Raw genomic sequence first — 63,316 nt, forward strand, 5'->3', positions numbered from 1 at the left:
AAGGTTACACAATGTTTAGAAATTTAATATAGTATTTGTACAAAATTTTAAACTCAAAATAAACTAGCATAGTGCCAAAAAAAAATTTAAAACAATTTTTTATGCTTTATATAATTTTGAATTAAAGTCGTAAATGTCTCTAAGCTTTGATTAAAATAATAATAATAGAAAAATACTCTTAGCCTTTTATTCTATTAATACTGTATTCTATTAATACTGTTAGATTTATTTCTATTAATACTGTTAATAATAATAAGCTTTCAAAGTAAATTATTAATACCATCTATAATTATTATAGATTTTCATAAAACGAAAACTAAATCCAATATTTAGGTTTTCTGAATAAATGGAAAAATCTAGGTGAAAAGCAAAACTAGAAAATCCACAGTAGCCGAAAGAGAAATAGATGAAAAATAGAACAGAGACTTTATAAAATTCTTTAATTTATGTATTTGGAATTGAAACAAAACAAGAAAATCCACAGTAGCCGAGAGAGAAAAAAGATGAAAAACAGAACACGAAAAACCACAGTGGCCGAGGGGGGGGGGAATCAGGGTAAAATGCATTTTCACAATGTCAAATCAGAAACAAATGTCGTAAACAAGGGAATTATCAGTCATATGGATAAAACAAGATTCGAGGGCATCTAGTTTCCGTTGCCAATTTTACGATTTATTATTTTTTTTAAAATCCTTTGTTTTCTTCTAATTCACGCCTGACAAGTCTTGAAAATGGGAGCCTTTTTTTGAGCGCTCAAAACATGTCGACTGTTATTTTCAATTCGTTTATTTTTGAAGATACAGCTTTTAATCAAGTTTGTTGTCGCTTCTGTTTCTTGGAATTATTTATTTAGCAAAGATAGTGTGTCTGAGATTTTCGGTCATGGAGTTACAAAATAATTTTTTCATTATATCTGATAAAACTAAAAATTTGAATAAAATATATCTTTCTTTTTCTAAAAAATAATGTCTTTGCTTCTTATTTTCCCTAGCAGTTGTGGTTGAAAGTTTTCGTCCTTACATTTTCTTTATATAAAACGGCTTCAGCATTTCATTAATGCCAAAACTATTAGTCAAACTTGTTTAGTCCGGGATGCTTATAGGAAAAATCAGATCGGAAATGTATAAAGAAAAAAAAAGCATAAAACAGTCTACTTTAAACAGTTAAACATCCATAATGCAATGCGGATTTCTTTGCTGAGACTGTTTTAAGCCAAGTTTGGCGGAGAAAACCCATTGACTATTCAAGAGCTGGTTGTTACTTTGGCAAAGATGGTAATGTATTGGCAAATTTCGTAGGGTTGCTCGAAACTTTTGGAGAAGTGTTTTTCAGTTAATCGCCAAAATTTAGTTTTTGTTTTATAATTGTTCTATAATAAAAAAAATTTTTTTTATCGCCATAATGTTACAAACTATTAATTTTTTCTATTTAGAAAATAGCACCTGTTAATAGGTTTAGTATAATATTCCATATTGTTTTGCATTTGATGTATTTGCGTGATTGTATTTTGCTTTGGAATAGTGTTTTGAAAGTAAGATATTAGTTTACGAGTTCACACAAAAATTTAATTATGGTTACGATTCACCGATAATGAAAAAGGAAAAAAAAAGTATTTTAAAGACTGAGTAAGCTTCTTCATACGAAAAGAGAGAATAAAATGAAGTAAGCCTTTTCATACCATACTAAAAGAATAAGTTAGTTTTTTCTAACTCAAGGAAAATAAATCTCAATTAGCTTTCTCATGTGAAAAAGGAAGAAAAATTAAGTATTTTCATAGGAAAAGGAAGAAAAATACTGAATTAAGTATTTTCATGTGAAAAAAAAGTAAGCATTTTCATTAAAAAAAGAAAAAAAAAAGAAATGCTTTTAGCTTGCATTGTAACTTTTCAATGGGGGCATTATTATATGGCTGTGTTAAAAAGAATTCGTTAAAATTATATCGAGAATATACAATATATTTTTTCTAGGCAGGATTCATTGTTTTTGATTGCCATGTTATTTCCTTATTGTTGTATAGGATTTGTTAAATCCGTTATATCAATGATAGTTTTAAGTACCACACATACCACCCAATTACCTATCCCGTTTTAACGGCCTTATCTTTCAACAGCCATGACAGGAATGCGACGCAATGTGGACCCTGGTCAGACGAAGTGGACAGCACTTGAGCTGGTACCCTTCTCTCCTGACATTCACACCACAAGGAACAAAATGCTACGACAGATTTAGCGTGCACCTTTCAACGTATACACTCCTGTTGTTAAGTCGGATGCCAGAATCAAACTCGCTTCACCGACTGTGCTACCAAAGAGCGCAGTCGGTGAAGGAGTCAAAGGGTGCTGGTTTTAAGTACCATTGCGGTAGAACTAACCATGAGAGGTTTTCCTCTCATTTCATCGGAAACTAGAAATTTCTTTCAAAGACTTCTTAATGAAAATGGGTTTGTTTCGAAAGGCATGGAATGCTTAATTTTCCTTAAGAAGGCTTAGATTTGAACTAGGATTGACTATAGAATAAAAAGATTGACTGACCATGCGAAAGAAATTGACTATGACTCGTAGTCATAGTCTACACATTTCAACGATGGATAACTCCTTCTTTTAGATCTAAACAACAGCAAATATGTGCAAAATTTGAAAAATTATTGTTTGGAAGTGAGCCGTTTTTAGAAAATATTACCATTAACGCAGAAAGAGACACCTGTGTCTTAATATAGTAATATGTTTTAATATCAAGTTCATAACCATAAATTATTACAACGCTACATAGTATGATATTTTCCCTCATTTTGTCCTAAATTAATACAAAATAATGAAAAAAATGTTTAATAAAAATTCTACGTCAAAGATTTAGTCACTTTTGTCAATACTTTTGCATTTTGTTTATTAAAAAATAAAAACTAAGTCTGTTTAGATAGCTAAGAGTTTATTATTTCCAAAAATGTCATGAATAAGAAATTAATATTTAGCCAAAATATCGTATTTTTAACGCCAGTTAAAAATCAATATTTACATCGGGTTTCCTTGTCTTCAGAGTTGGGCTCAAAACTACAAAGGTACAATAGTAAGCGTTATGGTATTAAACCTACAACTTTGATAAGCTGTTCATCGAAAAAGATCAAATAAAAAATAAATTAATTAAATTTTTTAAAAAAATACTCCTTTTGACGATTGTTGCAAGTTTCAGCCTCAAATAGCAATTTTGCGCCAAATGTGGCTCTTGAGACCAATTGAAGACGATCTCGAATTTATCCAAAAGGAAAATATTTTCAATTTCGAACATCGTTTACGTCCGCACTATTTCTTCAACCACCCCTTTATTCCCCTCCCCTCACAATTCTTGATGTCCCCTTATCCCCCAGATTAAGCGAATTCCAAAAGAAAATCTAAAACACGTCCATCTGTGTAGCTATACTTTTCCTGTGTACCCTTTACCACCGAAATACCTCCCTATGCACACTTTACACAGATATTTTTTATTCTCGAGAATTCTATTATAAAATCTCTTTTTATACATAACAGCTGCCTGAATAGATAACACTTCTGTTCTTGAGAACTTAGAAATGTTATGCTCCGTTCTCTAGATTTTAGAATCTACGATTATATGTGAGAAGTTATATTTAGAATCAAAATTCTGGATATTTTATTAAAGTTATTCTAAAAGATTTGCCGGATCCTAAAAGAAAAAAAAAATTTTTTTCTTGTTTTTGCTGATGGGGTAGAAAGCGTAAACTTGGGATTATATTTCCTCTTAAACGGTTTCTGAAGTATTTTTGCGCAAGTGTTCCAAAATTCGAAACCGCAGCATGGATAAATTCGAATTATTCAGTCGGTTTGGGAAATTTTTTCTTTATCATAAGGCAAAGAATGCTTAATTTTTTACTCAATTTTTCCTTTTTATTTATAAGTTTCGGTAAAAATTCAGTCATATACAGATTTCTTTCTAGAACTTTTGAGAAAAGTATTTATGAATAAGATAAGAAGAGAAAAAAAAAGATTTGTCCAGTTTTTTATCGAGTACAGTATTCTTTTAAATTTTACGAATTATTGCATTCATGGGGCACCTTCCAGAAAAAAAAAAGTACATTATGTTTTTAAATATTCTTTTTTTTTTTTTTTNATTTTTTTTTTTTTTTTTTTTTTTTTTTTTTTTAAATTTTGAACAGAGAATCATATTATATCTATTACGACTCATAAACTTAGCTTATAAGTTGCATTTTTAGATTCAATGCTATAATTATCGTTTATTTTTTTCTTATTAAAAGATATTTAAAAAAGAAACAGGAGAAAATTAAAAAATCATAAAACATTTTTTTTCTTTCCTGAGTTATTTAATTAACATTTTAAATAAATATGATTTTCATAAATTTTTTAGGTATTAAAATTTAAGCATTGTTAAAAATGTAAGTTCAGCAAGTTAAATTTATTAATTAAATAAAACTTGTAAAAATATTTTAATATATACTAGAAAAAGAAATCTTTTTAGAGTACTAGCAAAAAAAACATAATTTATACGTGATTTTTTAAATATTTTAATGAGTACTTTTCCTTTACCTGAGAAAATTTCTATGGGTGCCCTTGCTTATATTGTATATTTTTGAAGATAATATTCTCAGAATTTCAATAACAAATGTATAGACAAAGGTGGTGCCCCATCTGGAAAGGGCCCTCTCGCTGCTGACACTGGACCCCCTTCCCATCGGGGATTGGCATTTTGCATAGAAAATCGCTTACCAATGATGCCAGCCAGGTTTGAATCCCCGCGAAGGCTACTTAATGGACAACTAGACAAATTTTCATTTTGTCGCGTAGTCAAGTTAGCTGTTAATCGAGCTTAAAATCAATACGTAAATACTTTAATAAGAGTACTTTTTCTTTCCCTAATAATTATTGTTCTGAATCTAAACAAAAACCGGTTCTGAAGCGAGCGACTCAAACATTTCGCTACTGACAAAGCAGAGTTTGTCACATAATAGAACCGGTTGAACCTCCTTACTTGCTTCGAAGATCTCCTTACTTATGATCCAAACATAAATATTCAAACCGAAACAATTAAGAGACTCTACTTCATTCGCGTTGTGCATTCGTAAACCCCTTAACGATTGGTTAATTTTCAGAAAAATGGTCATAAAAGTGCCTATTTTTTTTTGATTTTTGTATTTGTATTACGTATTTGATTACTGCTGACATCTAGTTTAAAATAAACTAACTATATATACAATTACTTTAAAAATATCCTGGTACTGCCATCTGGTGTGCAAAATGAGAAATAAAATGTTTTAGGGACAAAAGAAATTAAATAGTTTTATTCTTATTGGCGTGATACTACTGAACACTCCAGCCCGTCAATATCACGGGAACTAGAAATAGAGGGCGAAACCTCACCCCGTCATTTTCACGGGAGCAAGAAGGAAGGGGTTAATATAGTCTATCTATCTGAAGAACTTCTCCCGCCACAGACTCTGGCTATGAAAACAAAGAAGAGCACATTTAAGAGAAAGAAACTTTTGATTATTCTCTGACCTTATCCTGCTAAAACTTGTTCTAAATATGTACCCAACACCAGTCCTTTAAATAGTTCAACCTCGTAACCATAACCATTCACTGTGCTCTTGACGACAGGCGAGCGGTGCTCTTTCGATGGACAGACTATACCTCGTTTGCTCTAACTGGCTTATTGAACTTGGAACACACATATCACGCTGGCTAGGGACTTCCGTTGTGTCGTTGTTGACGTATGCCTGTTTAGGCAGAGGGGGTGCGATTGTTCTTGTTTTCCAGTGTCGTCCTCTATGGCCAAGAATTCGACTTCTGCCACACCATACATCAGTTTATAGGGCGGACCCATTCATTCATCCAAAGATCGTAATTTTGACCTGAATCAGAGAATGATCGATCTCCAATCCAGTACCTCCAGAGGTATGGATTTGTTACGGGAACATGGAGGACTTTTGCGACTCGACAGATTTAACGTCACTTTACTACACGGGGAGTCTTCGGCCGGCGGGGTTTGAACCCACGAACTCTCGAACATGGGCCCAGCTCCCTACCGACCAGACTATCCCGGCCTAGGGACTTCCGTGGCAGAAGCAATACTATTTAAATCTGAGGTCTAATTTAAGTGCAATAAGATGCTTAATGCAAATGAAATGTTACTACTACTGTCGTCCACTGATCATGGAACTTACACTAACATCCCTGATAACAGTCGGTTTTTTATGTAGAGTACTTCCGTCATCGGGCTGACCGTGGGAGATTTTAGTAAGTTTACGTTCCATGTAATATAAATGCAGGGTAGTTTCACTTACCATAAAATTTACTTCCCCCCAAAGCGCAGAGGCCTGAGCCGTGATGGCTCAGGGGATAGAGCGTTTGCCTTCCAATGAGGTGAATTAAGAAAATTAATTTATGTAATCCGGCTTGCACCGACCACAGTGCTGACGTGAAATATCTTCAATGGCAGACGGATTATGGGTTGGAGTCTCCTTGCCGTCAGGCTAAGCGTGGGAGGTTCCTGTGATCTTCTTCTCCATGTAACGCCAATGTGGGCTAGTTCCATCAAAAAATCTTCCACGAAGGCAAATTTCTTCCAATACTTGTGATCCAGGAGTTCCCTTGTCTTCTGGATTGGGTTCAAGATTACGGAGTTGAACATTAGTAGTCGTAAACCCAAATCCTTAGATAAAAGGGTTTCTTTATTCAGAGAAAGTAGATTTTTGTGTTTGATTTCGTAAATTAAAACACTGTCTGCTAGTACTAATTAGTAAGCATATTAATCTGATCGAATCATTTAGATTGAGTCCTGAAACGTTACGATCCGATCATTAGATCAAAAGTTATATGAGTTGATCTGTTTTTTTTTTTTTTTTTTTTTNGTTTTTGAAAAAGAATCGATTCTTTTTTTTTTTTTTTTTTTTTTTTTTTTAAAATTTTTTTTTTTAAGCACTGTTCACAGATAAATAAACATTGCAATTATGCATCTTCTTATTTTATTTATTATTATTCTATAAAAATATCTTATCTTCTATACGTGATGTTTATTTTCTAAGCAATATAACAGTGATTCTCAACCACTGTGCCGCGGCACTTTTGTGTACCGCCAAATTCTTAAAATGTGCCACCAAATATTAGAAATGAGACAATAAAAATTATATTACTTTTTTTATTACAAGTGAAGTTTAAACTAAAGAAAAGTGTATAGATATATAATATTATATATATACTTTTTATAATTTTTCCACGCTTTAACCGCGTGAACGAACGAGCTTTGTGGGCGATTGTCTTGTCTCTGACTATATTAAAATAAGTTAAAATAAGAAGGAAGTGCTTAAATTGTCTTTGACACACAATTTTAAAAAATGTTGAAATTATTAGGAAATTTAATGACTATTAAAATTATTAATTAACAAAGGCTAAAACAAGCTAAATACTAACTTCCAAGCGAAAATAAAATCTAATCATTAAAGTAAGCTATGCAATTAATAGTTATAAATACAAATTAACAAAGGATAACTAGCAAAAAAATAAGCTAACAATTAATAATTAGCAAAAAAAACTAGTTAACAAGAAATCACAAAGAAATAACAGTGCATGTAAAAAAAAAACTAACAGTTAATAACTATTGAATAAAAAATTCATCGAAAGAAATAATGAATCCTTTAATAATTGTGTTTTTGCAGTACATATTATTTTATTTCACATTCAAAATTATTATCACAAACAATTTAACACAGTGTAAAATAGGTAATTAAACAACTTTTAGACTAATTTTTTTTCATTGTGTGCCGTCAAATTTCGAAATCGTTAAAAGTGTGCCNGGATAATAATTCAATTGATAATTTTTAAAAAATACAATATTGATAGAGAAAGTTTATGAGATAAAATAACATAAAATTGCTTTTTTGAATGAAACTTTATTTTATTTCTAGCTCATTCACTTGTACAGTGCCAATTACGAAACTCCTTTTTGATGAAATTCTCCCGCCAAATCACATTGTTCAATTTTTTTCCTAACGAAAATTAAAATGCTATTTTTTTTTACGTAAGGTGTGAATTTCTACTTTTATCATTTTAATTATTATGAATGTTAGACATTTTGCGTTATCAAATGCCTCAAATTTTGTTTGTTTTTTCCTTGCAAATGAGAGAAATTGAATAATGAAGAGTTTTATACCAAACTGATACCACTGCTGCCATCTGCCTCACAAATGCAGCAACACAAGAAAGCATTATTTTTTTTTTTATCTACCTTCTTTTCTTATATTTTAATAATATTTTTTCAAGTTAATATACTACAATTTTTTTTAAAAATCTGAAGTTTATATTTACTTTAAATAAATAAATTAAAGTTAATATAAATCAGCAATGTTTTAAAAAATAATAATTAGCGACAGTAGAACAGAAACTTTATTCAGCTAAATTTAAAGTAAAATAAAACTCATTAAGAAAAAAGAATTTAACTATCATCCATAAAAAACTGTATAACGTACTATGATTAACATTTTTTTTTTGATAGAAAGATTATATTCAAAATGTTTATATATCTATATAGTTACTTATTTCTGAATTATTTTATTATTTATTTTTCACTGCTAAGTTAAGCTTAAGAGTTAGATGAAAATTTATACAGGTGACGTATTTAAAGTTATTATTCAGTGTTTCTTTTTATTCATGTATTTTTTTTTATGAAAACAACAACCCATATTTTAAGTCAAAGAATAATTTTATTAATTTTAAAAAACTTCACTTTATTTTTAAACTTTAGACATAAATAGATGCTTAATTTGAAATTAAACTATTTTTGTTTTCGCTCAAACTATTACTAGTTCATTTTTACCTAAGCTGGATCTCAATAACTTATTTCTTCCAAAAAAATTTTTGATTTTAATTATTTTTCTTATTTTTTAACAAAATCCAAAATTTATCTTAAAATCTAAAATAATGTAGCCTGGATCAAAATATTTAAAGATTTGCTATGAAAATGCTAAATAATATATTCAATATATTATCAATGAAAATGCAATCATATTTTTTTAGTAAAGTAAATATTTTAATAACTACGGTTAATTTTTAAATTTCAATTAATATTTCTTAACAGTAATCTTATTCCACATAAAATTATTTTATAACGTTATTATTATTATTTTTTTTTTGAAATCTAGAGTTCATTTTTTTTTTGGGGGGGGGGGAGGAATAAATCAAAATGTTATAATTCATTAAAAGTTTTAAGTTATTGGGCTCGAATTTAAAGAGTTAAACAATTACAAATTATATATTTAGTGAATACTCGATCATACCGTAGTATTATATCAATTTTTTTTTTCTTTTGATAAAGTAATTACATAAAAATAAAGCAGTTTTCTTAATAAATTAAATAGTTCAGAAATAAATTTTGAAATCTGGGGTTGATTTTTTCTAAAAAATTTCTTTTTGGTTTTATTTTTAAATGAACCACATAATGTATGTGTTCGTTAAAAAATATTTATTTTAGTTTTTGTTAAATAACTAAATAAAAGAAGTCACTATTTCTGAAATAAATAATATTTTAACCTTACCTAAGCAATTTCAAATTTTTCTGCACATTCAGCTGCACGTTTTTCTTCTTCCTAACTTTTCAAAAAAACTCCGTCTATTTGAAAAAGCAATAAAAAATTTTTTTAGTTAGGTGTTTTCGTGATTTAAAACGGCTGGAAAAGGCAAGGAAACTAGGTGGTGAAAAAAGTTTGCGAAAATTACGATAAAACGATTAGAAATAAAGAAAAAGAAATAGGGGGAAAAAAAGGAAAGAAAAAAGAAAAAAAGACAAGCAAAGAAAAGAATAAAGAATCAGTATCGTAATGCGAGCCAACAATTAGCGGCATTCGAATAACATGAAGGAGACTCTGAGAAATCACGGTTTTCAGAACTAAGCAAAACGTGTAATTAATGAATGGTCCTCAAATAACAGACGCTTTTTCCACTCACAACCATGATCACAGGACTCGCTTCTAATTGTTATATATTGCTGCCATTTTCGCGGTCAACTTATGAGGGATCATTTACTAATTACATTTCTTTATTCCCAGACTTTTATCTGCGTTTTAAAATAGCGCGAATATTCATATCTTGCTTGCGATAAATAATATAGTATTCACTATTATCATCAGAAAATGCAAAAAAGAGAATCATATTTTAAAATTTTTGCTTATGATTCTATGTTATGATTCTTGTTTATTATTCTATGTATGTGTTGTTGATGAATCCAGCTCTTTGTAAACAGCCTTCAGTACCAAACTGATTTAATAACTGTCCAATATCAGTCCCAGTTTTAAGGTTTACCACAGTGAGATCATTTAATTTAAGCCAAAGCTGATTAGAATATAAACCATTCATTGCCCGATTGACTTGATTTTGTCCAGGCAATACCCAGAATGCCTAGAGTAGTAAGGAATAAGCCTAAAAATATCAGGCAAATTAAAAAATCATAAAGACTTTTTCGATTCTATTGGAGCATTTCAGAATGCCGGTGACATTGGCAAAGAGCTGGATTTTTCAATTAGCAATACGACATTCATAATGTATGAAGTCTAAAGCAAAACGATTGCTATTAGTCTAATCTCGGCTTTGTTAGTTTAATATACGTCAGACTAAGCCTAGGAAACTAATTGCATTAAAAATTTTGTCTTCCACTCCTATGGTGTATTGATTTTCTCGGTGATAGACAGATCATTAGTTCGAATCCCCCTTGTCATCGGACTGAACGTGAGAAGTTTTCGTGATTTTCCTCTCTATGTAACACAAAATGCGGGTTGGGTCCCATTAAAACATCCTCCAAGAAGGTTAGTTTGCTCCTATGCATGATCCGGGAGATATCTTGGAGTCTGGGTTTAATTCAAGATTACAAAACTACAGAATCGTAAACCCAAAAATGGATAGGGGTTTCAACGCCGGTTATAAAATAGAATCAAAATCAACTTAACAACAAGGCAGTCAATAAACTTCTTTTTTAGTTTCGTGTTATTTTATTTCACTGAATACTTAGTTGAAAGATTTAGGCCTATATTGCAGAATGGTGACGTCATTTCGGCCATATGCGTATGCTCTATGAAGTACAGTGACTGTTCTGTAATTGCTCAATGCAGATCAAACGTTAACATGAATGAATCTAAAATGGACGGTATTGCTAAATTTTTCTAATAACCCGAGCATCTTACCCTGAACCGGGTTCAGCTGTGGGGTTATTCTTCACATTAAATTTCACGCAATATATTTTATATCGTGTTCTAAGACATTCACTTCGGTAAGGCGATCCGATTTTCAGCGCAAGAGCAAGGGCGTGATATAATTTATTCTGTAGTTGAAAATTGAAAGGTGCTGATTCGATTCTGGAACCGATTATACAGTCAGTCACAAAAATCTACATACACTGATCAAAATAAAGGTTTCTCAAAAAGCAATTAAATTTCAATTTGGAAAATCATATTACTCCTTCAGTTTTCTCTAAAAAATTTGTTTTCAATAATAAAAATATTCAGAAATAATAATTTCTAGGTAATTTTGTGATTTGTATAGTAATTATAAAATCGCAAAAGTCTGCATACACCTGATTGGCGGACGGAAAAAAATTTGCATACGAAGTTATTTTGAAAGATTGTCTTAGTTTGAAGTTACATGTTTCGTTATCTATTCTAATCTTCATTTCCCGAGATTTTTTGACATTGTAACTTCAACAGAATGAGTCAAGGAAAGGAAACATCTTTAGAACTTCGAAATATGATAGTAAGAATGAAATGTGAAAAGAAATCTTATGCAGAAATTTCAAAAATTTAAAAAAAAATTCGGTCAACTGTTCAAACAATCTACAGAAATTATGTTATGCGTGGAAATGTGCTTAACAAATATTGATGTGGTCGTCCAAGGAAGTTTAATGATCGTGATGCAAGAACTATAGTAAGAAAAGTGAAGAAAAATCCGAAAATTGGTGGTCCAAAATTAGCGAATCAAATTGCAACAGCTAGTGGAAGGAAAGTGCTTCCAGAAACTGTTCGTAGAATTCTTCGATCAGCCGGCTACAATGGTAGAGTTTCTAGGCGAAAGCCGTTCATTTCATCTACTAACAAGCAAAAGAGACTAGATTTTGCTTCTGCACATATTGACCAAGATTTTAATTTTTGGAAAACAGTTGTTTTTACAGACGAGAGTAAGTTCAACGTGTTCGGGAGTGATGACCACGGAAAAGTCTGGAGGAAAAAAACGCAGAAATGAATCCCGAAAATTTGACTCCAACTGTGAAACACGGTGGAGGCAGTGTTATGGTTAGGGGAGCAATGGCGGCCGCTGGAGTTGGCAATTCAGTGTTTATTGATGGCATAATGAATCAATTTGAATACCTGAACATTTTGAAAGACAATCTACTTCCATCGGTTCGAAAATTGGGACTTGGGAACAACTTTGTCTTCCAGCAAGACAACGACCCAAAACATACAGCTAAGATTGTTAAGGAACTGCTACTCTATAAAACGCCTAAACAGCTCCATTCGCCGCCACAGTCCACAGACCTTAATCCCATCAAGCACCTTTGGGAGGAAGTTGATAGGAGAGTTCGGGAGCAATCGGTAACAAGCAAGGAAACCCTAAAGATGGCAATAGAGCTTGCATGGTCTGGAATTACACCTGAGACGACAAAAAATCTGGTTATGTCGATGCCAAACCGAATTCAGGCAGTTGTTATTTCAAAGGGAGGTCCTACAAAATATTGATGTTACATTTTTTGGCATTTAATTCTGAAAGTTAGTATTGTTCTGTCTCTGTATGTAGACTTTTGCGACTATATAATTTAATATGTTGTTAATTTTTGTTATATTTTAACGAATTTGNATATATTTTATATCGTGTTCTAAGACATTCACTTCGGTAAGGCGATCCGATTTTCAGCGCAAGAGCAAGGGCGTGATATAATTTATTCTGTTGTTGAAAATTGAAAGGTGCTGATTCGATTCTGGAACCGATTATATATCCGGTGAGTATACATAATAAAATGTGCACTTTAAACCTTGTCTTGGCTTAAAAACTGGAACAAGCTTTTTTTTGCAAATTATAAATATGCTTAGAAAAATAATAATTCTTAGCTCAAATTTCTTAGAAATAGATTTGTTGGACAACTTAAAATCGTTTTTAATTTATTGTTACACGAACACATGGGCGAGATTGGTGGGTGGGGGAACACACGCTGGGTTCATGTCTGCCTGAATATTTGGAATTTTGAAATCACCTTCAATATTTGAAGCATGTAGAGGAAATTTACATGAATTACCATCGATATAAACTTATAGAAGGGAAAATAAAAATAAAAAAGAGGTTAGTATTTTTGCAGATGTTCAGTAAAATAAATTTTTTGTGACATTTTACATTATTTTATTTTATTATTTTATAACAGGTGTTAAACAACCAACCCAGAAGTCAACTAAACTCTTGGGTCAAATTAGCTTGCGTGGAGGACTTTTTGATGGAACTAACCCGCATTTGAGTTACATGGGGAAGAAAATCACGAAAACCTGTCACTGTTAACCAGATTGCAAAGGGATTTTTACCCATTATTTAGCTACTACTAAGGATGTTTCAGTACATGATCCACCAACCACTGACGATATTTTACGTCAGCGCTGAATGCAAGGAGGACGCAGAATTCTTACCAACCAGCCTACGCTAGGTGTCATCTCTGCATTGTGAGGCGAACGCGGTGAGGCATTCATAATACAATTTGAAAAACATTGTAAAAACTGGCAGAAACTAAGAGAGCTGGTAAGAAACAACAACACACGCTATGGTGCGACAATATTCTTGTTTGTGTTTGTGTATTATTCTTTAATAAATATGTTATATATTACACAGAGTAATTAATAAGTATAGTATAATCACATTGGTGACCTGGACGTGATCTGAACACGCTTGCCTCAACCAACACTCTACGACTGTTATCCCCTGAGCCATTGAGATTCTTTTGTGACAATTAGTGATTTTATAAGAGATATTTAAGGAAGAAGTGTGACTTTGTATATTTTAATTCCGTCCGCCTCAAAAATTAGACACCAGCGACGTCCATGAGCGAGCAATTTATGGTAGATTTTTACCATAATTATTCTTCTAGCTATTTTTCTAAAAGAAAGTCTAAAATCTCAATGTCACATAGATTGTAAAATATCATTGACTCTTTTAACCATCTAAACAAAAGAGTTGGTTCGAAAACATTCGAAAGAGTTTGTTCGAAAGCTCTCATTACACAATAAATCGTCTTCCACACCTTTAAAGCTATCAGAACTTTAAAGGATTTTCAATCACCGCCCACTGATACAGCGAAATCTCTGAAAGTAATAAATAACTTTTATTCGATTCATTCGATATGAAACAGAGAATTAAGGGGGGGGGGATGTGTTAGTAATTAGAAAAAGCGACCTCCATTTTTCTTTGTTCTGAAATGTCTCAACCACGCCTCTTTTTTTGTAAAATTCATCTCAACCGCGTCGATTGGCTTAATTGCTGGTTACAAGTCACGCATTTTATTCCATCTCCACCCTTGACACCCCCCCTACACCAAGAATTATTCTCAAATCCCCCCCTATTCTTAAGCAAAAGGTATAAATGCAAACAAAGAAAAGATGGCGGACATTAGAAACATAATAAATAAAACGATTGGCCGAGAATTAAAAACCACACCGGGGGAGGTAAGATGGCGAAATAGCGGGGAAGTTGATTATTGCAGATTCATTTTTTCTTATTTGCCAGACTTAATTACAGGTTTGAAAAGGATAAAGCCAGTGTTAAACTATCTGTTTTGTAAATTAAGATTAGGGGACTATACAATGATTATATTTGTGCAACAAACTATCCATGCGATAGAGATTTTTTTTCAAAATTTGTTTCTTTATTGTTATGAAAAAGTTTTTAATTTGGATTTAAAGCATTCAACTAGACTAAGTTAAGTTCTCGGGATTAAAAAAAATTACAAGTCACATTTCCAAATTTTGAGTTTTTGGAAGCACAATAGCCATGCTGGCAATGAGATACTTCTTTATTGTGCTTCTTTCAATGGAAATATAAAAAGCTTGTAGTGTAATTATCTAGAAACAATAATAAGGAGCAGTTTGATATACAAATGTCACTTTGAAAAAAGCGTGGCTTATAATTATAATCATTTATGCCCTTCAAATGCATATCTACTTTCTTAGATTCTCGAAACAATCTCAAGAACCATAAGAAAATCCAACGATGAACCTTATTATTGGCTCATGGAACCATAATCCGGTGCAAATTTGCTGAAATATGAACAAGACATTTAATTGAACCATGTTTTCGTTCAAGTTAAACTAAAGTATTAAGAATTTCAGCTTAAGAAATATGACAATATGGTTTTAGTAAAGCGTTAAATTGGACCATGTCTTTATTCAAGTTAAGCCAAAGTATCATGTAATTCAGATTTTGAAGTACGACAATATGATCTTAATTAGGTATTAAATTGAACCATGTTTTTGTTCAAGTAAAACCAAAGTATCATGATGTTTTTAAAAAGTACGACAATGTGTTTCAACTTAGCAGCATAATTAGGTTGCAGAAAATTTGAACGATGTTAGGATTCAACATGCATCAAAATTTCTAATAGTGTTATACTAAGCTAGTTCCGGTACATTTTATTTAAGGATCCGGTATATTTTATCAACAATCACTTCTACAGATCTTTTCATAACCCTGTCTACGAAACGATCCTGTCTATGAAATGACTTGTCGATGAAATGACACTGCCAACGAAACAATCCTTTTGACGAAATGACTTGTCGATAAAATGATGCTGCCAACGAAACAATCCTTTTGACGAAATGACTTGTCGACAAAATGACGCTGCCAACGAAACAATCCTTTTGACGAAATGACTTGTCGATGAAATGACTCTGTAAACGAAACAATCCTTTTGACGAAATGACTTGTCGATAAAATGACGCTGCCAACGAAACAATCCTTTCGACAAAATGACTTGTCGATAAAATGACGCTGTCGTTGAAACGACCCAATCGTTAAAATAACCTGTTGACGAAATGTCCCAGTCGATGTGGGGTGTCAAGGAAGTGGTGTCGATGAAGTGATTGTCGTTGAAATGAGCACGATCATTTTTCTCAGACAAAAATTCAAACCACTCATCTAGTTGTTATCACGAGGGCACGGGGCCTTAGAAAAGTACTTCCCACGCTTTAAACAATTACTTTTTCGATCTCTATCTTAGCACAAATAAATAAACAAAAATCTTTGTTTAATTTGATTGCCATTGTACAAGAGCTGTAAAAATACGTATGAGGTAGTGTTGAGAGATGCGAATTCGGCATTTAAAAATAATAATAATAATAATTTAGTTAAGTTGATTAATTAAAGGTAATTTTTGCTCATACTAGTAATTCAATAGTAAAACTTTAACATTTGAAAAATTATTTCTAAAAAAAAACAAAAAAAAAAAACATTAAAATTATTTTTTTAATTTGCATCTCGTACGGTCTACAAGATAAAGATAACTAAATATAAATCGGGAATTACACAGTCTATCATCCCATAGCGATGTACTTTTATTGTTTTAGAAATTAAGCATTTTAATTTTTTTTTCACTATAAATGATTTTAAATTTATTATATATATGTATTTTTTTTCTAATGGCAGGCACTGAAAAAAAAATTATTATAATTCTAATGGACAACCTATAGTTTGTCTAAAGTAAGAACTCCCCTAGCCATTCATCTGAGCCCGTGGTGGTGACTATGGTAACGAAGTATAACTATTTCAAATGGGGTGTGGGGTCATTGTTTAGTACAGGTTTTGACTCGGGTTAGCGAAGAAAAGGGAAGCTACCCTCCCTGAAATGCGCTATTCTTGTTTCCATAGCAACAGATGGCCCCAGACTTTGAGACGGGGGAGGGTTCTTATCGTAGACAATTTATGCCAAACTTCAAAACCATTATGATGTCGTGGTAGTCACAAATGTGCAGTGTTTTTTCACAATATTTTGAATGCATTTAAGACCTCAAAAGAGTTTTCTGTATCATATTTTATTCAAAAACAGTTCTTTAAAATTGATAACAAAATACGATAACGATTATGAAAATTGTATCACAAATAAATTATCATACAAGCTCAAAAAATCGACATTTCCTTATTTAAATATTAATTTTGCCCCATTTTTACACACTTTTCGACTCTTAAATAATTTAAATTTCAAGGGTCAAACAACTTTTGGAAACCTCAGAGAATCGAAATTAGAACAATATACAAATTCATAAATCCATAGTATGTGCAGTCATTTTATTTGGCGCTAAGACCTGGAAACGAACAAAAGTAGGGAAACTGATATGTATAAAATAAGTGCCTAATATAACAAGGTTTTTTCCCCACTATGAAATATTGAGTGAAAGTCTTTTTAAAAAAAGCCAGAAAGGAAGAAAAATACTGAATACGAAAATGTGCAGATTGACCTGCCTTGAGCACGTTTTACGAATCACCACTAAGAAAACAGCATCTGTCGCACTTACCTAAACGGAAAAAGAACAAGAGGAAGACCCGAATTGAAACACCGGGGAATGATTTCAGCGTGTTGGCATATCTAGATGGCAGGAAGGTTTGGAAAAATTATCTCAAATAAATCCAAGAGCAAACGAATGTGCAGCTATTAAAAAGCGAAAAAAAAAATCAATCAAACGGAAATCCAACATTTAACTTCAAATTTAAGATGGCGAGGAAATACTCTCAACTGTTTGTTGAGTTTGACAAAATGAATGAAATATTGAAAAAACGTCACGATAATATTGATCGATGCACTTAGTATTCGTAAAAAGCTTTAAAATATCAATTTAGTATATTTTAGAAATCATCCTTTATTTCTTACCTTACTAGTATGATGAGAAATTATTTTTTAATATTATTTTAATACTAGTTAGTTTAAAATAAAATAATCCAAGTAAAGTTAGATTAAATGCAAATAAGTTATATTTAAGTTAAATTATAGTTGCTTTATAATTTAAGTTCAATAAAGCAGTTTTATGTTCCTTGAAAAGTAATACATTTTTTTAATTATTTTAGATTTCTTAGAATTTTTTTAATTTTTAATGGCTTTTGAGTTTTCTTAAATTTTTAAACATTATTTAACTTCTCTTTGCTTGTCTATCTATTTAATTTGGAAAAGAATTTTTTTTTTCATCTGCTTCGCAAACTTCATGGTATATTGCACATTGTTTTGGGTTAAATCTAATTAAAATAATATAAATAAATGTAAAGTTCAACAAGAATTTTAAAAAAGAAAAATGAAACAGTTGTATATAGATACAGTGGAAATTGTATTTGACAGAATTAAAAGCAATATTAAGAATTCTTTTTAATGATCTTGAAAAAAGAAAATAATTTTTCATAAATATTATTTATCTTTTTTTAAAATATTAATTTCCTTTTTTTAAAGGTAAGATTATTTTAATTAAACATAATTTTAAAAAAAATGCTGTTCATAAAAAAAAAAAAAATATATATGTTTTCAAGCATGATGTAAATGTTTTAAACGATGGTTTCGTTAAAACTGATGTAATTTTCTTTTCTTATTATCACATTGATTACTTTTCATATTGATTACATTTTTCTTGAAGTTTCAATTCTTATTTTACTGTATTAATTTTCTGTTTCAATAGTAACAAGTAGCAAGATCGAAGAAGTGACATGCTGTTATTGATTTTTTTCAGACTGTATTTTTACGTTGGTCCAATAGATGGCACTTCAGTCGTTGGCGGAAAAACTTAAATTATCTCTTTCTAGGAGAAGCAACTACAAATGCAACTTTCGAAGAATTTTCCTTATGCTTTTATCGGTTAATTTTTAATATTGTTTTCTGACGAAATTGAAAAAGTAACTGGGCTAAATATCAAACATAAATAATAAAATACACATTATTTTAATAAAAAATTTTCTAAAATATTTAAAAAAAAAAAAAAACTTTTAAATACACAACACAAATAAAAAAAGATCTACCATGATCATGCGAACAAAAAGTTAATTGTTAAAAATTTTTTTTGAGGAAGTAAATAATTCGGGAAAGGTACGATAGAAATAATCGATAGAAAGAAATCAAAAAAACAAAAACAAAAGCGGCTTAAAAAAAAAAACAGAAAAAAAAACAGTTTGTTTTGAAATCATTCTATTTTGAAGTAATAAGAAGAAACAGAAATTTCACCCTAAATAAGCTTTGTTCTAACTATCAAAAAAATACACAAATTAATACTTTACATAAGCAAATTAATTAGTGAAAACTGTTAATTAAGTTACAAAAGCAGACACGAAATGTTGATTAAACATAGTTTTTGTTTGTAGTGAATTTGCCTCGTCAAATATAGGCAGAAGAGCAGACAAAAGTTTTAGATTCTTAATAATAATTTCATTTTTTGTGCATTTCGGCACAACTCGGAAACTTTTGAAGCGCAAAAATTTTTTTTTTCATACATAGGTTTCCACATAAAAAACAATTTTTAATAATTTCCTTATTATTTCATTTAATAAGAGTTAAAAAATTAAATTATAAGGTATACAAATTTTAACGTCATCTTAATGTATGTAATTTTGAATGATAAGGTACAAATTTTTACCTTATAACCGTCGTTGAACAGGCAACCCAATTTTGAATTTATGGCTACCAATGTTCAACTCCGTAGCCCTGTAATTTTGAACTCAATTCAAAAGACAAGGAAGCATCGAGATCAAGTTTTAGGAGAAATTCGCCTTCATTGAAGTCTTTATGATGAAACTAACTCGCATTAGCGTTACATGCAGGGAAAAACCTCGAAAACTTTCAACGGTCAGTCTGACTGTAAGGAGACTCTAACCCACGATCCGTCTACCACTGAGGATATTTTATGTCAGTACTGTGATCTGTGTGAACCGAGTGCGGAATTTGTATCGACAGGTTTCGATCCCAGGTCAGTCATTGGGGGGCTAGCACTCTATCCTTCGAGCAAGCACGTCTAGCAACAACAGCAGCATCAAATAGAAAATTTGGATGAAATAGAACAAATTAAAAAGATTCGAATTTTTGAACTCTTATTTATCAAGAGATGCTGCCAGTTCCATTCAAATTATGTATTTTGTCATTTCAAAATACACAGTGAAAAATCAATATTTATTTATCTCACAATTCAAAAAAAATTTTCGACCATTATTAAATAAAATGAAAAAGACAAATAAAATAATAAATTTTTACTGGGAATTAAATTTCGATTTTGTAACTGTACATAAATTGTCTCCCATATTTTGGGAGTCAGAAATTCAAAACCGTCGAAAAAGAGATATGTTTATTCAGAGAAATTAAGTTTTTGGGTGCGATTTCGTGCACTAAAATATCGTCTGCTCTGATAAATAAGCATATTTGAGGTTACTTCTTCGAATCATTAAGACAGAGTCCTAGAACGTGAAGATTCAATTATTAGATCAAAAGTTATTCAGGGGGGGGGGGGCACATTTTAATTTTGAGTACTAGATATTTCTTTATTAACTCGCCATCCTGTGTGCGAAGATGAAATCTCTGAATCGAAATTCAGTTCTCTATTGAAACTCTATGCCTGACAACAGTGCAAGTTTCAATTGTTTCTTAACAGCTATAAGCAGAATTTTTTGAGATATTATAAAAAAAGGAAACCGTTACTTGAAATTTTGAATAACTTTCCAACATCTAATGCACGGAGTCAGGATAGCCTGGTTGCTGGTTGGCAGGGCGCTGTACCAATGAATATATAAGTTATATATATTATATATATTATGTAGAGAAGATATATATTATATATTTGGGCGCTGTACCAAAGAATATATATTATATATTCTTTGGCTGTACTACCGTTCGTGAGAATGGGGGTTTGAATGAAGCCGGCCTAAATAAGTGTAGTAAATGGTGGTTGATGCACGTTAAATCCGACGTGTCACAAAGTCCTCCATGTTCCCATAGCAAATTAAACCTTTGGGGGAACTGAATTGGAGATTGATCGTTCTCTGGTGCAAGTCAAAATCACGATCTGTGGATAAAAAAAAATGGATGAATGAATGGGTTAGCCCTATAAACGGGGATGACGCATGGGTTTGTCTGAAGTCGAATTCTAGGCCATAGATGGCGCCTCTGGAAAACAAGAGCCATCGCATCCCTTGCCTTATTGGCCTACGACAAAGACAACTAGCTAATGTTCTCAAATATTAACTGAACACAATGCTGCATGACAGTTCAAGTTTAATAAAAAAGCTGAATTGGTCTCTAAATTATTACCAAAGCTCATCAACGTCTATCAATATTCCGACTACTTTTCGGTAACTTAATAACCTAAATTTAATTTTAATTAATTAATAAAAAATTTTTTTGCAAGAAAATTCAGGTTTTCATCATTTGCCGTCTGCTACAATCAGAATTTATTTGTTTCTTTATACTACCATAGGTACTTTATCATGAATTCCGGTATAGGTACTTTATCGTAAAATTCCGGTATAGGTACTTTATCGTGACTACCTAAGTAATCGAATCTCGATAAGAGCTTTACGCCTGATGTCATTATAAACTTCAGTCGTTTCCGGACAGCTATAATCAGAACTTATTTCTAAATAGAATTTATGATCCGTCAAAACTTTGACCACCCTTTGACACTAGTTATTATACACAAAATTTAGTTAGCTTGGGGTAGGATGAGAGTGAAAAAATTTCCACCTGTTTCCTAAACGTTGCAAGTAATTTTATCGACAGTTAAAATTTGGACTTTTTTTTGACACAAGCAAAATCAATTGACATAATAAAGCAAAATCACAGAAAAGAAAGAATATAATAAAGTAGAATATAAACTTTAAAAACTACGTATTTCAAGTGGACATACCCGAAATTCACTCCACGTCTAGCTAAGGTGAAGACGTCACTGAAAGTTACATCAAAAATATTTAAGATACTTAAATTTTGAGGGACGAGAGTTAAGGTGTTGATTCAAAGAAATGGCATTAATAAAGCAATAAATATTTTAAACTCTTACGAATTGTTTCTGTTAAATTTCATGCAAATTTGTCAAGACAAATATGGTAAATGTTACAAAAGGCACATGATAAAATAATATTTTCACTTTTCATCACAAAAAAAAAAAAAGTCCAGCGATTTTTCAAAAGCTTATTTTTTTTTCTCTTTTGATATATTAAATAACACTTTTTAGAGAGTAATACAATATTCCTATAACTGGTATGAGTTTATTAAAGTTATTTATAACTTTTAGATTATGTTTAGCTTCTTTCTGGAAAGCGCCCCCTATGCTGATAGGAATTTTTAAATATTTGACAGTTCCTATCAAAGATATTTCTAAGTCGCACAAAACAAAATAAGGAAATAAGACCACAATTTCTAGGAAATTAAATTTTTTTTAAAATCCATTTTCTTAATATTTGAAAAGATTCTTTACCACTACATTGTTCGAGTTTAAAAAATTATACAAAAATGAAGATAAGTCACTGATTTTAATGAATTTCTATTAGGTTACAAAACTTTGTGGAGCTGGCGATTCTTTAAAAAGTGAAAAAAAGTTTTTAGAATATCGGAAATATTTCTTCGATTTGAAACTCAGTGAGTTCTTTTCTACAATATATTTAGTTTAAAAAATACAGATTTGCTTTAAAATTAAATTAATTAAAAGGCTTATTTTTTTTTCTTTTTCTTTTTTTTTCTCCATTTTTCTTACCGAGCTTCGAAAGGCACCTTTTCAGACAAAAAGTACATCAAATAAAGCTCGAGACATAGCCAAAAATTTAAATAATGTACCATTTTTGTTATTAAGTTAGAGAAATGAAATAATAAGTTGATTAATATTTATAATTTTCCTGCATTAAATTTTTAATTGAGCACTTTTCCTTTAGTGAATGAATTTTATTACTTTTTTATATTTCATTTTATAGCTGGCGTTGAACAGCTGACCTAATTCTGAGTTAACGACTATCAATTTTCAGCTCCGTAATTTTGAACTTAACCCAGAAGACAAGGGATCTCATAAACAACCATTGGGACAAGCTAACTTTTGTGGATGACTTTTTTTATGAAATTAACCCGCATTTGCGTTACATGGCAAGTAAATCCAGAAAAACCTCACATGGTTTGCCCGTTACTTGAATTTTCCCGTTTCTACCTCCCACGGTTACTTGCTTTACAGTCGGACAAAGGGAAAGCAAGTAAATTTTACTTATTTTTTGAACACAAAACGAGATAAATAAATAAATGTAAATGTAAAGAAAATGCTTGAAATTATCTGCCCCTAACTAACGGGAATGTACTTTTTATTATGTTTTCTAAAAGTTCTTATATTATTAGCAGTATTAATGACTAGTGGGCTGAGACCCCTGCTCGCTAACGCTCCCCAACCCTTGAAAATTGCTACGCAATCTTATATGGTTTGCTTCGCAAACCAAGCTCGCTTCGCTCGCTGATAACTTAGGTATATTGCAAATGCACAAAATTCTAAGAATTCAAAACAATCAGTCAAATCCATATAACAACTTTTTTAAAAAAAAAAATACATCTTTTTAGTAAATACTAAGTCATTAAAATAAATTTGAATTCAAATAAATGACATGTAATTCGCTAAACCTATTAGAAATGTGCTATAGTATAAAATCTTAAGATAAAATTTCTAAAACTAATATCTCCTTAAAAAGTTTAAAATTTTGGCTATAAATAAGTCTATTAAAAATAACTAACTAAAAATAAATATTAAATATAAGTGAATTGCAATGGAAAAACCTGCATAAACAAATAAATTCGTGATATAAATCAAAAATCGTCAAATAAATTCGTAATATATAAATTCGTGAAAAAAAGCTTTCAACAAAATACTAAAATAGAGATCTATCGACAAAGACTACTCACTTCTGCCTAGCTTATGCTCTCTCTCTGGTTATTTCAGTTTCCGTTTTTAAAAGCGCTATAAGTTGAGCCATCTCAGCTAAATTTGGCATGTGACATTTTTAGCGGCAATCATTGGTCGATTTTCTAGCGTTGCCATTCGGGGAGTTGCAATGAGGCCTTTTTTTGTCGCCGTGTAAGAGAAATATATATATAGATATTTCATTTTTATTAATTTGTTTTGTGTATTTAGTATAATATATTAAATTAAATCATAACTCTAAGTAATAAAGAAATGAAATAGTTATGTTGATTACTGATTTCTGAGATTTAATTATTATAACGTAATTCTTCGATATTACCATTTTGCTCCACATTGTAAGATAAACTTATTTGAATCATTGTATATCATTAACCGTTTTACAATTATTATTTTTTTGGTGTAAATTACATTAATATACTATTATAAATTACAGTTAAAGGGTTTTGTTTAGTTAATTAGAACTTAACGATCAGCTTCTGAATGTTTGCAAAGCAAAAATATTAAATTACTGTTGTAAAATCACCAAATTTGTTAAAACAATATACCTTTAATTTTAAAGTTATTTTTCGAAAAAAAAAATTACATTTACTATGCAGAATTATTTTACTCAATAATAGATCTTAATAACATAATATGATATCTGTCATATTATTTAACAATCAAAATTGCTTAAAAATAAAGAAATGAATGTTGAAAGAAATGAATTTTAAAGAAATGAATGTTGGACGTGGTAAGTGGGGGCAGGAGTGTAAGCAAACGGAATTTTTTTTAGTACATAATATGCATTATATTTTAAGTGAAAATACAATACGTAAAACATATTATATTTTAAGTGAATAATTTCAGCCTCGCAGAAAAAACTGTTTTATGTTAAAAAAATCAACACTTATTGCGAAGCAACCATGGAGGCTGGTGAGCGGTAGCTAACAGGGGGCTTAGCCCTATAGTATTTTAAAGTTTTTTAATCAGAATTTAGCAGTTTTTTTGAGTAGAAAGTATTAGAATCAAGTGCAGAGAGAAGGTATAGTCTTCGTTCGATATAGCGATCCCTGCTGTCCGGGCGAAAACTTACGTTATAACGGGAGCTCTTTATTCTGTCAAAATTTACTAACAGATTTAAATTAATCAAATAATTTATCGTGGTAATACTTTATTTTAATACGAGTTAGAAAACAAACAGAAAATTGATAATAACGCAACATACTTTTGTTTTTATTTAAGCTAATATAAACCGCAATAGTAGTCTTTGAAATAATACTTTATATGCGAAAAATGTATCAAAAGCAATACACTGGTAGGCAGGGCCTGATTATAGCCTAGGCCTAATAGGCATGGGCCAAGAACCCACAATTTTTGAGGGGCCTCAAAAATTAGTAAAAAGTCTAATGAAAGTTGGGCTAGTTGTTGGGCTTGAAAGTTGGTTTAAGTATTAATAAAAAATAATCCAGCTAATCAGTGACTTTTAGCAAAAATCACTGATTTCAATTGTTTGTGGTCACCAAACTATTTTTATTTTCATACAACATTGTTTTGTTGTTTTATATTTTACTTTAATTTATAGATACGCAAACTTTATCGTAGAAGAATAATCTTCAATTGTCTGCTTTCAAAATTTCTTTTCTTGAATCATGCAGCTCAATAGATTCTTTTTTATTATTAGGACTACTCCTCAGTAATTTAATTTCAAAATATCTTGTAAGGGACCCAGAAAATTTGGTGGGCCTTGGGCCTGAATTTGTCTTAATCGGTCCCTGCTGGTAGGGGAGCTAATTTTGATCAAAAACTTATGTGAAGATAACAACTAAGATCACATGTATTTTCAAGCAAGAAAAGTATGTCTGATAAATTTACTGTGCTGTTTGAAATGAAATTTACAAAGATAATGAATGAATCCTTTGAACTTAATGAATGCATACCAAAGTTCATGCTGACTTCCGCATGAGGACACAATGTATACTTTTGATTATCAATGTGAAGTATAGTGCAGGTGCGGCTTTGAGAATTCCTCCAGACTAAAAGTCTGGGATTGTCTGCTGCTATGGTAATAAGCTAGAGCACATTTCTAATGGGGGTAAAATGGAGAAAAAAAGGTGTCGATTGGTTTACTCACGACGACCTACGCTAAGATTAAGGCAAAACTATTCACTCCACATCCCTATTCGAAGTGACCTTTCCTCGTAACCATAGTAACCGCCACGACGCGAGGCGGGTGTCTGGAGGAATTCACCTGAAAGCCGCACTATGGGGCACGGGCATTGATTGTAAACAAACAATCAATTACTGAGGCCTGGGTGGCAAGGTTTCCATAGGATTAACATTACGAAGTTTGAAAATAAAGTATTTATAACTAATATTTTGATTTTATTTTGAATGTTGCTTATATTTTCTGAAAGATAGTTTGATAAACTTGTAAAATCAAAGTAGTTTTGATAAAAAAAATTATTTTAAGAGGTGTAATTTAATGATTTATTTTTGACCACTCTGTTTACGTATCTTACGTACTTTGTAATGTTATCTCACAACTTGTTTTCTATTTAATGTATATAATATTTATATTAAAATAAATAATTTGATTAAAGTTTTATTGTTTTTTATGAGTTAATTTTCATTTTGGGACTGAAAAATCCTATACACATTATTTAGTATATCATAGCCAGTCTCGTTTTCGAATTCATGTTGGATTTCTTCTTAATAGTATTTTTTATTTTGAATAGTTCTTATATTGTTTTTAAAACCCGTCTTATAAACTTTGAATTATGATTTATTAATACCATTTTAATTCTCTAATTTGGTGATTCACCTTGGATCATGTGCACACGTGGACATAACATTTAAAACATAGCTTGTGTGTTTATCAAAATAAATATCCATTTTAAATCACTAATTTTATTCAAATTATGAATGTGTTTACACATGTTAACGTTTAAGTGTGTTTGCACCTCATTTAATATAAATATGATTCTACTAATTCTAAAAAATTACATTGTAACTGACTTTCTATTTTGTGTTAAATTTTTAATTGGATGTAAACTGTAATTTCAGGTAAAGATGGATTTTTCAGACCATGATTATTGTAGTAAAGTTGTATCGTGTTCCAAATATGTGTTAGATTTAAGTGTTGAGGCGAAGGTAAGATATTTTGACAAATTAACAATACAAAATAATAATGTAAATATTTCTATTCAGGACCCTTACTCTGTCAACGAAACTGAATGCTTTAAGAATTTTAAGTACTGCCCTCAAATTACATATCCAGATATCTTCAACTATCTCACATCAAACCCAGGAGGCTATAATTTTGACTGTTTGAAGAATTATAAATCTTTGTCAGCATATGAATATGTAACTTCAGGTAAGTTCCAAACAGGCTTTTACTTAAGCTTTATTTTAAATCAAAATATGATGTGGTCTTGTAAACTTAGAATAACAGGCTTTCATTATGAAATATTTATAAATTATATTTTGATTTTATTTTGAATGTTACTTATCTTTTTCAAAGGATAGGTTTGTCTTAGTAATCTTCTTTGCTATGTAATAAGTATGAGTAAATAAAGATAAGTCATGTTATTAATTAGTCTTTTTTTTTCTTTTTCAATTTTTTATCCATTGGCAGGTGTGCATCATCCATTAACATTTTCTAATTATTTTAAAATTCTTCTGTGGTATATGAAGTATTTTAAATATTGTTGTATGCAATAAAATTAATGCAAACTACTATCTGGCCAAGTATAAAATTATACACAGACAATCCTATGGCTGTTTCATTTTAGTAATTTGAAACCTTACAATAGGGTATTGATTTATTTTTGTATTTTTTAAAAATTTAAATGTGTGCTTGAAAATTACTAAATAATTATGCTGTGCAATAGAAATGTCATAGCTCAACACAATTTGAATATAAAAACTGTTTAAGGATCTATTTGGCATAAATTGATCTGCATTTGAAATATAAGGCATCATTATCCCATTTCTGCAACAATTAATCTTTCAGTTTTTGTAACAACTGAATGGCAATTTATAAATCAATGTTCTTTAAAAAAAAAAATAACGGTCTGATTATTTTTCTAGGTAAAGTATGTAATATCATGTTTTTTACGCCTAAGGGCTTGAAAGATTATATTATTGTCTTTGGAGAAGTTCAGCCCTCATTCCGAGTTCGTGATGCTAACTACAAGCCATGGGTCTTGGCTCATACTGATGGCAGAATTCAATGTGGCCATTGCACATGTGTTGCTGGGTAATTTAAGTCTTTGACTTCTTATGATTTTGCCCTTATTACTCCATGATTACTGTACTATTCTTTTTTTCTTCTTTATTAATTAATCTTGTTTTGTAGTAAGTAATACAAGAACACTTTTGAAACTTCCAACTCTTTTTCAGGAAAAAATTAAAAGACAAAACTAACATTTTTAAATTAATACTATGAAAAAAAAATTTCTTTTTTGCTTTGTTGAGCAAATTTCTATAGAATGAACTAACTCAACATAATTATTTCATTTTCTGGCTAGAAATATCTTAATGTTCTATATTTAAAAATGTTTCACTTAAAAAAATTAAACATAAATGTCTTTCAGTTTAGGAGAAACTTGCAGTCATGTTGCTGCCTTACTATTCAAAATTGAGCTAACAGTTCGCCTTGGATTGAATGTACAAGCTCCTACAGAAACTGCTTGTCAGTGAAATTGCAAGGTTTCAAAAAAGGTATGAAGTGATTAGCTGATATTAAAATTGAATTACATATTTGAAATGAATAACAGAGTTTTATTTATAAAACTTTTACTCTTATTGCATGAAATCTCTACAAATTTTTTAAAGTTAAATACAGGTTTCACAAAATCTTGATAGGTCCTAAGATATTTTTCATCCTTTTATTATTCATGTATTTCTTTAGCTTGTAATGTTTGCGTCAAATGCAATATTTATCCTAAAAAGGTTGTTTCTTCTTGTTTTTGTCTTGTCAAACTTTTCATAAATTAAATGCAGTAGTTCTTTTAAAAAAGAGAGTTATTGTTATAAATTTTTTTTAGGTAAACTTTGCTCCTATTTCACGCATCAATTTGAAGAAAACAAAATGGTCTGATGTGGGAAGTTCCTCAAACTCTGGGATAACTTCACCTATTCAAGTGGCTCCTCTAACTATTAGTGATATCCAGAATCTGAAGAAGATAGCTCCAAATGCTGTTTATTTTACTTCATTTTCAGACTCGGAGGACACTGATTCAGATGAAGAGAATGAAGAAGCCCCAATGACTCTTGTGGAATGTATAAGACACATTATGAGCCACAATGTTCCAGATGAAGATAGTTATTTGAAGGGCTACTTCTGCAAGAGTCGTTGTAAAGAGATTGAGTTGCTGACCAAAGAGCAAAGCAGCTGTGAACACTGGCACAAACATCGCCAATGCCGCATTACAGCCTCGAAATTTGGAGAGGTGTTCAAACGAAGAACTTTAACTAGTTCCTATGCTCAAAAGTTCATCTTTCCTCGGTAATTATTTTCCTTGTTTTGAAATTCATTTACTTTTGTTTTTAATAAATTGATCAAATATTCAATTTGATTTTTAGTTCTGAATTACGCACTCAGGCGATTGAATGGGGGCGCAAAAATGAAGAGGTTGCACTGAGAATGTACGTGCAGAAGGCAAAAAGTATCCACACGAATTTCCAGCATCGCAGGAGTGGCCTCTGCCTCAACAGCAAGTTTCCACATTTAGGAGCTTCACCTGATGCCCATGTTTTATGTTCTTGTTGTGGAAAAGGGATAGTGGAAATTAAGTGCCCTTTCAAGCATAAAAATGTTTCGGCATTTAATATTAATGATTCTTCTTTTATTCTAGATACTGATGGCAAAATCAGGACCAACCACAGCTATTATTTCCAAATTCAGGGGCAATTAGCAGTAACAGAAGAAGACTACTGTGACATGATTATATGGACTTCTGTTGATTTTGCAGTTTACAGGGTGAAACAAAATAAAGAAGTCTGGAAGAAGTCTGGAAGTCTGTATACAAAGGGTTAAATAAAATAAAAAGTATTCTGATTTAAATATAAAGTAAATCAAATATTTTTGTTTTCCAAATATCCAGGCCAAAGCCAGTAAACAAATGTTTTAGCATGCAAATGTTAGTAAAACACCACCACCAATATGAAATTAAAATGTAATAGGAAATTGGAGATGAATCTAACATTATTGAAATAATCTAAATATTACTGAAACATGCAATACTACATTTAAAGAACCTAAATTAAGTTTAAAATTAAAGTATTGCATCAATAAGAAAATTTATAATTTCACAAAATTAATTTCGATGAAGCTCCAATTTCGTCTTACGATATAAAAAGCACCAAAACAAGTAACCATGCAACTTGATCAAAGAAATTTGAAATAACAGAAAATATTACTTTGAATATGTTAGTAAATTGATACACATACATGCAGTTTTTTTTAAGATTTAATTAATATTGAAAAAAATTTATTAAAGAATTATTGGATAAGAAACTTAAACTAAAAAAAAATTAAATTTTCTAGCATTACAGTTATTTTTGTCAACATTTCATAAAATCAAAAGTATTAACGTAATAAATCAAAAATAATAAGCACAAGTTCAACTATTAAAAAAAATTCTGTTAGTCCTTTTTTGTCATGCAAATATCCATGCAACCATCACCCATATAAAAATTGGAGACACAATGTAATGTAGCTTTTAAATTCCAAGAGCAAATCTATTTGTTATATAAGTACATAACATTTACTTTTCAGTTAAGATGATTAAATAAAAAAAAGTCATTAAATGTATCTCCAATTCTTTCTTACAACTATATACTAAATATTTGATATGAAAATTTAAAAAAAGTAAATAAGATTACTTTAGGTGATGTAAAAAAATTAAGGAACAAAAATGCAGCTTTAATTTTAGATAAACTTTCCGAGAAAAAAATTTTATCCTAAAAGAAATAGGAGAAAAAATTTTTTTTGTTATAGTTTTAAAGTAATATCCAGATATAGTTTTAAATAATATAAGAATGTGCAGCAGTACTTGAAAATTGATCTATTAATATAAAAAAAATTGTTTCAATAACTTGTATAATATAAATAAAAAATTTTAATGAACCTATCTTTTAAAGTACCATGCACCAATTTTACAAATTAAAATATTAAGGAAAATATTGCCTTACTCTATGGTATCTACAATTGAATTATTTAGATTACATAATGCTCCACAAATAATTAGGGCAAAATCTATGTATTTTAAAAAAGAAATGGGAATTACTCCCTTCAAAATATTAAAGCGTTTAATTTGTTTGATTACTCTTTCTACATGAATTCTGACATTAGATATGTTTTTAGATCGCATTATATCAAACTTGCTAATTTGGTTTACACCTTTTTTAAAGGCAGGCACAATTAAATTTGCTCCTTTGTTTATAAAATAATCATTTACAATAAAACCTCGATCAGCCAGAACAACATCTCCTGGCTGAACGTGATCTAAAAATCCGGATTTGATTGTTATTTCTTTATCTGATGTCCGGCCTCCCCAGCACTTAGATAGAAAAGATATACATCCAGAAGGTGTTGTGGCTACCAGAAATTTGATGGTATGCCCATGTTTATATAAACTGTAGGTTTGTGATTGCGATTTTAAATTGCTTGGTTTCTCAATTGCCACTTCAGTACGATCATTGATCTTACTACAGTTTCTATAATTGGATGTTTTTAAAGGTTTGAGGACATTTTGTTTCAGAGCCTTCTTACTGGGAAACTTTATCAAAGATTTCAATTTCTCAGCAAGTGGCTCTAACCATAAGTCAAAGATTCTTCCAACGGTCCTTCTGGATGTCCCAAATCTATAAGCAGTATCTGTGGCAAATAAATTAAGTTTTAATTTTATCAAAACAATTAACAGCTGTTCAATTCTTGATATGGTTTATATGGAGTCTGGCACACCAGAAGCCATCACTCCAAGAAGCAGGCCAGTATAGAAATTCAATTTGCTTTCATCTTCTAGGATGTTTAAATTTGAAATTTTTTTCAAATCTTCCTCCAGCTTCATTTTTTCAGCCCTCAAGTTCATTATTTCAATGTTTAATGATTCAAACATTTTTTCTTGATCAGTCATTTCTGGCACTGCAATAAAAAAAAACAAATTTAATTAAAAGCTTTCCTTAAATTAACATATCTACAGGGTTCTGTTTAGAAGAAATTTGGGTCTGTTAACGGACCCTTCACAAAATATCGTTCCATAAAAACTAACTCTTCACAAAATATTGTTTCATAATAACGGACCCTTAACAAAATAATTTATCTTTTAATCGAACCCTTCACAAATTCTCTTCATTATTGTTTTGTTAATCAAATAAGCCCTTCGCAGGAAGAGGGAGGGGGGGGGAGAGAAAGACAGATGCAAAGGAATTAAGTTTTGTCTTTGGCAGGCGCTTCTTTCTTTATACGTCTGAAATGAATATTCTGCTGCAGCAGTGTAGGATAAATACTAAATATTTGTATGTTGCATCTCTAATTTAGTAGCAGCAATTGCTGTTTATTTTTTAAAATTATAATTTTACAGTGTTGAGCATAATCTTGTATGTCTTTACAATTTAAAAACTCCTTTAAAAAAGTTTTCTACAATAACAGGACCCTATTTGCAAAGATTAACAACAGCAGGACCCTGGATGAAAGAATGTAACTTAACGTTTATTTTATATTCACAAATTATGGGTAATTTTTTCACAATTTTACAAAAATTGACCTTTCACCAAATGTCTGGACAGACTTTTGATCTATTATATAGATAAAATAACATGCTACTTAAAAGATGGGGAAAAAAAAAGATGCGAATCAATAAGTTGAGTTCACATGACAGTAAAAACACAAATCAATTTAACATAAGTCGTGTTAAATTTTTTTTTTTTACAAAAATGACATACCAGAATCATGCTTACAAATTATTGGCTCCACTAATTCAATTTCATCATCCTCTTTAAGTACCTCACTACGTTTTATTTGTAGTGCTTTCCTTCTTTTATGGCACTTTACGGATGCAGTTTTTCTTCCTTTCTTGAACGAAAACACATTTGGCACATAATCGGGATGATCTGCATCACGTGATGGCATACCTAATAAGAGAAAAAGCATTGTTATTTTCATTTGCAAAAATATTTTAAAGAATATGCTAAAAGAAAACAAGAGGTAAATTAAGAAATAATGTGTGGTAAGCAAACCTGGACACAGATCGGTTTAAAACATGATCTTTAAAATAATGTAGACTTAAATACAACTTTTTCACTTACCGACATGCAATAGAAAAATCAGCATACGTGAAAAAAAATTTAAAATTGTGATTTTTATTTGTTTGAAAAGCCACAAACTGAAAAGAAATTTTTCTATTAATTTAACGAAATTTTATTTCAGCACTGACAGTGTTGCCTGGTGAAGGAAAAAAGTTGTCAAGTTGATTTTCTCAAAATCTAGCATGAAAAACTTTGTTTTTTTTTTTTTCAATTTCATGTGAGAACAAAGGATGCATAGAATTTTTATTATGATATAAGCAGTAATTTTTTTATGAAACGTGTGCAACTAAAAAACAAGTATTAATACTAAAACTAAGAAGTAAATTTTTTTTAGTACCTGTTTGAAAATGTGCTCCACAAATGCGAGCATCTTTTCCTGGCATCAAGTTTTCACGGCTAACAGCTTTGATCCATGATATCAGTCGTTTTTTATCTGATGGAAATCGATAAAAACCAATTCCACAACCCATACGAAGCGATTTGAACAGCCAAAAGCAGAACAATGATGAACCATTATGGAAGTCTAACCTAAAGAACCTAAAATGAAACTTAATTTAATTAATATAAGATAAATTTATATACAGGTAATAACAAATATATGCAATGAATGTTCACCCACCCAAAATATTAAAAACAAAGTTATTTTAAGTCTGATTAAAACAGCTAATTAAATCTTGGAATATATATATATAAATTTTAATTTAATTAATCTGTTAATGAATGTATTGAAGAATTGCATAATAGTATGTACATACAAGAATATTAAGATAATTAACACATTAGAAGCTCAGCCATGCAACAATTTATTAACACAAACAAAGTTACTTTAACACAATGCAACAAAATTTTGATAATATACTTTGCTCCATTTATAAAGAACACAATACAAAATATCTACTTCATTATTATCAAAATTTCAATCGTTATTTAAATGAAGCATAATAAACATTGTCTTTTAAGGAGACAAAAAATAACACACTTACTAACAAAGAATAACTTTTACACAAATATTATTAAGACAACCAAAATACTTTAAGAAGTTTAGAACCTATATAAAAATAAGTTAATTATGTTCTTAACAGATAAAAGAATTAAATAATAATGTGTACCTATATATAATTACGAAAAAGAGAAATCCTTTCATTCAAAGCTTTGCCACCCAGAAGTTTATTTACAAAAACAAAGCAATTTAAGCACACTGCAGCAAATTTTTTATCCCTATTCTGCCCTATTTATTATACAGGCATTATACTTAATTAATATATTATATTAATGTATACTTAATAAATAATTGTTACGTAAAATCAACAAGTGCTTCTTATATGAATCAAAACAAACATCTCTAAGGAGAGAGCACACTCTCACCCGCAGAACAAAAGACTTATTTAATCCAATATCATCAAAATCTAACTAAATTATTTTAATAAATTTAGGACATTTAAAAAAATTAATTAATTCTACCGTTAATAAACGAAATAATTAAATAATAATGTGCATTAATAAAAATATCAGGAAAATTCATTCATTCAAAGCTCTGCCACCCAGAAATTTAATTACAAAAACAATGTAATTTGCACACACTGAAGCAAATTTTTATCATTATTTTGACCAATCTATTATACAAGCATTATACTTAATTAATATCTAAAGTAAAACATCAACAATTATTTCTAATTTGATGCAAAACAAACATTTTTTTTTAAGGAGAAGACACACTCACCCAGAGAACACTAATTTTTTTTTACACAAATATTATCAAAACATCGCTAGAATATTTTAAGAAGTTTGGGGCATATATAAAAATAAATTAATTCTATTTTTACTAGATATAAGATTAAAATAATAACGTGAATTTCTAAGAATGTCAGCAAAATATTTAAGTTTCAGCTCTGCCACCCAGAAGTTAAAAATCATAAAACAAAGCTATTTCATCACTTTGTAAAAAAAATTTCATAATTATTCTGACCTATTTATGAAGAAGGCATCACAGTTAATCTAATTTGTTAGGATTTAAACAAAAATTTAACTATTATTTATAGTATACATCATAATAAACAACAACTGTAAAGAGAAACAGAACTTTTACTCACCACCCACAAAAATTTAAACTTTTTTCATACAAAGAATGACACAATTTAGCCAAAACTTAGTATACAGTTTATTATAACTCTATTGTACACGAAAATAGACCGTTAATACTTCAAAAATTTAAAGAAAATATAAAATTAGCTTAATGACATCAAAATCCCATAGACTTACATTAGAGTGCTCGCCACCCAATTGATTGTAAAGAAAGATCGTGACGTCACGCGCCCGTGCCCCATAGTGTCCTTAACTTTTTGATCAAAGATTACGACCACCTTGGATAATCCAGGACGGTGGTTCCCAATTTTTTCCCGGCTAATAACCTAGGAACCGTAAAAAACCAAGCTTCTTTCTGCGGAACACCGACTTCGGAAATAATATTTATTAAGATAACAGGAAACGTTATAAACTATAAAAGACTATTTTTAAAATATTTAATCAGAGGAATGAAGCGAGCATTGTTTTATCATTAATAATCTTAAATTAGGTTTTATATTCGACAGTTTTATGCCCAGTCTAGTTATGAATTTGCTTTAGATGCATATACATAACCTGAAAATAACATAATATATGAATAAAATAAACCGAATTATGGTTTACTTCGAAATGAAAACTTAAAAGAACTGTTGTGAACGTTAAAAATGGTTATTAGGAAAACATAATTCTCCATTAAAGAGTTTTGTTGTTTTGATTTGAAAAGCACGATAGGAAATAATGTAATGAAATATTTTATAAATGCTTGTTCTTTTCCTAACTTGTCTATTATATTGTTATTAGAAAATAGAAATATTATATTTTCTTTTAAAAAATGCATTTTTATTTCATTAGCATTTTATTTGAAATAATTCAAGAAGGACACCGAAAGATTAAATAAATTAAGTATTATAGGTTAGACCTTAATACAGTTGGAGGTTTCAAAACCAATCACTGGTTATAAAAAGTACTAATTCACGGAACCCCTTAACTCTTCCACGGAACCTTTAGAGTTCATTTGGGAACCGCTGATCTAGAAGAGCGGTTTCCAAATTTTTCTGGCTGTGAAACCCTACACAATCAAACTTCTTTTGGTGGAACAGCTAATTAAAAAATAAAGTTTATTTGGTTCACTAGTAAATTTAAATCTAATCAACGTAACAATACTAATAATTTTGAAAATATAAATGTTAATTTGTTTATTGTTTAATAAACAATAGTCTTAAAATTAGATTTCATGCTAGACAAACCATCATTCGGAATTCATTCTGAAGCGGTATGTAGTCAAGCTCTGAATTTGGCTAAATTGTGGTTGTTGAAGTGAAACAGAATTATGAACGTTAAATGACTGTTATGTTGAAAATGCATATCAAAGAAACAAATTTTTTTTAAATTGCTGAATGTTATTATTGTCCTTAATTCAAAAGTTTGATTGACAGTATTAATGCGAATTTTTCATAAATTCTAATCGTTTATATAATTTATTCAATGAATTGTTATATGAAAAAACATTTTTTAAAAATAAAAAAAAACTCCTTTTCTTTTATTGATGTTTTGCTTAAATAATTTCATATCAAAGACCTAAATTTTAAATAAAAAATAGATTGTTTTGTTTGAAAATAAACATTTCATAACAGATTTTAATAATCATAATTGATTTTTCAGAAAGATGTTATAACTCCTGGAACTCTTGTAAGCCTTCCACGGAACCAAAGAGTTACTCGGAACACCTTTAAAAGGCAGCTGCTGCTTTAGAGCAGCAGGCGGACCACAGTCTAGGTCAGAAATAGAACCACCAAACCTTTTTCGAAAGTATAAATTACTCAAATGAATTAGTACAAAATATATTCTATAGATAACAATATGACGTGAAATATACCCAGTGGTAGACGGATCATGGTTTAGAGTCCCTTTGCCGTCAGGCTAACAGTGGGAGTTTCTCGTAGTTTTCCTCTCCATGTATCGCAAATGCGAGTTAGTTCTCTCAAAAAGTCCTCCACGAAGGCAAATTTCTCCCAATACTTGATCCAGATATACTTGATCTTCAGGATTAGGTTCAAAATTACAAGGTTACGGAGTTGAACATTAGAAGTCGTATACCCGAAAAGTGGGTCGGCTGTTCACCAATGGTTATAATGTAGATAACAATAGCCGTGATGGCTCAGAGGATTGAGCTCTCGCCTTCCAACTAGGTAAACCTAATTCGAATCATAGCGATGGATGGTCAATACGAATTCTGCATCCGGTTTGTACCGACCACAGTGCTGGCTGAAAATATCCTCGGTGGTAGATGGATCATGGGTTAGAGTCCTCCTGCCTTCAGGCTAACCATGGGAAATTTTTGTGGTTTTCTTCTCCATGTAACGCAAATGTGAGTTAATTCCCTCCAAAAAAGTCCTCTACAAAGGAAAATTTCTCCCAATTAATGATCCGGGATTTCCGTTGTCTTCTGGATTGGGTTCAAAATTACAAGGTTACGGAGTTGAACATTAGTAGTCGTAAGCCCAAAAATTGGGCAGACTGTTCATCGATAGTTATGAAATAAAATAAAATGTAGATAACAGTCTAAAGATAGAAGTACACTTTTCTGTACAAAACTAGTAAGGAATATAAGTTTTTTCTGGATCTATTAAAAAATTTCAAATTAGTTCGGAATCACGTAAATTTATTTGAGGGCCCCTGAATTAGGATATTGTAATTTTTTCCCCCTCATTCAAAAAGAATTCAAAATACTTCATATTCAATCTATGGTTAACACCAAAAGAAATAATTATTTAAAATTTTGCAGAATTAAATGCATATTTTTGTTTGTTACATTGCAATAAACGAGTCCCTGCAAACATTATAATGCACTTAAAATAAACATTGTACCTATGATATTGCAAACAGGACTTAACGTATTGGTCGTTATACTGGAAGGGTCACTGTGATGAAGTTTTTTTATCCAACAAACAAAACTGGTGTTTTAAGCAAAATGTTACATACATAACAATAGTAATGCATGTTTCGATTTTAAGAAATAAATGTATATCGATGTGCTAAGAAATAAATGCCGTTGCATACATGATATAATAAACGGCACTTCATGTAGTATAACGACACTTAATAGCTCTTTTTAATAGTTTCTGTAACGGTACTTTATATAGTATAACGGTACTTAATTCTTTCTGAGAAGTCGAATTTAAAGAAAGGCGTGTTTTCAAAAATTTGACTTCTTAGGAACTATTCAAATAATTTCAATTTGGCATTTTACCATGTGAAATTGCATTCTTAAAAATTATATAAAAAATGCGCACTTTGCAATAAAAAATTTTTTTTTTACCATTATTAAGTAAAATAATAAATATTTACTAAAATGTATTTTTTTCATGGAATTATCTTTGGATAAACGAATTTTATAATTGTGTGCAAAAATATTTCAATTCGTTAAAAAAGTCCTCGAGATATAGCGAAATACGCAAAAACTATATTAACATTAAGGGGTTCAAACTTTAAACCGTCCTTTCTCCTTACCAGAGTATTGTGATCATATTTCCTAATTTGGGACTAACCCCCATATTTTTGGAGTCAGAAATCCAAATCCGTAGACAAAAAGTTTGTTTATTTAGAGAAAGTAAGTTTTTGTGTTTGATTTCGTAACTTAAAATATCGTATGCCCTAAATAATTAGCATATTCCAAGTCACCCCTCAAAATATTAAGATCAAATCCTTGAACATGAAGATTCGATCATTAGATCAAAAGTTATTGAAAGTAATCCATGTTTTTTTCTTTTCGTTTTGTACTTTTGTGATCTTTTGAATAAAAAACGCTTATCAAGTGAAATAAATAAAATAATGCACCTATGCATTATGCACTTACTTACTTCAAATATAATTTCAATTTAATAATGTTAAAGATTATTCGAAGCCAATAATTCAAGAAAAATAATCAGAATAAACAAAATTCAATTTCACTCCTTCAAAACTCTGTATTCAAAAAAATAATGAGAATTCAAGAAAGTGATCAAAAGTTTCAAAATAATGATTAAATATGAATATAGATAGCAAGATAAGGAATCTAGATAAGGAATTTAGATTTTTATGTAGTGTTATTGATCAATAGCTATTGGCTGATTGTAATTGATTGATTGGTTTTTATTCATATGTTAAAGCCTACCTACTTGAGAGATGTACCTGTACCATAACTGTGGCCTAGTTTATCTTCGTGTGAGGTTTGCTATAATAAACAGATCTTCATCACGTGATCATAAATAATGACCTTCTACTTAGGTGTGCAAACCTGGACCACATACTTAGAACACCATGGTAAAATTTTGAATTGATCCAATATAGGTTTACAGCCACTTCAACTAGGGTGGTCAAGAGTGTGTGCTGATTGTCCAGTAAATATTCTGAATATAGAAATGAATAAAATACTAAGGAAAAGTGCATTGCCCAGTTGCAAAAATTGAAAATTCACTATTTTTGATTCAGAAATGAGGGTATAACTAAGTGTATTCAACAGATTTCTTTTTTAAGATTGGCATATTATTCTATTGAATATTAACGGATTTGATTTACATTTGAATTACAGCTGAGAGGAAAATTGATTTTCCAGCCCCCCCCCCCTTGAAAGTGTACTCAGCTTGATTTTGTATCTGAACTAGACGCATGAATTAAATAAACAAATTTACTAAAAATCCACATACAATTAACGAAATTGAGTCTCTTTTTTACTGTTTTTATTTTTGCTAATTTTTTTATGTGGAGTAATAAATAAATAGAGCTATTTCAAAAAAATAAAGGAAATGGAATAGTTAAAAATATTTAATTACTTGTTTTAAGAGGCAAATTTCGCGATGTGGCTCTAGGTTTTATGCGAGTGCCTAGTGTATAAATAAACAAATAATAATAATAATAAAAGTTATTTATTATTGTTTTATGGCTTTTACCTTCACTAGGATTAATATTTTATTTTATTTTATAACCGGCATTAAATAGCAGACCCAATTCTGAGTCAACGACTATCAAAGTCCAACTTCATGGCCCTTCAATTTTAAACTCAGAGGACAATGAAACTTCCTGCATCAAGCATTGGGATAAACTAGCCTTCGTGAAGGAGTTTTTGAAGGAACTAATCTGCATCGGTATTACATGGCAAGGAAAACCACGAAAACGTCCATGGTTAGCCAGAGGGCAAGGGGATTCTAGCCCATCATCCGTCTGCCACTGAGAATATTTTGCGTCAGCAGTGTGCTCAGTGCGAGTCAACCATCTGTTTTTATCACCTGGCACTTATTCATCTATCTAAGTTCGAACCTGGATCACTCATCGAATGCTCGACCCCCTGATCCACCGCGACTCAAATGGAGTAATTAAAAGAAATTAAAAAACATTTTAAAAGAAGTTTGGCAAGAGTCTATGCTCTAGTCAGTCTCTAGATTTTACTTGGGTGCCACGTGGCTGTCAAATATCATTAGTTTTACAGTTTCTATTTTCTCTAGCTGTCAAGTAAGTATTAAATTTAACAATTTAAAAAAAAAAAATTAGAAGGGCTCATTTATACCACACCCGAAGTGACTGCGTTCTATAAAGGTGTCACTTTGTAGTTATACAATATTTTCTGAACTTTTTTTAAATTTTCTTTAATCTTTTAACAATGAGTAAAGAAGCTCATACATCTTACTTAAAAACAAGGATGTCGCTTCGCAGTTTGGTATTGGTTAGTATTTTTACGTTTTCTGGTTTCTGTAACTTTACAGCATGTATTAATTTAAGAGTTATTGCTTTATTGTTGTATAATTAATTGATTTATTATTACGTAACTAGTGTATATACAAATACGAAAATACAATTTAATCTCTTATTTCGAGTTGATATAAATAGTTTTATAAAAAAATTTTTTAATCATCTACAAAAATGCAAATATATTTTTTGGAAATTAGAAAGATCAGATAATATTATTTTAATAATATTTCCTGTTGCATAATGAACTATATATTGATACATTGAATATTGATACTTTTTTGTCCATTTTCTCAAAACTAATTTTTCCGATATTTTCCTTCATTCTAAATGCAATATCTCAAAATACATTAGTTCAAATCACTTGAAATTTTGCATGAATGTTTTCGAAATATATGTCTAAGAAATAGACTATGGAATAGTTAATTCAACTACTATTTTATGTTTTGCGGCTAAAATAAAATTAATTAATAGAATTTTTTAGCTCTTTTTGCCGAATAAGTTACGATATTAGCATTTCCAAATATCAATATTATGTCTAATGCATAGATTATTTCCCTAATGGAGATTTTATGAGTATTTTAAAGCAAATATTATGAAAAAATAATAAATTTTGAGAAAGTTATGTTATTTATAAAGTAGGTCGATTTTTGCACTTTTTTTTACTAGTTTTTCCCCATATATTTTTAAAGAAATTTTTTTTCATATTTTTTTGTTATCATAATATGTTTTAATGTGTAATACACGCAAAACTCAAACAAAAAAAAAAAAAAAATTCTAAATTTAAAATTTCAGAAATTTGTCTCCGAAGGTATTCGGATACCTTAAGTTTATGAAAAGAACTATTTTAAATAAATAAATAAAGGTGTGTAACAACAACGGTTCTGCGTGTTGGTTACTTAATACTATTTTCGGAGTTTATGTATTTTATACAACCTTTCAATGGAAATTAATGAACTATTTTTTTTAGGGGGGGGGTGGAAGTTCGCGTAACACACAGAAAACACGGACGCTGCATAACAGTTCATCACAAGTTTTTATTTTCACGGTTTTCTCTAACTATGCAATGTGAATTATTTATCTATTTAAAGTTTATATTATAATTTATTTTGAAAATAAATAAATAAATGCATCACATACCACGCTTTAACTACACATAACCACACGTTATCACATACCACACATCAACTCTGCATAATTTACATAAGAGCCACATCATTGTTAATTGTTTTTATTATAACCGCTCTTATTCGGTTGGATCAAGGGTGGCTTGAAGCCGTCCAGTTTTAGTTCAATTAGCATGAGATTGTTTTGGAAGTAAAGGTGGCCTGTGCGCCCTGCTGACCACATTGCCACACTCATGCCATTGGTAACTAAAACGTAGAGCCTTAACTTCCATGGCCCCCAGGTATACAACTGGTAACTTTATTTTTACTTTTTTTTTTACAGTTTCCATTTCTTAACATGAGGGTTTTTCGAAGCTCTATCGCTAAGGAAAATAAAATAAAAAAAAGCCATAATTTAAGTTTCTAACACTTAAAACAATGCGATGATTTTAAGTGATATGTATAATCTTGCCGTGAAGAAGTATCTGGGCTATAGAGCAGACAAATAGCTTAAATAGTTCAAAAGTTACTGAACGTCTTAAAAAATCGTCAATTTGTGGACATTTTTCCACCTAAATGAACATTATCAAAATCACTGCCTCATTCTTAGTTTTTGCAAATTTTTAAGAGCCCAGGTAAGGCAGCATTGGAATAGGTTTTTAAGTATTAAAAATTGAGACTACAAACGCTTTTCTTTCTCACAAAACTAAAGACCTTCTTTATACTGCCGTTTTGCGCCATTTTCAAAATAAGCGTTCACAGCGCTGGTTTTTGTTAGGCTTAACTTGACCTTATAGTCATGAGTAACAATTGCAAACTTGCAGTAGTTATTAAAATTGCATATTATTCTTAAAAAAAGCATCTTTTCATATTATGACGGAGCCTTCAAAAAAGAGAAAACAATTAAAAAACAGAAAATATTAAAAAAACAGAAAATATTCGAAACTTTGAAACTATGTCACAACTACGAATATAGAAGAGAAAAAAATTAATTATAGAATAAGTTCACCAAAAGTTTCGGTTTTTACACGGGTGCCTCCTAGCAGTTAATTAGTAAATATTTTTTATTATTATAATTTAATTTAATTTTATTTTAATGAGCTTAAATATCTCTCAGTAAGTCTCCTCGTTTGATGCATGCCTCGCGTTTAAAAAAATTTATGAATTATTCGCTATTTTAACTGTTTTCCTTTCTCTAATAAAGTATGGATAGAATTAAGAAAAGTATTTTAAGAAATTAAGAACATTAAAAATAAAATTGCAGTGACAAAAGTAAATTTTTACTCTGTAATAGAATTTGCAAGATGTTTTTAAATTTTTTTTTTCGAATTTCTGTTGAAAAATTATGTTAACTTGATTTTGATAACTTTGGAACCCACCCCTTATCAATGAAACAAAACTTACAAATCCGTTCCATACATATGTGCGAAAATCGCTATTCCCTTTGTCCGGTTTTTTTTTTAAATTTTATTTTTAACTTTATTTTTACTGTAACAATTTAGTTTTAAGAAATTTCAGTTCAAATAAATGAACTTTCAACTGAAAAAACTGTGCATGAAATAAAATCTATGATTTAATTCACTTATTAAAAATTTAAAACGTGATGAAAAAAAATTTTTTTTACAGCAATTTCTTTCATCAAATATAATTTTTATTTCAAATCTGAAAATTTTCCAAGTGTAATTTTTTGTTACATCATTTTATTTATTTATTTTATATTAAAGAAATTAAAATAGTGAGACTTGAGTTTCTTACTTATAATTATCCTGTCTCTTTGTCTGCAAAACTAAGCTAAACCTTAACCTCATTTTCTCCTTAAAAGCTTAAGTAATATTTAAACAACCCGACTGTGACAAAGAAATTTTTTTACATAAGTACCATTGTTTCGTTTCCTATAAATTAGGCCCTAAAAGCCTATTTTATTAAATTCTAGGGGGCTAAGCTTCCTGTTCTCTCCCGCTCACCAACTTCGATGATTGCTTCGCAATTATTTTGGTTTCTCAGCATATCCATTTTTCTACAAAAGTTGAAACTATTCACTTCAAATATATGCACTATAAAGAATTCTATTTGTTTATGCTTCACCTCCCGCTTCCCCCTCCAAATATTTTCCATATTCTATTACGATGTATTAGTAAGCATAATTAATTTTTCTAAGTAATTCATTTTTAAAACAATATTTAAAATAAAAAGTATGTAGTTGTTATTGTAGTATGTATGTTGTATTGTAGTATTAAAAGTATGTTGTAATTTGAGGACTTCACGACCGCAATTTAATATTTTCACTTACCAAACGGACAGATATATTGAATTAAAGTTTGTGCATGAATCTGATTGTTAAGTTCTAAATTATTTGACGAATTTCTTTAATTACAATTTATAATTTTATATTAACGTAATTTGCACAAAAAATAGTAATTGTGAAGCGATTCATAACATTAGCAACCGATTTAAACAACGCTATCTTATAATGTAACACAGAATTACGTTATAGTAATAATGATAAAAATAATTTTTAAAAATATTCTTAGTTTTTAACTCTTAAACATTCGAAGTCAAAAATGTAATAATTGCAGTATTGGCAAATATCTGCAAATTAGGGAAGGAAAAATATTTCTAGGAAAACAATACCCTTTTGACTTTTAATTTTTATTGCTGATGATAACCAAAGCAAAATAGAAATTAATGTAAGAAAACTAGATCCCACCAACCATAGGATTTTCCGGACAATTAATATGCACCAAAAAACTGTGTTGGATATGAATGTTTTTATATTATATACAGATGTATTGAGAAGAAAAACAATGTACGTGTTCTATTTCTTACTATATTCATTTGTTTCACACAAAAAGGAGGTAATAAGAATCAAATAAACAAAGTTGACCGAATTCATTCCGTAGCTAAATACGTTTCTTTAACCTTAACCATCATCAAGTAGGATTCACAGCTTACCGAGAGCGGTACACTTTGAAATGACCATCCAAGAAAATTGATTATCTGTCAAGACACTAACCAAACATCAATTGTACCGCATTGTTGGCAAAAGTTTCCCACAGTTCCAACAGCAGTGAAAATAACGCCAAGTAACACCGCCAATGTATTTTCTCACAAAACCATTTGTCAGTAAATTATTCTGAGAAGTTTCTATTCAAGTTTCAAGAAAAGTAAACTCTATGACAATTTAATGAGGGATGGGAGAGTTTGACAGAAAGGGTACTTCGTTCCAAGTAATATAGAGGACACCAGAGGAGAAAAAAAAGGATATTTAGGAAATATTTTTCTAGGAGAATGAAATAAATAAAAATTCTAAAAATTGTCCTTTATTCTCTACAGTTACTGAGCTGCAAAAATTAATTTTTTTTCAAATCCATTACTAAGTATAACAGCGGCTGGTCAGCTTTTCTTTGAGGAGGTTTTCCTCGTTGAAGGATTAGCAGAACCAACAATTATAAGGCTAGAATGAGAATTGAAATTTTCACCACTATTTATAGCTGTAGAACTGCGTAATAGTTTTTGATTTATTGCTTTTCACAGTTTTTGGTTGCATTGAAAACAATATATGAAAATTCTCAGAAGTAAATCACCTAGAAATAGTTACTCTATTAAGAAATTGTTAAGAGCCGCTAATCCAAATTAATAAAAATTAATTCACCATTCATAATTTCATTTAATTCTCAATTTTACGTCACAATTTGATTTACTGCAAAAAAGCTATAAGACTTAGCAACTTTTAAATTTCAAAAATGCCAAACTTAAATAGCAAATTAATTTAGAAGTTCTCAAATTTCGAAGACCAAAAAAATTTTTTAAAAATTTAAAAGTATTCGTAAGAAATACGCAAACTTATGAAAGTCGGTAAAAAACGAAGGGGAAAATCGTATTTTGGTAAATTGACAAATTAAACGGTTATAAAAACAGTCTTCAAATACAGATCGTTTCGGAAGAAGCAAAATTATATTAAAGTAGTATAGTATCTGCATAGCTCTTTTCATTAGCACAAATTTATTTTTATATAACTTTAAATGGCATTTTTATTTTATAATACTAACAAAGCCAGTTTAAATCATAATTGTTTATTGATCATAAAATTGAGTTTTTTTTAATATGATAAGACACTATAACATGCATTAGATAGCATTAAAAAGTACAATTTCATAAAAATTAAGCACTTAAAATTGTATAATGCATTCCNATTCATAGATATATATATATATATATATATATATACAAATTTCTCAAGAAATGCTCAAAGAATGGAATTAATTTATAACTTTAGAGATGTTTCGTTCATGCAATTTTCCATACTTATCAATAATATTTAAAGCTTTCAGAGGTTTGGGAGCTTGAAAATAAATTACGAAAAAAACAACAAAAAAAAAACAAGTATTTTTTAACACTCTATACCAGAAAATCAACCAATAGCCTTGTAACTTGCAATGATTACTTACTTAGTTGTTATTTTAAATAACAGCATAAAATTTCGTAAACCTAGAGTAAATATTTATAGAGATAAGGCCATCTTTATATGTTGAAAAAAAAAGAATTTTTTTTTGCTATAACTTTATAAATATTCAATGGAATCAAACAATATTTTTAGAGTAATTTAAAATTAACTACAAAATTATTTAATTAAAATGTTTTTTTTTTTTAAAAAAATAGTTAAAAACTCTGCAAGATATAAGTATTTAAGGAAGTTCTTTTATACTAGAGTGCAATACAGGCACTCTAATTTATACTACGCATGCGCGTAGTATAAAAAAACTGATCAAAACGAATGAAAACGCTTGAGACAGCCATTGCTGGCAATCGACTGTAGTGCTTGTAGAAGAATTATCCTGATTTTTCTCTCTTTGTATTGATTTTACTTTTGAAATTTTATTTATCGAAAGAAAAAAAATTGTTCGTAGTTTCGTATATCTTTAATCTATGCATCGATATATATCTTCAATTTACATCTTATGTCTTAGCTTTACTCCAGAGAAACAAGAATTTAAAAATTGTAATAGCTATAGAATGATTTTTCGTACTAATACATCCCAAGAACTTTTTACTTGTCTAAAAATGCAGTTAATCAATAGATTCAGACTGAGGAAGTAAGCCTAGATGAGGAGATAATCGTTATTTTTTTTATTTCTTATTATTAATTTTCACTACGTAAACCCCAGCGACCAATTTAAGCATTTGATACAATCAAGATAATACATTGAGCTACATTTGGTATAACGAAGATAATACTGTTACCATTGCAAAAAATAAATAAATAATTAAATCAAATTAAAATAAAATTAATAAATAATTAATTAAATAGCCCAGACGTTAACATGAGACCACAATGAAACACTTAATTTTGCAGTGACGACACGTTGTGACGAATATGTAATTCATTCACATCTGATCTCTTATCATCACTATGACTAGGTTCAGATATGGATATGCCACTCGTCCCTTCGTGACGTCACTACAACTTTGAATGTTTCATAGTGGTTTCATGTTAACCACTGATTGTCGTCAAATTGTGTTGTTGCTATGGGTTTACATTGATCTTACTGCACAATGACGCTTCAAAATGTACCCGTGACTGCCGCATTTTTTTTTGCAATTTGATAGGGGATGTTATCTGGCATTAAATTGTGATTTAAACAATGTTTTCATTCAATGTGAACCAATTTACAGTCTAATCGATTTGAAAAAAAGCAAACAAGCTATTTTGCACCGTAAGTTAGTGTAGAGGTGTACTAGAAAACCATATTAAAGTTGTAGGAAATTTATTTTACATTATAGTGCAACATATTTTTATCTAGAACATTAAGGCCAACACCCGATACTCAAAAACTTTGCCAAAATGACGACAGAACATCATGCCGAAAACTGTCGACCACTTTGTTATAGAAAGAACTTTTGCCAGGATACTGGACTTTGAAGAAGGTGAATGCACCCCGATTTTGAATTGAGGAAAATTTATATTGCGTTATGTTTTTTGTTTGGCCATTTAAAAAATGATGAATTAGACACATAATGTACAATCCTTTCTTGTTTTTGAATATAGACAATTTTAATTCGTAACTGTGTAAACTTTTAATTCAAACAGTTTTAGTTATGTTTGTACCTTAATTTTCCACATATTATTTACTTTTCAATTTTTACTTCATTTTGTTCGTGTTCTTATTTCTAAAGTTTTTTCCCCCTCTAAGTTTAATCGTAATAAATATTATTTTGGAGTTTCGGAAGTAAGTTTTCTTTCCACCATATAGCTATTTTTATGGATATAAGCCATGGAAAAATTCGTGGAACCATAGAAAGTATCTTCGCATGTCACATTATACATTCTTTGTCGGAACCTAAATTTTCCAGCAGATTATTATTCAAATTAAATCGAAAGGGAGACAGCTAGTTGTGACTAATTATCACAACTAGTCTCCTTTTCGACAGAGAATGACAAAGGATCCTCTTTCCATAAGAATGGAAATGGTTCCATCTTTCAACATGCCTTTCCTTTCAACATGCAGCCACACCTGCGAGACACCGGGAGACCGGCGACGAAGGATAATGTAAAGACGAAACATGAAATGTCAAGGTCATTTTGCATGTTTGACTTCATGTGAAACTAGAATATTTCAAAAGAAGACATCTTTCAAAAATCGTACTTACAACGGCCAAGTACTATCTTCAACAGAACAGATGATAGTCGAATTCTTTGTCATGTTGTGACAAAATTGTCATGTTGTAGCTACATAATTATAGCATTCTTGGAAATTCCTTGAAAACATGGATCTTCTTTCAGTCCTATTCTAATTTTTTTTTTTTTTTTAGAACTGCGGTCAAAAGGTCAAAACTGGTTGGCCTTGAATCAATTCCAGCTATTTGTACCACAAAAGAAGAGCTTCTTCACGTTTTCCTACATTACTAATTTAAATTTTATAGTCTAGAAAGAAGCGAATTCGGTTGAACTATTAGCAAATCATAAAGTTTAAAATGCTGAAAGTGTCTGTTTTTTTTCAAAATACTAACGTAAAATCTTTACATAATTTTGATATTTTGAAGGGAAAAAAATCAGCATTCAAAACTCCATATTTTGCTAAACTCACTTCGTTCTTTACTTTAAATTTTATATTACTACTGTAGGTAGAAAAAAAAAATACTTTGCTACGAAGGGTTTCATAGCGGATTAGCGACGTGATAGAAGTTTTTCATCGCAAATTCTGCTTCAGCTAGTAAGCCATATAATTTCAATTGTTGAAAAAATAATCAAAATGCAAGAAAATTATTGGAAGGGGATTTCCCCATTAACTAATCCTAAGTTATTCTCTCATAATTTATTTTCCTTATGAAAATTTCTTTTCATTAATTGAAACTTCAAGCCTTACTCTAGGTTAGCCTAAACTTAATTTTTCTAAAAGGTTGAATTACTTATGAAGATGAGAAAGAGTTAGTGAAGAAAAGCTTTTCCCGTGCTATAGTGTCCTCTTTACTTTTCGAATTTAGATTATCGTAATAATACGAACTTACGAACCAATTTCGATCCTCTTATTCCCGTGGTTCTACACACTTGATCTTAGCTTAAACATAAGAATCCATGATTGCAATATTTTTGAAAAATAGTAAGTAAATGGAAAAGAGGAAATATTTTTCTAATTGAAAAAATGATTTCGTGACACAATAATGTATCTTTTGGGCATTAAATGTGATAATAAAAAATCCCATTATTATATATTTTTCAGTAAATAAATATTCACCTACAATTTTTCTTCAAAAATTTTATTTTATCATAAAAAAAATTAAATTTGTTATAAATATAATTATTTTCCCAAATTTCAATTGTCAAAAAATATTCTTAATTTTAATCCTGTTTTTTTTTTTTTTTTTTTTCAAACTCAATAGTGACATTTATGCAATTTATACAATAGTGACATTTTCGTTCAGCTAAAAATTAATATTGTGACTATGTTTTTTATTATTTATTTATTTTTATTAATTTATTTATTTTTAATTTAACTGTTTAATTTAGTTTGTAATTTGTAGGCGTGTCAAGATATACATATTTTTCACTTATTGAACTTAATTAAAAACAATGAACTGATCATAACCTATTAAGATCATCAAATTGTTTCATCAAGTTAAAAAAAAAAATATTTTTTATTCATTTTATTTTTATATTAAGTAATTTTTATTTTAAGTTAAGTTATATTAATGTAATAGTAATTTATTCTTTTTTATGCACTTATATATATATATATACAAGTAATAATATTAAGCACAAGGATCGGACGCAACTTTAATGTAGCTATTTTCATTAAAAATTTTTATCGTTATGTTTTGAGAATTTTTATATTCTTCAGGATTCCCACTCAATTTCAAAAAAAAAAAATTCCCTGACTTTTCCAGGTATTCCAGGAAAATTTCAATAAAAATCCATACCATATTTTATCTATACTAAGAAATTTTTCATCAGAAAATTTGGATTCTTTTATTTGTTATGCCAAGTATTAGATTTTTTCATGTAAAATAAATATCATTACATGAGGAAGGAAGCATTTCAGTATGTCTAAAGTGTAAAATTTTTACAATAAATAATTGTAATAGATGTTAGAATTATTTAACTCGAATCTCAATAACTGAGTATTGTAACTGACAATTTTAAGACTGGTTTTTTTCCAGTAAAAATAAAGGAATTTTCCAGGTTTTTGTAAGAAAATTGCGACTTTCCCTGACTATTCCCTGATTTTTGGAGACTCCCTGACAATTCCAGGTTTTCCCTGTTCTCCCTGACCCGTGGGGACCTGTTCTTAAAGCACTCCAAAAATTTTTTTAAGATAGAACTGATTTTTTGATAAATTAACACGGCTTGGCTTTATTTGGCAGAATTTTTCAGAAACTTATAGCTGACTCTGGATGAGAGCGATCCATATATTATATCAATGACTTAACTACTTTTTTTAAAAGAAACATTTATTTTCCTCATTTTACTTTTTTTTACAACAAACAAAACAAAAATAACAGTCAACCTATTTTTTTACACTAATCTCTAAATTACGCCATAATTTTTTTTGGTGTTATTCATACCTCAACTTATTTTTCCAGTCTGCATCATTAAGTTATATCCTATTTCTATAAAGTTCATGTTTTTAAAAATGATCTTATATTTTTTTTTATTCATTTGGCCGAAAATAGTTAAATTTTTTAGAAAATTGGAAGTAAACAAATTGGAAATAGATGTTAGTGAGGTGAGTGGGTTTTAGCCCATTGATCTTTTCACTAGACTGATTTCAGTCCTCAGGACTGAAGAGTGGCTCTCCTGTTTAAAGACAGTACATTTTACGTTCTAAGGAAATATATCTTAAACTGATTTTGCGACATTACAAGTAAAGTAAAAAGTGTGAGATCTACAAAATAATAATAGACACTCAATTCAAATATTTTCTACTAATTTTGTATTCAACCAGTGTTTTTTTTATCATAGAAAAAAAATGGGTGAGAATTTTTCATCCTTTCTCGAAAACAGAGTCAGATTTCAAAAAGTTAAGTCTGATTTCTAAAAACTAAAAAAACACAAAAACGCTTGAAAAAAAAATCATTTCTTTAATTATAATATATTTGTAACGTCTTCTATTTTTTAAAGCATTGAATATTTTTGGTGCATCATCATAGAAGATTTTGCCTATACAAGGTATTTGTCCATCTTACATTAGTACATAAAAAATTTGAACGTCTTACATGAAGAAACCTTACCTACTGTAAACACGTGGTTACAGAGAAATGTGTTCTGAAAGGGGTTGTGTTCTGTTGTTCGAAAAGGTTCTGAACATTACTGGTAAATAGGGAAGCTAGATAACGGAGCAGATGTTGAAAATAATGAAAAATCCAGGAAGAAACGTGAAACGGATTTTATTCTAAACGGCGTAATTCGAAGCTTTTTCCAAAATGCGAGAAATTTTTAAATTAATTTATAGAGTGCGCGAATTTCTCGCGGTAATCATTTTTTAATGCGAGAAAAGAAGAAAATATGCGAGATTCTCACGTTCTCGCGCTGTAGTGAAAACATTGATTCCACACAGTGCAATTTACGCTTACTTTAAATTTTATTAGGGAAATGCAAAATAGGATTGTGAAATTGTAATGTTTAATTAGCAAAAATGGAGCTAGTTGCATTTTTTACATTGCAGTGTACGTAGGTCAAAGTCTTCCTATGAATTTTATATTTCAATATATTTTTTAAAGCATTAAAAATATCCTATATTAACAAAATATTCCTAAAATCTTTATTTTTTTTCTACACAGTAATCTTGTTTCGTAAAATGTACAGATTTCACATCTCACAGTGAGCAAATAATCTGTACAATCTACATTGTCTGTCAAAAGACAGCTTGCCTCAAGTAATAATTGAAGATTTTGTTGGTGAAGTAACAGATGAGTGGTCTTTTTATTTTTGAATTAAAATATAATCAGGGTCTTTGCCTATACTGTTATCTATTTATTCTGGTCAAAACCTATCTTATACTTACCATGTACTTGTTTTAGTTATAAAAAATCTCTCTGTTAATGTTAACAAAAGAATTGCCACATCTAAAANCTTTATTTTTTTTCTACACAGTAATCTTGTTTCGTAAAATGTACAGATTTCACATCTCACAGTGAGCAAATAATCTGTACAATCTACATTGTCTGTCAAAAGACAGCTTGCCTCAAGTAATAATTGAAGATTTTGTTGGTTGAAGTAACAGATGAGTGGTCTTTTTATTTTTGAATTAAAATATAATCAGGGTCTTCGCCTATACTGTTATCTATTTATTCTGGTCAAAACCTATCTTATACTTACCATGTACTTGTTTTAGTTGTAAAAAATCTCTCTGTTAATGTTAACAAAAGAATTGCCACATCTAAAAACTCAAGAATAAGCCTGACACTATCTAAGGCATAAAGAATTATCAAAGATGATGTAACAGGAAAGATTACAGATTTATCTTCACCGAGAAGTCACAATTTTTTTTAACGCTGCGTATGCTACACAAGGCCGAAAAGAGACCCGAACCCAAAGAATTGACGACCAGAAGCAAAACCTAATAAATTTTCTAACCTGAGATTTTTTTTTTTTTTTTTTCACTTTATAACCGGCACTGTGCATCTGACTTAACTCTGAGTTTACGGCTATCAGCGTTCAACTTCCTACCCTCGTAATTTTGGACTCAACCCATAAGATAGGAGAACTCCTGGAAGAAGCAATTGGGAAAATTTTCCATCATGGAAGGATTTTTGATGGAACTAACCAGTATTTGCGTTACAGGAAGAGGAAAACCAATAGAATCTCTCATGGTTAGCCTAACGGCAAGGGGATTCCAACCCATGATCCCTCTATTCCTGAGGATATTTTATGTTAACACTATAGCCGGTTCAATTTGGGAGCAGAATTCATATCGATCAACTGTCACTGGAATTCGAACCTGGATCCTCTCATTGTAAAGTGAACACTCTATACCCTGAGCCACCAAGGCTCTTGGGAGTGTGTATGAAGTGCTCAGTAAATGATTGAAACCTTCCCGAAAAGATAAATTTAAAGAGAGATTTAAATGTAAAAGTTCATATAATTTTAGCTCAGGAAATTTAAAAAAAAGATATTTTGATCATACTAATCTACAATTTAAATCTTAGTAAATTTGTTGATAAAATTATTACTATTAAATATTTATGGTTTTATCAAAAAATTAACTGCAAAGCAAACTTTTTAGTTGTCCATATCTTTTCTAAAAAAAACTTTTTTTTAAAAAATTTGTTTCAGATTTAGAAATTATTTTCAATTGTATTCTTTACCTGTGTGTATTATACTTTAATGTATATTTGTAGATTCATTCGCGAAGTAAAGGTGGCATTGTGTGCAATTCTGATTAAAACTCTACAATGTGCGCATTGCTGCCATGACGTTGGTCATAAGATTTCTGTAAGCTGAACCTCCATGACCGCATGACTCACAAAAAGATCTTTATGAATTTTCAAAGACAAACAAAAATACATTAAATTAATTATGCAGCACTTAAAATAATGTAATTTTCATTTTAAAAGTACAAAAAATACTTTCAATGCCTACTTTTAATATGTAAGTGTTTATACATTATATTTCAAACCATTCCATATTCTTTTTTATCTTTTGAAAGCAAATTTTAAATTTACCCTCTTAAGTCTTCTGAATAAATACAGGGTGTCCCAAAACGACAGCATAAACTCTGCACAGCTAGATTCTTCGTTGGGAGTACATAAAAACTGCCCAAAGAGGAGTTCCTGTACGATCCGCAGTTTACGAGAAAAATACGAAAAACAAAGTATGACGTCACTACCGGGGCAAGAAAAAAACACTTTATTGAACATATCAACAGCAGTATACTATGCGCAATTTAAAGCAGATGTTCAAAGTGTCCACCGTGCATGTCGAGGCAGGCTTGAGCACGCAGTGTATATATTTCCAATAAAGTGTTTTTTTCTTGCACTGGCAGTGATGTCATACTTTGTTATTCGTATTTTTCTCGTAAGCTATGGATCGTACAGGAATGCTTCTTTGGGCAGTTTTTATGTACTCCCAACGAAGAATCTAACTGTGCAGAGTTTATGCGGTTGTTTTGGGACACCCTGTATAATAAAATGTGGTATTTTATAACTCTTTTTCTTTTCTTATCTTTTCAAATGTTTTTTTCTTTTAAATCCTTATTTATTTATACATTTTTCTTTTGAATTTTAATTTTCTGTTACCATCATGTGGAATACTCAATAGTGATGCTCTCAAATTGTTAATGAGAAAATATTTTAATATTAAAAGTTATTAATTATAGATAGTTCTGAATACGTTTCTTATATTAAAGAATATTTGATATAATCTGTCCATTTTTTCTATCTGTATGAAATGTCCGATGTTTATTAAGCTCAACAGAATATCAATTGCTTGCACTCTTATTTGTTCTATTTTTTATTTTAAGTGAAATTATTATAATACTATATTTTAGGTTTTCGGAAAATAATTTAGATAAGTATAAATTATCTCTATTCTGCTGCGTATTAAATCTGTGTTTCTTCTACGGAGACTTAATTTTTAAGCGAACAAGAATGTGTAAAAAAATCAAAGCTTTGTTCTGTATGAGTTATGCTTTTTCTACTAATTGTGATAAGGTCTGTTGTTTAAACAGCAAGTCAAAGTAAAAAAAAAAGAAAAAAAAATCAGAATACAGCCACTCCCTGCTATAGTGAACCATCTGGAGCTCAAGTAATAAGTCCACTATATCCAAAATCTTTGAGGGAAAAAAATCCTGTGCCATTGTTGGAAACAGTGACGGAAAGAGTACGCAATTTACTTTATAAATTATTAACTAACTAAATATGTAGTCCTTTTACAATGAAGTTTGCCTATACCGAACTTCTTCCTACAACGAAACTTTTAATAGGAATAGCTAATAACTTTTAAAATATTCCCTGTATAATGAAGTGATTGTCATCCTATATCAAAACTCTTTTAGAAAATTTTAGACGTTTATCAATTTTCGTCATTTTCGGAGTTTTTATTTTATTTTCATTAAGTGCTTATCCGATTGCTGTACATTATTTTCGAAAAAAGCTGTAATTCCAATCATTGGACAACCAATTTGCTCTTCCATGGACTAGTTTTGGAACCACAAGCATTATTCATTTAATTGAGATTAATCATTTTAAGCACTCCTTTATAACGTGAATTTCTTCATTTTAAATTAAAGATCATATTATTTTATAACCGTGATTGAACGGTCGACTCAAAATTTGAGTTTACGACTAATAATAATGTTCAATTCCGTAGCCTTGTAATTTTGAGCCCAATCCAGAAGACAAGAGAACACCTGGATCAAGTATTGAGAGAAATTTGTCTTCGTAAAGACTTTTTGATGGAACTAACCCACATTTGCGTTACGTGGGAGGAAAATCACGAAAACCTCACAAGGTTAATCTGACAGCAAGGAGACTCTTACCCATGATCCGTCTACCACTAAGGATATTTTACGTCAGCACTGTGGCTAGTGCGAGTCGGATGCGAAAGTCATATCGACCAGCCATCGCTGGGATTTGGACCCGGTTCATCTCATTGGTAGGTGAACGCTCTATCACCTGAGCCATCGCGGCTCAAAGGTCATATACCTTTGGAGTAAACACTTAAACTGAAGAGTATTGTTTATTTCGATAACTACAAAAAATTAGTCCTCAATAATCGCTGATTTATTAGCTGTTCACTATAAGTGCATGAAACAATACTAATTTAATAACAGTTCAGACCAGATCACTAAATGTTACCTACAACCGAGTGTTCACTGTATCCGAGGTTCATTATAGCCGGGTTAGATTGAATTATCTAGAATATTATTCAATTATATTGCTTTCTCTAGTGTATTCAATTAATCATAGCATTCTAAATTAATACTGACAATAAAAAATACATATACTATACATATGGTGACGTATGTATTGAGAATAAGATGACTTAATCCTAGTATATGTTACGCGGTGGGTTTGGCGATACTGGCGATGTTTGGGAAGGCGATAAAATTTGGAATCTGTAGTGGTAGATTTGGCTACACATTTATTTTTTTAAATATTGGAGTTTTAGTTCTGTTCTTTTGATGCCACTGCCCAAGCAACTTATTTATGCTATACTTAATAAACACTAATTATTACATATTGATAGTTATTAGATGATATAAATGAAAAATGTATGAATAATTTTGATAATATTTTTGAAATTTCAGATGGCTGCATGCTATCTTCATTCTCTCGGCTCAACAACAACCGAAGACGATACTTAAATAAAAAAAAGAAAAATCTTGTTTTTAAAACGTATGATTATTGATTACTATAGTTTTAAGTAAGAGCATATTGTTTATGTGTCAATCGTCGCAAAATAAATGATTATTTTGATTAAAAAAAAAAAGCGTACTTGAAAAAAAAATTAAGCTTAGGCACATAGAATGTGGTACACAATAGGAAACAATAAATTAGAATTTTACCTTGTGAACAATATATTAAGATAACCATATAGAATATAACATTTCAATATTTACATCTTTTATTTGTAAAAGTTTTGATATAAATGTGAAGATTTATGCTTGGCCACATCAAGACAAGTGCGAGCTTATAAAATGAAAGCCTCGAGAGGGATAAATTTTCTTTACATATAGCGGTAGATAGTCACTGATTAAATAAAAATAAATAAAAAAAATCACAAAATAGCCTTTTAAAGTGTAAAAGCATTCTAACAAATTAGAGTTTAGGAAGATAGAAAACACACGTATTAATTTAACTTAGAAAAAAACACGTGTTAAGTTTATTTAAAGAAAGAAAAAACAAGTGTTAAGTTAACTTCAAAAATAATTAAAAAAAAACACGAGTAAAGTTAACTTAATAAATGAAAATAACTCTCTTAGCACGTCAAATTTCCGCTCGGTTATTGTAAGATTGTCTTGCATTCTTTTCTTTCTTACTACAAGTTTCATAGTTCATAATAAAACTTATAATTCGATCTTGTTTTTTTCTCTTCTTATTTTTAATGTTTTTTTATGTAATGGTACTTCTTGTTCATTTTCCTATACACCTACGTTATTACAAAATGTAAACTAAAGCAAAAAAATATGAGGGGAAAAAAGTAGAAATATAACTTAAAGAGGGGAAAAGCACTTAGCATTGTTGTGAACATCGAACAAAAAAGAAGTCAAATTTCAACTCTGTAAATGTATTTCCTTGGGCTGGAGAGTCGTCCAATGGTATTTTTTACTACAAGCTCAACGGCTAATAATTACGGAGTGTTAAATTCTTTTTTTATTTAATTGAGCTCCTTTTACGTTTCTAATTTCAAGATTATTAAATTTTTTGTGTTTAAAAAAAAAAGTCATTTAGTATACAATTTAAAGTAACACCCACAATAATATTTGTTGGTGGTGCTTGCGTCTTTTTAATATATAGAGACAAATGAATAAGAAACATATAATTCAGAACTATCTATAATGAATAATTTTTAATTATAATAAATTACTTACAGCTTCACTACTAAATACATCCAACATTTCACGTGTGTGGTACTAGTTAAATGGCTTCAATAGTTAAATGGTTTTTTTAGTATCCGCCACGAGGGAGCCACGTGTCTTCCTCATCACTAAACGTCATCGTCATAAGGAAGACCAATAAAGAAGTATTGCAGCTTCTCATTTGATCTCAAGGTGACCTTAGGTCAAATGGACTTAAAGACAAATGAGAATTTTTGATGGTCAATATCAAAAATTTTAATTTGAAGATATGACAAAAAATTTAAAATACCTAGAAAAAATATCGATAATTTTTATATGATATAATGAGATATTTTCCGATATATCACGATATTTTCTATATCACTAATAATTTAAATTATTCAACTTTCATTCGTATACTTTATCACTAGCATTTAAAAACTTGATTAATAATTTAGAATGCTTTGAGCAAAGTTTAATAACTTCTAATAATTGATTCATAATTTAAAAATTAAGCATATCTTTAAAGTACATGTTATTGCGGTAAATGAACGTATTTATATTTTAATTCGAATCTTTGAATTCCTCCTCAATTGTTTTGCATATAATAGCTGAAGAATTTGTTACTTGCAAATATAATCACATAAAGTATGTTAAATTATTTGATAAAATAGATTCAAATAAAGATTTTTCCAAACAGCTCATAAATTACTAGTCTAATTAAATTGAAACTGTAAATGATTTATAATTTCAAGAAATGAATGTACTTATATTCCATTACATATTTGCATTTCTTAATTGAGCAACAATAATTTTCTTGAAAAAATTTATTTATTTTGCCTACAATTGCAGATAATGAAATTAGTTATTACAATCTGTTACAACATAAACAAAATATTATGAATAATTTTAAGTTTAATGTTTGTTTATATAAACTCATATTGCCACTGCAAACTTTAAAAACTGAAATGAAGTATACACCAATAGATTTGACCCTATCTAATAACTCACATAATTCATTTGCTATACACAATCATTATTTTTGGATTTTATAAGTTGTACTGATTTTTAGAGAGAAAATCTTAGCTTTGTGTTTCATTGTGTGATTATAATTAAGGAAATTATGGAAGAAGATAAGCCTCTTGTTAGAAATAACATTGGGTGGTTCCACAAAACGTGTAAACTGACCAACGAGTCACGTGATAGGGTTGCTGGTTTCCGCGTGTAGCAGTCTACCTATTTTACAAATCTATAGCTTGAACAGGTAGTAATGACAATTAAAAAAATTAATCTTCAGTCATAATCATTCAAATTCAAACAATTTTGAAACGGGAAACAATTTCTTCCATTTGAAGGAAACTTACTTTTTTTTCACAAAGGTATTTTTTCCACTACAGAAAAAATTTGTCTATCCATGATTAATTTCGTTAAAGCTTTATATTTTTAGAAGAAGTATAGCAAATTTTTGGAAATTATGGAAAAAGATAAGCCTCTTGTTAGAAATAACATTGGGGGGTTCCACAAAACGAGTAAACTGACCAACGAGTCACGTGATAGGGTTTCTGGTTTCCGCGTGTAGCAGTCTACCTATTTTATAAATCTGTAGCTTGAACAGGTAGTAATGACAATTAAAGATATTAATCTTCAGTCAAAATCATTCAAATTCAAACAATTTTGAAACGGGAAACAATTTCTTCCATTTGAAGGAAACTTACTTTTTTTTCACAAAGGTATTTTTTCCACTGCAGAAAAAATTTGTCTATCCATGATTAATTTCGTTAAAGCTTTATATTTTTAGAAGAAGTATAGCAAATTTTTTTTTAGCATTATTGCAGTTTATTATTAAAAAGAAGATTGAAAAAATGTGGAACAAACAGTTAAATTTAAATAATTCCAGCAAATGTAGGACGATTTTTTTTTAAATTATAAAAGTAACTGTTATAATTGAATAAAATGTAGAACAAATTAATTATTATATGTAGAACAAACAGCTTAATTTAAATAATTCCAACGAATATGGGATACTTTTCGTTTTTTAATAATAAAATAACTGCTTTAACTGAATAATGTATTGAACTATAGATTTTAAGCTTTTTCCGAATTGATCGATGTAATCAAAAAATTTCACTCAGTAAAATTCTAATTAATATCATTTTTTTATCCTAAAAAGAATTTATTTTTATTTTTTTTGCATAAACAGTAGAACTTTTGAAATGTCAAAATTTGTAGCAAATTTGTGATTATCTCCCCAAAATAGTTCAAAACGTAAAACCCTATAATTTTTCAGAAAAGAGTTTTCTGTAGCCGCGATTCAGTCTGATATTCCACCAGAAAATAAGAAGCTTGATTTGCATAAACAGTAGAACTTAAAATTTCATAAGTTGTAGCAAATTTATTATTGCGTGTGCAAAATAATTTAAAACCTAACACCCTATAATTTTTCTGTAATGATGTATCTCTAATCATGACTCAATTAAATATTCCTCAAGAAAATAAGAATATTGAAATTTTCTTAAACACTTTTGTATTTTTAACGACTTTAGATCTTCCAAATTTTGGTTTATCTCAATCAACCTTCATGCACCCTACCCATGGATACTAAGGTCAGCCATGGAGGTCTGTCTCTAGTCTCCATGGAGACATCCGAGTAAAACTAGTTTCTGCTTTTCTTGAAAGTGACCACCCTTGATGAAAACTGCATCTGCAATCTCCTTCTGCATGTTCTTTCAGTGCAAGTGGCAATGCAGTTGTATTCATTAATTTTCCTTTCTTTATTGGAGACATTCAAGTTTGAAATAGCAATTCAGCTGTCAAAACTTTTATAAAAGGGGCATCTTTTTCAAAGTTATAAAAATGTATTCACATTTTGACTTGTAAAAAATAAAATACTAACGATTTCTTTTTAACTAAACTTGAAAAATAATTCATTCATTTGAATTTATATTTCTTTGAATAATTTCATGTCGGGTAATTTTCTTTATAAATTTATAAATTAAAAATATAAGTGTAACTCTCTTCTATCTAATTTTTTTGAGATGAGAGTTTTTGTTTCTTACTTAACAAATTTTTTTTTTAACCCACATTCTATTGTTTTTCTTCTTTTCTTTCCTTAGATAAAAGTATAAAATTTTTAATTATGCAATTTTTCCGTTTTTTTTGGTAACATAATTAAGGTTAATCGCAATACAAAATGAATGATAATCACAAAATTTACAAAAATGATTTTTTTTTATCTTCTCTCTATGTCAATAACAGGCTCTAAAAACATTTTCTCAAAAAAAAATTTTTTTAGCAAATAATTACAAAAGCTGCACAGGAAAAGGCAGTTATCAAGTCTTATTAATATAAAACACTTTTTTTCTGAATTTATTTCTTCCTAATAATGTATGTTTACCAATCTTTCCTTATTTTAATTTATTTTATTTATATATTTATTTATTTTTAAATGCAGTTGTCGGAAATATTAATTAAAGGAATCTTAGAAAAATAAGCAAAGAAATAAAATAAAATGAAGCGCCATAAGCGACAAATGAAGCGACAAAGAGCCATAAAAAGTCAAGATGCCAATTTAAAAAATATTTTCTGAATTTAATAGGCAATAATTCTTACAAAAATACGCATTATGAAAGTCTCAAAAATTCCCTATATTGAGAATGGAATCTGTCATCTTTGGAACATAACAAAATCACTTAAATTTTCACATTTGAATGACGTTTGATTAAGTTAAGGATATTCCTGCAATCAATTCCCTTTCAGAATCTCGGTTTTAATATCAGGAGCCAGCAAAAATGAGTAGCTTTTTCATATTTTCCTACATAAATATGTGCCAAATCCCCACATCCCTATACCGAAACCCACCATTGTAATCCATGTATATATATTTCAGATATATATTTTCTGCAAAATTATGACAGCTCGTATAAAAGTTATTCAAATATAGAGTTAATAAATACTAAATGCATTTTTCTGCAATGCTTGAAAAATAAACTATTTGTTTCAGACTGAAAAAGTCTCAGGTTCATACTCCGATTTTACCGCAAAAAAAAAACAAAGCTTGAAAAGTATAATAAAAATTGTATATTTGCATGCGACTGTCTCGTAGTGGACAGATCACTAAGACACGGTTTCCAACAGATCACCGAAGTCAAGCATCACTGGCTGCGGTCAGTGTGCGGGTGGGTGACCACTTGGATCAGTCTGCGTAGGGATCGAGTGTGTGCGGTATTTATCCTCGTTAAACTGTTCTTCCGTAAAGTGCTCGACTTCGCGTGCAGGTCGTCGGGCTACCGAAGCGGGGGTGCCATCCCCTCTGCAGAGGATCAAAATTGTGATGGCTTGTCTTTGGAACATCTTCAGGGATGTTTCCCAGACAGTCGCCCATTGTGCAGCTCTAGTGTGACGTAAATTAGCAACAACAACAGCAAGTAAGTTAAGTGTTAGATGTTGGCAAATATAAGTGTAGACATCAAATATCATGCAACAACAAAGCATGCCACGGCTTGTCTGTTTTTGCCAAATTGAAAGATGTATAGTTATCAAAGAAATTTCAGAAAAATAACGCAGTATTAGAGTAAATGCGTCGTCAAGGATTTCGCTGCGCTATGAACCAGCAACTTCTACGTTTTAATGGAATTCTAAGTTATTAGGTCACATGAATAGCGTGTCAATACAAATTTTGCAGCACAGCTTCAGATATCGGTGAGTTAGATTCTTCATTAAAATATTCATTATTTTTTCCTCAAAAATTAAAAGAATGAGACAAAATATCCATAAAAAATTACACTTCTGAATAAGGATTCGGGACCATTAAAGTTGTAGGCCCCACTAAACTACCGATCCCGAAATTAACACCCCAGATGCCTTGTAGTTAGGAGGTAGAAGGTTCGAATCTCACCGTAACCCCTATTTGTGCTATCCCTCAGTATTACGCCACCAAGGGTGCCACTTTAAAAAAATGTCAACCCTGAACTTATTTGACTAATTAATACAATCTAGAGCTGTTCTGCAGAATTTTAAAAAAATAGCTCACTGACGGCAAAATGTACCTTTCCACGAAAATGGCCCACGCATTATTTTATTAGTCTATTTTTACAGCAAACAAAGCAATCATGACAGATAACTTAGTTTATAATTTTATAATAATCACTAAATATATTCATCATATATCTACTTATTTTCACTTCATCATTAATTTCTTATCTTAGCTCTAAAAATTT

General features: G+C 29.9%; 2 protein-coding genes across 3 annotated transcripts; one reads left to right on the forward strand and one right to left on the reverse strand.

Moving 5' to 3' along the window:
* The first annotated feature begins 25,748 nt into the window (after nucleotides 1-25,748).
* Nucleotides 25,749-29,933, forward strand: LOC107449030 (uncharacterized). Its single transcript, XM_071186476.1, has 6 exons — nucleotides 25,749-26,263; nucleotides 26,969-27,278; nucleotides 27,995-28,163; nucleotides 28,501-28,627; nucleotides 28,954-29,414; nucleotides 29,492-29,933. Exons 2-4 carry the CDS (start codon nucleotides 26,975-26,977, stop codon nucleotides 28,604-28,606), a joined length of 579 nt encoding a protein of 192 aa, XP_071042577.1. The 5' UTR covers nucleotides 25,749-26,263; nucleotides 26,969-26,974; the 3' UTR covers nucleotides 28,607-28,627; nucleotides 28,954-29,414; nucleotides 29,492-29,933.
* On the reverse strand, nucleotides 29,925-58,332 carry LOC107449029 (peroxynitrite isomerase THAP4). 2 transcript variants are annotated; one of them, XR_011637929.1, is made up of 3 exons: nucleotides 35,308-35,427; nucleotides 33,555-33,754; nucleotides 29,925-33,043 (listed from the first exon to the last, which is right to left on the reverse strand). XR_011637929.1 is itself a non-coding variant. In XM_071186477.1 (3 exons), exons 1-3 carry the CDS (start codon nucleotides 58,151-58,153, stop codon nucleotides 32,838-32,840), a joined length of 426 nt encoding a protein of 141 aa, XP_071042578.1. In that variant the 5' UTR covers nucleotides 58,154-58,332; the 3' UTR covers nucleotides 29,925-32,837. The 2 variants fall into 2 exon arrangements, 1 of the variants encoding a protein (XP_071042578.1); XM_071186477.1 differs by lacking the exon at nucleotides 35,308-35,427 and adding an exon at nucleotides 58,134-58,332.
* Nucleotides 58,333-63,316: the final 4,984 nt, after the last annotated feature.

Source organism: Parasteatoda tepidariorum, chromosome 10, assembly GCF_043381705.1.
Source record: "Parasteatoda tepidariorum isolate YZ-2023 chromosome 10, CAS_Ptep_4.0, whole genome shotgun sequence".
NCBI lineage: Eukaryota > Metazoa > Arthropoda > Arachnida > Araneae > Theridiidae > Parasteatoda > Parasteatoda tepidariorum.

Excerpts from the sequence above, each read along its gene's own strand:
- LOC107449030 (XM_071186476.1), top strand. The coding sequence starts at position 26,975 with ATGGATTTTTCAGACCATGATTATTGTAGTAAAGTTGTATCGTGTTCC. Across the intron at positions 27,279-27,994 it reads ATATGAATATGTAACTTCAG|GTAAAGTATGTAATATCATG; the intron begins GTAAGTTCCAAA and ends TTATTTTTCTAG. Across the intron at positions 28,164-28,500 it reads CATTGCACATGTGTTGCTGG|TTTAGGAGAAACTTGCAGTC; the intron begins GTAATTTAAGTC and ends AATGTCTTTCAG.
- LOC107449029 (XM_071186477.1), bottom strand. The coding sequence starts at position 58,153 with ATGTATTTAGTAGTGAAGCT. Across the intron at positions 33,755-58,133 it reads ATGTATTTAGTAGTGAAGCT|GTTCTTTAGGTTAGACTTCC; the intron begins GTAAGTAATTTA and ends GTTTCATTTTAG. Across the intron at positions 33,044-33,554 it reads TGGAGCACATTTTCAAACAG|GTATGCCATCACGTGATGCA; the intron begins GTACTAAAAAAA and ends TTCTCTTATTAG.